Genomic DNA, 72,089 nt, shown 5'->3' on the forward strand with positions numbered 1-72,089 from the left:
TGGGCCAGAGAACTGGGCAACGTGGAAATTTCAAATGGAGCATTTGATGAAAGCTAAAGGACTCTGGGGCATGGTAATGGAGACTGACAACTTGGCAGAAGGAGCAAATGCACAGGTGAGAGCAGAATTCGAAAAACGGAAGGAAAAAGCGTTTTCTGTGTTAGTGCTAAATGTGAGTACGCCTCAGTTGTATCTGATAACAAGCTGTAAGACCCCTAAGGAAGCGTGGGACACGCTAAAAGGACATTTTGAGAGAGATACTCTTGCAAACAAGCTGTTTCTGAAGAAAAAATACTTCAGATGTGAAATGAAGGAAGGAAAAAGCATAACTGAACATTTGAAACGAATGAAAGAGTTAACTGACCAGCTAGGGGCAATAGGTGCAGTGATTGAAGAAGAAGACCAGATTGTTACACTGCTGGGTAGCTTGCCACCAAGCTATGCTACAATTGTCACTGCACTGGAAACTAAGTTGGACAGTTTAACGCTGCAGTTTGTTCAGCAAGCATTAATAAATGAAGAACAAAAACGAATGTCTGCTGATGGTAACTATAGCGGTGCTATGTCCAGTGGTGCTTTGTCCGGTGGCTCGTCAGCAATGTCAACACAAGTTCGCAATGATATGCAGGCTAACTCCAAGGCAGTGAGAACTGACAAACCTGGCTCGTGGAGATGTTACAAGTGTGGGAAAGAAGGACATATCAAGCGTGACTGTCCAAGTAAGAAAAAATACACTAAAACTCACAAAGCTAAAAGTGTAACATTTGATCATGATGAAGACTCGTCTGAAAGTGCCTTCATCGCCAGAGAGGCAAATCAGGATAAGTTAACACAAGTTGAGTGGTTGATCGACTCTGGAGCCTCAAAGCACATGACATGTCATGAAGAAATTCTCCAAGACTACCAGCAATTTGCAAAAACACAGTCTGTGAAACTTGGTGATGGCAGAGTGGTCGATGCTCTAGGATTTGGTAATGTTAAACTGAGAATGACATTAAAAATCAGTGATGTAAAAAATGTCACAATGTTTGATGTGCTGTATGTTCCCAAGTTATCAGGGAATCTCTTCTCAGTGGGAGCTGCTGTCAAAAAAGGAAATACGGTGAAGTTCAAGAAGTCTCGCTGTTACATCTGTGATAAAAATGGAAATCTCAGAGGAATGGGAACACAAAGATCTGATGGATTGTATCAGCTTGATGTCGAGGAAAGTTTGCCCGCCTGTCACAGTGCGTCAATAGCAACCAGCTTGTGGCATCAGCGACTGGGTCACACCACTAAGTTGAAGGAACTAAAAAAACTGGTGAATGGAGTGGACTTTCCTGAAGAGAAAGAAGTTTCTTTCTGTGAAGCATGTGTGGAAGGCAAGTTGTCTAGGAAGCCACATAAGCCAGTGGGAGAAATCCGTTCCAAACGTAAGCTACAGTTGGTTCATAGTGACGTCTGTGGTCCCATGCAGACTGAATCTATTGGTGGATCAAAGTACTTTGTGACTTTTATTGATGACTTTTCAAGGTGTTGCAAAGTATACTTCATGAAACAGAAAAGTGAAGTTCTTTCCAAATTCAAGGAATTTGAGAAAATATTATCCAACGAGTGCGGACAGAAAATAGCAAGACTAAGAACGGATAATGGTGGGGAATACACATCCAAAGAATTCCAAGAATACTTGAAGGCTCAAGGTATCCACCATGAGACAACTGTACCACACACACCTCAGCAGAATGGTGTTGCTGAAAGAAAAAACAGGACATTAATTGAAGCAGCGAGAACCATGCTCTCTCACGCTAAACTACCAAAGTCGTATTGGGCAGAGGCTGTAGCAACCGCAGCTTACATACAGAACAGACTCCCCACATCTGTTCTGAAACAAGTGACGCCCTACCAGAGATGGTGCGACAAACAGCCAAATGTGAGTCACATGAAAGTGTTTGGATGCGTAGCTTATGCACATGTCCCAGACACAGAAAGAAGAAAACTGGACAAGAAGGCTGTGAAGCTTCGTTTCGTGGGATATGCCAACAATGCCAAGGGCTATCGCTTGTACGACGAAGAAAAAAAGAGGATTCTTATTCGTCGGGATGTGGTCTTCAATGAGTCAGACTTTGACTTGAAACAAGAAGTGGACATTTCTTGTTCGGAGAACGAAGTTGTCATGAACACTGACGAGAGAACACCAATTGATGCTACTGTCGATGAAACTGCAAGAGAAGGTGTCAGAATCAGAAAACCACCTAAGAGATATGGTTATGATGAGTTTGCCGACCTAGTGACTGTTGATCATTATGCTAGTGTTTGTTGTGTTGCAGAACCAAGCACACTGAAAGAGGCAATGATGAGTCCTAATGCAAAGGAATGGCAGGATGCAGCTGATTTAGAATATGAATCACTGCTTGAAAATAAGACGTGGGATTTAATGGAATTACCAAAGGATCGGAAGGCCATAGGATCGAGATGGGTGTTTAAAGTTAAGCATCATAGTGACGGACAAGTGGAGAGATACAAGTGCAGACTTGTCGCTAAGGGTTACTCACAGAAGTATGGTGCAGACTACAATGAAACTTTTTCACCCGTTGTACGTTTTAGCTCAATTCGTACATTGCTGTCCTTCGCAGTCCAGAATAACATGCATGTGCATCAGATGGATGTGGTAACAGCATTTCTAAATGGACACCTGGATGAGGAGATATATATGGAGCAACCAGAGGGATACATCAGACCAGGGGAGGAAAATTTGGTGTGCAAGCTGAAGAAGTCAATATATGGACTGAAGCAGTCTCCTCGCTGCTGGAGCAAAACTTTCACAGAGTTCATGAAGAACATTGGCTTCAAACAGAGCACATCAGACCCATGTGTGTTTGTGAGATCTCGACAGGAGCTGGAGATATTAGCTGTGTATGTTGATGATCTAATTCTGATCACAGAGTCGATGGAAAGCATGGAAGAGCTGAAACTCGCTCTTAAGAAGCGCTACAAGATGAAGGACATGAGAGAACTGTCCTACATCTTGGGAATCTCAGTCATCCAAGACAAAGAAAAAAACAGTCTGTTCCTTCATCAGAAGCATTACATTGAAGCCATTCTTCAAAAGTATAGTATGCATGATGCAAATCCTGTTGCAACTCCAGCTGATGCAAATGTAAAGCTAAAAAAGGATGATGGTGTCAGCAAGCCTGTGAACCCAAGTACTTATCAGTCAATGGTAGGTAGCCTACTGTATGCTGCAATGGCCACACGACCTGACATAGCACAAGCTGTGAGCGTTGTGTCAAAGTTTAATGCCAATCCAAATGTTTCACACCTGACTGCAGTGAAGAGAATTCTACGGTACTTGAAGGGAACACTGAGTCTCGCTCTCAAGTATGAGCGGTCTGAATCTGGAACTTTGGTCGGTTTCTCAGATGCTGACTGGGCTGGAGACCAGGACGATCGTCGCTCTACAACTGGTAATGTGTTCTTACTGGGTGGAGGAGCTGTGAGTTGGCTCAGCAAGAAACAGTCAACTGTGGCTCTTTCAACAGCGGAGGCTGAGTATGTTGCACTTAGCCAAGCAGCTCAGGAATGTGTCTGGCTAAGACGACTTCTGAGTGATCTTGGAATGGATGCAACTCCTGTGGTGATCCTGGAGGACAACCAAGGAGCCATTGCAATCGCAAAGAATCCAGTTGATCATTCAAGAACCAAGCACATTGACATTCGCTACCATTACATTCGTGAATGTGTGCAGAATGGACAAATACAACTGAAATTTTGTCCCACAGATGACATGAAGGCAGATATCTTTACCAAGCCATTGGTGAGACAGAAGTTTGAGTATTTTAGGAGTGAGATTGGACTTTGTTTCATTTAACTTTGTTTAGTCTGATCTTAAATGGACTAGACTGTTAACTGTGTTACAGTGAGAGAAAAGAGAAAAAAAGGGACTACAAAACATATATTTTTTGTTTGTTTTGTTAATATCATTTACTAAGAAATGGCAGACCCATTGTTAAATTAAGTGGGAGTGTTGTAATATAGTAATTTACCAATAGGTGTCACTGTTGTACTTGCCATCCAGTGTGTCACTACAGTTCTGTTATTCTTCTTCGTTGTTTCTTCCTTCTCAGTTGGATATAATAAAAAGCCATGTGAAATTTCAATAGTTAATACTAATGAAAAACAAACCATGCAGAAGAACAGACACCAGTTCTCGCGCAAGTTTCACATCAAACGCCCGCGAGAATGCAATGAACGCTTAAAGCTTCACCAAACGCGAAGCCATTCAAGCCGATATGAAGCCGACTCTCATGCACTCGCTGGTGATAGTTGGTCGGTAGCGAAAAGATGAGTAAATTATGAGAACATTTCTGGGTGTACTGTATTTTCTTTAATAACATAATACAGAATAGAAAAAGACTCCTTAAGATTAGGCTAATCAGTGGAACGATAGAAAAAGAAGAGGAGGACCAAGAGGAGGAGGAAGCCATGCAAGAGAAACAAAAAAGGCTACTTTCTGTCAGGACTTTAGTATTTGAAATGAAAAGTTGATTTTAAAAAAATAATAAAGAATAAGAAGTGTAATATGTTGTAAATCTGTTTTGAAATAAGTTGTTTTTCAAATAAAGGTTTTCCAAGAGATGTCAGATTGTGTCTGTACATGTGTTTTTATTGTACTTACCCTGTAACTACATGGAACAAGAGGGTAATAAGCACCACTTTAATTTACAGCCCGCAATGTCATACTTACCCTGTAACTTCAAGAAACAAGAGGGTAAGAAGCACCACTTTAATTTACAGCCCTCAATGTCATACTTACCCTGTAACTATATGGAATACTTGCAGTCTAAATAATTTGCCTAAATAATTTGTTATTTTCCTGGTTATTACCCCTTTATTCCCAAAACTTTAAATATTATTCCCCTATACTTACACGTACGTACTTTATAGGTACACTGTAATTACCGAAAGTTACACTGTAATTTCGTTTTAATTACGCAGTATTTTCCTGGTTGTTACACCTTTATTCCCAAGACTTTACGTATTGTTCCCCTATAGCCTATACTTACACGTAAGTACTTTATAGGTACACTGTAATTACCGAAAGTTACACTGTACTTTCATTTTAATTACGCAGTACTTTCCGGGCTGTAATCTAAAGCGTTACCAAAAAATTAACTGAATTGTGAACTAATGTAGGGAATAGTGAATGAGGGTATAGGGTGTGATTTGGAACACAGCCTCTGAGAGTCGACTTTGAGCGCTGTTAACCCTCTGGAGTCTGAGGTGTTTTTGGGGCCCTTGAGATGTTTTGACATGACCTGACATTTGTGCTTATTTCAGCTACTTACAACATACTATTGGCCAACATGTAATTTTGTTGTATTCAGCACAAACTCTGCTACAATAATATGTGAGCAAAATGGATGTACATGTTTGCATTTTATAGAAAAAAAATATTATGCGTGGTTAGTATGTTTTGGGAAAAACATTGTCACTGCAATAAGGCCATTTAACACATACTGAATAGTTTTCCATAAGACTTTGGAATTACTATTCTTGTAGGCTAGAATTTTTTCTACAAAATGAGGTGAAAATCATTCTGACCACTCTTTCACAAACAACAATATAACGATTTTAATTTTGCATGTCAGTTTTTGTGTCAGCACTGCTGTATGCGTGGGCCATGAATATTAATGTGATTCACACCAGGGGTGTGACTAAAGACACTCCCCCCATGGCTAATGGACCATCAAGGTGCTGTGAGGCAGCCTGAACAAAGAATGATGACCTAAGAATGATTCACTGATGAATAAAAAGTTAAAAAGAACAGCATTTATTCAAAATAGAAATCTTTTCTAACAATGGAAAGACTTAAAGTTATTACTATCACTTACATCCTTTCCAAAAAAGAAAGAAAAAAAGACCAAACTTTTGTTTTTTTATAAAAAAATATTTTTATTCAAAGAATCCTGAAAAAACTATTACAGGTTATAAAAAATATATATTAAGCAGCACAACGGTTTCCAACACTGATTTAAAACTCATTGCCGTTTTCTGTGACACACCACAGAGCTCTGTTATAAGTTGCTCCATAAACTCTTTATGGGACAAGTTACCATGTAGCTCTTTGTGCACAATGAAAGAGTTGGTGGAAGCAATGTCCAAGAAGTGTAGAAAAATCTTACTGTACCACTTCATGGTTATGTGCTGTGTTGTGTAGTACTGTAACAGCTGATCAGACAGGTCAACACCCCCCATGAGTTTGTTGTATGCAGTCACAGGTGCAGGACATGGAAATGTCTTTGTCCTCCATGTATCTTGTGTTTTCACCCTCCTCTGCGCAGTGTCTCCTGTATAAGCAGAATGGATGGTTTTTGTCATTTCACACAAGAATAGGTAGGCTACTTTTATATTATGACGATGTAAACACAATTAGGCTACATTTCATCTGTAAAATATTACGTCTATGCACTTACTCAATATGATGTCTCGATCGCACTGAGAACTGAAGGTTCACATTCCTAAAAAACAACATCAAAATAAAACTTTTAGCATACATTATACAAAGTAAACTGCTGAGCAAGTAATGGTTATGGACAAACAATGTATAGTTGATGGGCCATAGAACGGAGAAATATCTATTTATGGGCCATAGACCGCGTCACCGCGAGTATCTGTTGATGGGTATCCGCACGCATTTAGTGACACACGCAATGAACGGATCGTTCGCGAACGACACACATCACTACATTTCAAACATTTACACCTGTATTCACAAACATCTGTGCATAAGGCAGTATTGAAGCGTGTCTTAGGCTAACCAAAATCGAGCATTTATATAAAAATATAATGTAGACAGTAGGCTATATCACATATTTTACCGGAGGCTGAAACATATTTGCACTAAATCACATTAGTAGATATTCGCAAACAAGCTACATTACGCATAAAGAAGTATTTTAGCATTATTTCAGTGTCATAAGCTAATCAAAACTGAGTGAAATATATATGAAGTATATAAATTTAGCACTGAAAGGTTGCCTACCAGTCTAGTTCACATTTTAACATGTTTCTGTCTATTTATAGATGCATATACATGTACGATATTAGGCTTAGTTCATGTTTTTACTCCAAACTCATTTCATAACATACATTTTAATCTGGCATGACCAGTTTACCAGTCACATTATAGTTAATTAGGATGTGTTTGAGAAACTGTACATGTCGCTGCTTTCTTACGGATTACTTAAACAGAGAATATTTGTTTTTTATATAATTTACATATTTTAAAAATAGAGACTCCAAGCGTTGTATAGACATGTGTTTTAAGTCTGTGTGACAAACATTTGCTGAGTTACAGGTCATTTTCTGTCGCGTTTCAGAATGAGTTTCACATTGAGAGAGACGGCAGAACGCGCATCATGTTTATTTTTCTTTATTTGGCGAAAAGCACAACAAGTTTTTATTATGAGTATGCACAAAAAATTTATGTACAACACAAGCAAATAAGATAAAAATTAATATTAGAATTTTGATTTTGTTTGCACTGATAAGGAAAAAAAACGAGCCTATCGCGCCGGCGGGACAGCCGACCTCAGGGGGTTAATTCACAGTATATTCCTGTAGGCTACTTTCTCAAAAACAACAAATATCATCCAGAATGCATTTTTTCTATGGTATATTGCTGTTTTAACCCTCTGGGGTCTAAGGTGTTTTTGGGGTCCTTGAGATGTTCTGACATGCCCTGACATTTTTGCTTTTTTCAGTTGCTTATAAACATATTAATGGCAAAGGTGTAAATTCACTCTATTTAGCACAAACAGGGCTACCATCATATGTGAGCACCATGCATGTACATGTTTGTATTTTTGAGAGAATAATGTTTATGCATGGTTATTGAAAAAACTAAGAACTAAAGTTTCTGAAATAAGGCCATAAAACACATTCTAAATATGTGTCAATAAGACTTTTGACTAATGGATGTCATCGCCTAGTGTTTTTTCTTCAAAATTATGTGAAAATCATCCTGCCTAATCATTCACAGAACACAATGCATTGATTTAAATTTTGCAAAACACTTTCTGTCTGGAAAGGCAATATTTCGGAGTGGGCGTCAACGATCATGCATATTTAGTGGTTCGCACCTGGAGACAATGGGGCCGCATACTTAATGAGCCATTCATTCAGGTGTGTCACAAGAAAGAATGCAAGAGCAACAGTTGGAAGCATCTCGTGTTTTTTTTATTTTTCCACAAATTGTGCTTGCAAATTGGCCTATAATATCAAAAGGAAAACATGTCTAGTAATTGTGCAGTTAATTCTCATACTGTATTTTAAGTTTTGGAATATTTATCCTCTCCCCAAATTTGTCACTAATAAAACACAATAAAAAAATATTTTAAAGAAAAGGCTTATATTTACCTTTTATTAGTTTGTTTACATCTACCTTGTATTTTTTTATTTATTAAAAAGGTTACAATTACAACAATTCAAGTGAAATCTTTCTTTGTAAAAACTAAAGTATACATTTTATCATACATATTTCAAAGTTAAGGATTCATTACTTGAATATAGCCTAAGCTACATTGGAATAAACACTATAACATATTATTTGATTATTTTTGACAAACATACTATATTTAACATATGAGCAAAAATTGGCAAACAAAAGCTTATTTGAGGTGGCAGATATTTTACAGTAAAAATGTATAATCTATCCAAAACTAATCAATGAAATGTTGTCTTTCATATGTCTGTAACATAGTAACTTTCGTTTTTATTATAAGAAATATAAATGTTAATTTGCAGTTTAATATGTTGCTTATACAAATACATTTTATTTCAACACATTTCACTCGATTTTTACTCAGTAGCCTATAGCAATACAGTTTGCTAAAAGCGAAACATTCACAGACAGAAACGATTCAAATTTAAACCGTCTTTTGCCAGTTGTGGTAAACAGGGCATCTCTGCCATTCATTCATTCATTCATGCACAGATACGCGCCACACTTGAGAATGAAAAAAAAACTTACTACGTTATTCCATAGCCTCGGATCTGTTGCTCCTCGTACTTCTGAGGTAAATTTTCCATTATAGTATTATTCCTCACAGCGCTGCGAGACTGTGTAAACAAGTACAATGATCTGATGTGTTTTCTCTAGCTGATGTGGGCGTTCACAGTTTGCAGGATTGCCTCAGACATTTGTGTTTGAATAGCGCGCGCTCTCCGTGGGCGGAGTCACATTACATCTGAATGAGCTCTAATTAGCTCGACTGGAATCGCTCTCTTTTAATGCAGATTTCACAAGCTGAGAATATTTGTTTTTTATATAAATTACTTCGTTTAAAAGAAGAGAATTCAAGCTTCATGCCTGTGTGTCTGTATGTCTGTTTGACTGAGTATTCGCTGAGTTACAGTTCATTTTCGGAAGCGTTTCAGAATGGACTACACGGACAGAGAGAAAGCAGAACTCACTTCGTGTTTATTTTTCTTTATTTGGCAAAAAGCACAACACTTTGTTTTTATTGTGAGTATACACAAAAATAATACACATTTAACAGGATCGATTGATGTATAACACAAGCATATTAGATAAAAAGTAATATTTTATTTGATTTATTTGTTTTCACTGATAAGGAAAAAAACGAGCCGCGCGATAGCCGACCTCAGGGGGTTAATGGAAAACAGCATGTTACTGTTAAAATTTGGCTGTATTTTTAGGTACATGTACTATATATTTACATTGACATGGGAACATATATATATATATATATATATATATATATATATATATATATATATATATATATATACATTGTGTAATATATGTATAATATATATATATACATTGTGTAATATATGTATAATATATTTTTACACACATATATATTTACAAAAAGATCTATATTTTGTGCAAATGTATTTTCACATACATGTACTATATGTTTACATTTATATTGAAACATGTTACATAAATACAAATCTGACATAAATATATTCTGAAAAATGTCCATGTGTGTACATATGTATATATATATATATATATATATATATATATATATATATATATACATTGTGTAATATATTATGTATTATATATGTACAGTATATATGTGTGTGTTTGTGTGTGTATATATATATATATATATATATATATATATATATATATATAGGTGTGTGTATGTGAATAAATAAAAGGATAAAAGGAATAGACTGAGAAATAAAAGAAAAGTCTTTATTTTTCATTCTTCATCCATAACTTTCTTTAATACAGCATCTCAAAACCATGTTGTCTAACTTATTTGGTCTTCAGCCATCCAAATTTAAACTGATCATTGATTAAAAATAAGGTACGGAAAAAGGAAATAAAACAAGAAATAAAGGGCCCAACAGTGTTATCCTGTTTAAGAATTAAGATGTTTTTTCGCTTCAGGCCTTAATTCACAAATTCTTGTGTTGATTGTTTTTTCATGAATCTGATACCCTGGTCCCTGAATGGTGGTTTACAACAGCATCTATGAAACAAAATCAATTAGACATTCACAAAAGACAGCAGAAATCATAATTGTCATAATATCTACATTAAATGTGACCTGATCCAGCAAAATGAGTCACAGTGACCCAAATTTCAAAATGAGATTTTGGTATTAATGGAAAGAGGAGACCATAAGCTTTCAAATGATATCCTAGTCAAAGTCATACCTTGAATGGTTGTAAAGATATATACATTTGAAATATGGTCGTCCGCTTTTAAAGTTTTTTGCCCGTTTTTTGTTGATATCTTTCAAAATCCATTGCATTTAAAGGGATGAACTATTTATTGTACAGCTTAATTTGACCAAAGACATTAATATATGCTATTATGCCATGCTGAAGCTCAAATTATATGTTCAGGAGTATCCTCAAAAATTTTCAAACTATAAGTTAGAGAATTCTTATGATGAGAAATCAGCTATTCAGAGGTCCTCTTTTGACCTCCTGAACATATTTACATATTTCGTTTGGTCCCCGGGGGCCACTCCCCCCCCGCGCTGGGCCCCCCCAAACCCAAAAAAATGCAGTTTTTCCTAAATAACTACCTGAACCGTGGCACCGAGGATGAAGAATTTTTTATGGTATGTTGGTCTACTAGACTTTTACGGAAAAATGTCGTTTGGTCCCCGGGGGCCACTTCCCCCCCACGCTGGGGCCCCCGTGAATTTTTCGTCAACGATACTAGGGACACCGAAACACCGGGGAACATGAAATTTGGTGGGCATGTAGCCCCACTAGACTTGTACGGAAAAATTTCGTTTGGTCCCCGAGGGCCACTCCCCCCCCGCGCTGGGCCCCCCCAAACCCAAAAAAATGCAGTTTTTCCTAAATAACTACCTGAACCGTGGCACCGAGGATGAAGAATTTTTTTATGGTATGTTGGTCTAGTAGACTTTTACGGAAAAATTTCGTTTGGTCCCCGAGGGCCACTTCCACCCCCGCGCTGTGGCCCCCGTGAATTTTTCGTCAACGATACTAGGGACACCGAAACACCGGGGAACATGAAATTTGGTGGGCATGTAGCCCCACTAGACTTGTACGGAAAAATTTCGTTTGGTCCCTGGGGGCCACTCCCCCCCCGCGCTGGGCCCCCCCAAACCCAAAAAATGCATTTTTTCCTAAATAACTACCTGAACCGTGGCACCGAGGATGAAGAATTTTTTATGGTATGTTGGTCTACTAGACTTTTACGGAAAAATTTGGTTTGGTCCCCGGGGGCCACTCCCCCCCCCCCCCCCCCCGCGCTGGGGCCCCTGTGAATTTTTCGTCAACGATACCAGGAACACCGAAACACCGGGGAACATGAAATTTGGTGGGCATGTAGCCCCACTAGACTTTTACGGAAAAATTTCGTTTGGTCCCCGGGGGCCACTCCCCCCCGCGCTGGGCCCCCCGTGAATTTTTCGTCAACGATACCAGGGACACCGAAACACCGGGGAACATGAAATTTGGTGGGCATGTAGCCCCACTAGACTTTTACGGAAAAATTTCGTTTGGTCCCCGGGGGCCACTCCCACCCCCCGCGCTGGGCCCCCCGTGAATTTTTCGTCAACGATACCAGGGACACCGAAACACCGGGGAACATGACATTTGGTGAGCATCCCAGATAGCATGTATAATCGGCCCGAGCTCGGCTGCCCCGCGGCGCCTGCGGCTCAGACTCGGCATCGGCGTGTGTTAACCGGGCCGACTGTGGCCCGCAGCTCGCTCTGGCACATGCATTTTTGTTACGGCTGTAAAGCACTGGGCCGATTCATGTTCACCGTAACTGGTCGGCTCTGCTGTATGATCTGGACCACTTCTGGAAATGACTCGGCTTAGGTTAAATCAAGGATGGTTTTAATTTAGCAATAATTAACATAAAAATATTTTAAAATTGACGTAAATTCCTGACTGTATCTTAGGATGTTATACTCGTCGAATGTCGTGACTTCCAAAACAAAATATCTGCGGTAAATAATAATAATAATAGTGTAATTTTGCACAGAGCATTCTTTAATATTTATAACCATAGCAAACATATTTAGTTGTCATGAAGATCATTCTTTACGTGTATTTTAAACATGATATCTATGGGATGGGTAGCCTATGCATAACGTCTTGTTAGCAACATGAGTCTAAAATTAATTTTACTGGCTATTTCAAATGTTTACCAGCAGTGACGGTTAAACTTTGGGCGCTCGGCTCAGATGCGTTTACCAGTATGAAGCCGATTTCAACAGTTGCTGCAGCGAGCGTCAGCACGCAAGACGTGTGCACAACTTTCGGTGAGATAAAACTCAACGCCTGACTTAAAATCACCCCCTTTCGATCCTGCGCCATTACGGTGAACTTGAGGTAAGTCTTGTGTTCAATTTCCTTAAAAAACATCAACATTTCAACAATAAATTCTTATTTGAGTAAAGTAACGTTAGTGCAAGTGGGGGTAATATGAAAGCTACTTTTATGGCGCGAACGAAGCTAACATTGACTAACTTAGCTGCGCTGTTTTTGCGCTAGCAGCTCATATTTTCGTTCTGCTAGCTTGGCAAAGAATTAGTCGCTAGGCTAGACACCGTTTTTATTGAATGCAATTTACGTGAAAAATATTTACGAGCACAGTCTGTGATCTGTGGAAGTGGAACAAATGTTAGCTGGCTTAAGGCCAATTCATACCGCACAGAGAAACGCCAACAAACACGTTTTGTCATAAAGTATGTGGACATTTTGATCCTGTAAGAAAATATTTATTTTAATATGTAAATAGAGGAATGATGTGTGACTTTGGACGAGAAGAAAGTCGTGTCTGAAAGCTGCAATCTTTTACTTGTATTGCTAAAATGAATGAATATCTCGTGTTTTTCCGTGGGTGCTTGAGTTTGTCGGTGTCGGTTGGGGCAGTGTGAACATGACACCTATTTTTTATAGACATTAAAGAATCCAGAGGAGAAGAAGAATTTGGTGAGTTAAATTATGCATTAATCAGATCATTCCTAAAAGTCAGTCCCCACTCTCACTCATGCTATATTCCTTAAATAACTAACGAGTTACATGTCTTTGTTTCTGACTGTTCTCCTTGGAATGGTCGGAGGCATGACTCTTAAAAACACTGTGGGGCAGGTCCTGAAAAGAGCAATGAACACTTCGATGGCGAGACTCATTAAAAGTGTGGTTCTGGGTGAGTGTCAGTGCTGGATAACTGCACTGTGGTGACATCCCAGGGCTCTACAGTTCGAAATATTTTTTTTTTTTTTTTTACTGGGTGTGACAGTGACAAAGTATTTAGGAGCACCAGTGCGACTGACCTGATCAGGGTTTTTGGGTGCACCCTCCATTGAAACTAGGGCTGTAACGATTCCTTGATTAAAGTCGAGTACTCGATTAAAAAAAAATCCTCAATTGCAATTTACCCGTGTTGAGTAACCTGCAAAATACTGGAAGTGGGGCATTCCACAGACGAGAATCCATGAACAACATTATTACACCATTTTCTAAGGATACGCGATCTATTTAAAACCATTTACAATCATAATATAGCATAATGCTATCATGAAATCACAAAGGCTGTGATTTAGTTAAGAATGCTCCGGCATCGCCTTATAATGGGTAGGTTAATTTGTCATTGATCAGAAGGTGCTCCTAAATTTTTGACTGTGCTCCTAAACTTTTTAAATTAAAAAGAAATGTAGGCTAAGTGTAGAGCTCTGCATCCAAATTAAGTTTTGGTAGTTGCTGAGTAACATCACGTGGTCATGCTGCCCTCTTCTATCTTGTGTTTTTCTCAGATGCAGTCCGCCGAAATACCCTGACCAAAGATTCTACAGAAGAGAAAACAGAGCTGCTCATCACCAGGTGTCTGTGGTTAGCCTCTGATAGGGATGGTGGCCGAAGCAAGAGGGCGAACAGGCAGACAACGTAGACAACTCAAAAACGCGGTGGGCCAGAATTAAATGTTTCAAAGTTAAAAATGTTGATATTGGCAAATGGTATTTGAACTCCTTGATTCTACATTAATGCTGTGATATTATTTCTATTCTATTAAAATCTGTTATTAATAAGTGTGTGTGCGTAGACAACTCAAACGCAGTGGGCCAGAATTAAATGTTTTAAAGTTAAAAATGTTGATATTGGAAAATGGTATTTGAACTCCTTGATTCTACATTAATGCTGTGATATTATTTCTATTCTATTCAAATCTGTTATTAAAAAGTTTGTGTGTTTATCCTATTTTTGTAGTGTGGTCCAATAAAAAATGCATTAAACATGAAACCTGTTTTCCTTGTGCTGTTTTACTTTGTTTATCTTGCATAAATAACGGCTGCTAAGCAATTTTAGTATTAACTTGACATGAATGGAAATCAATAAAGTTCCCAAATAAGGAACGGGATTGGAGGCGATCTTACGTCCTCTCACTCGGGGTTCCGCAATCGGGCCGCGTTAAAACCGAGCGCTCAGCCGAGTGTCTTTAGCCTTAATCGGGCCGCGTTAAAACCGAGCGCTCAGCCGAGTGTCTTTAGCCTTAATCGGGCCGCGTTAAAACCGAGCGCTCGCAGAGCAATCGGACCTAGATTCATGCCGAGGATCGGCCGATTGTTTTAGCCTTCATCGGGCCGCTTTCGGCCCGCGCATTTTTTGCTAGCTGGGATGTAGCCCCACTAGACTTTTACGGAAAAATTTCGTTTGGTCCCTGGGGGCCACTTGCCCCCCCCCGCGCTGGGGCCCCCGTGAATTTTTCGTCAACGATACCAGGGACACCGAAACACCGAGGAACATGAAATTTGGTGGGCATGTAGCCCCACTAGACTTTTACGGAAAAATTTCGTTTGGTCCCTGGGGGCCCCTCCCCCCCCGCGCTGGGCCCCCCCAAACCCAAAAAATGCAGTTTTTCCTAAATAACTACCTGAACCGTGGCACCGAGGATGAAGACATTTTGATGGTATGTTGCTCTTAAGGGCCCACATCAACCTAGCCCATAATCAGTCATTTGTGATTTGCGCCCCTCCCATAAAAAATTAAAATGCAATATTATTCTGCTTTAATCACCCCTATCTTCAGTTGAGATGTTCAGAACTGCACCATATTTCATGTGTATGATTAACTTAACATCCTCTGGGGGTATGCTAAGTTTCGTAGAATTTCATCCATGGGGGGGTATAAAATAAATTAATTTATGTGCACATTTAGTGACTGTACACTCATCGGCCTGTAGATGGTGCTGTTAAACGAAGGGTTGCTGGTTTAGGATGATACTGTCACACACACACATGCAGGAATACAAACAAACGCAAGCATGCACACACACTGACATCCACACGCACAAACACACACACAAACACACACGCGCACACACATGTACGCACGCATACATACACGCACAGACACACACACACACAGACACACACATACACAAATAAACACACATACACACACACAGACATGCACATAATACTACTTTTTTTAGGTATCAGCCATAAACCTGATTTTCCAATACCCAATGTGTTATGCTTGGGCAGTATACTAATGAGGTGGGTGGGACATGTTTCATGCCATGTTAGATCACATCCTGAGAGTCTACGATTTCAGAAAATGTAAATATGTGTACACTTTCTTCACCTAAATCAATAAAATCCCATTAATTATGACCGCCGCTAGCGTAGCTAGCGAAAGCGGTCATATAGGGATTGTCAAAGTTTTTTTTTTTTTTTTTCGTCATCTACTGAATTTTTTCGTCAACGATACCAGGGACACCGAAACACCGGGGAACATGAAATTTGGTGGGCATGTAGCCCCACTAGACTTTTACGGAAAAATTTCGTTTGGTCCCCGGGGGCCACTCCCCCCCCGCGCTGGGCCCCCCCAAACCCAAAAAATGCAGTTTTTCCTAAATAACTACCTGAACCGTGGCACCGAGGATGAAGAATTTTTTATGGTATGTTGGTCTAGTAGACTTTTACAGAAAAATTTGGTTTGGTCCCCGGGGGCCACTTCCCCCCCCGCGCTGGGGCCCCCGTGAATTTTTCGTCAACGATACCAGAGACACCGAAACACCGGGGAACATGAAATATGGTGGGCATGTAGTCCCACTAGACTTGTGCGGAAATATCGTTTGGTCCCCGGGGGCCACTCCCCCCCCGCGCTGTGCCCCCCCAAACCCCAAAAAATGCAGTTTTTCCTAAATAACTACCTGAACCGTGGCACCGAGGATGAAGAATTTTTTATGGTATGTTGGTCTACTAGACTTTTACGGAAAAATTTCGTTTGGTCCCCGAGGGCCACTTCCCCCCCCGCGCTGGGGCCCCCGTGAATTTTTCGTCAACGATACTAGGGACACCGAAACACCGGGGAACATGAAATTTGGTGGGCATGTAGCCCTACTAGACTTTTACGGAAAAATTTCGTTTGGTCCCCGGGGGCCCCTCCCCCCCCGCGCTGGGCCCCCACAAACCCAAAAAATGCAGTTTTTCCTAAATAACTACCTGAACCGTGGCACCGAGGATGAAGAAATTTTAATGGTATGTTGCACTTAAGGGCCCACATCAACCTAGCCCATAATCAGTCATTTGTGATTTGCGCCCCTCCCATAAAAAATTAAAATGCAATATTATTCTGCTTTAATCGCCCCTATCTTCAGTTGAGATGTTCAGAACTGCACCATATTTCATGTGTATGATTAACTTAACATCCTCTGGGGGTATGCTAAGTTTCGTAGAATTTCATCCATGGGGGGGGGGGGTGTAAAATAAATTAATTTATGTGCACATTTAGTGACTGTACACTCATCGGCCTGTAGATGGTGCTGTTAAGCGAAGGGTTGCTGGTTTAGGATGATACTGTCACACACACACATGCAGGAATACAAACAAATGCAAGCATGCACACACACTGACATCCACACGCACAATCACACACACAAACACACACACGCACACACATGTACGCACGCATACATACACGCACAGACACACACACACACAGACACACACATACACAAACACACACACATACACACACACACACACACACACAGACATGCACATAATACTACTTTTTTTAGGTATCAGCCATAAACCTGATTTTCCAATACCCAATGTGTTATGCTTGGGCAGTATACTAATGAGGTGGGTGGGACATGTTTCATGCCATGTTAGATCACATCCTGAGAGTCTACGATTTCAGAAAATATATAGTTTATATAGTTGAATCAGTTTTCTCTTCATGGTACAGACATAAATGTATTATGTGTACACTTTCTTCACCTAAATCCATAAAATCCCATTAATTATGACCGCCGCTAGCATAGCTAGCGAAAGCGGTCATATAGGGATTGTCAAAGTTTTTTTTTTTTTTTTTTCGTCATCTACTGAATTTTTTCGTCAACGATACCAGGGACACCGAAACACCGGGGAACATGAAATTTGGTGGGCATGTAGCCCCACTAGACTTTTACGGAAAAATTTCGTTTGGTCCCCGGGGGCCACTCCCCCCCCGCGCTGGGCCCCCCCAAACCCAAAAAATGCAGTTTTTCCTAAATAACTACCTGAACCGTGGCACCGAGGATGAAGCATTTTTTATGGTATGTTGGTCTACTAGACTTTTACAGAAAAATTTCGTTTGGTCCCCGGGGGCCACTTACCCCCCCCGCGCTGGGGCCCCCGTGAATTTTTCGTCAACGATACCAGGGACACCGAAACACCGGGGAACATGAAATTTGGTGGACATGTAGCCCCACTAGACTTTTACGGAAAAATTTCGTTTGGTCCCCGGGGGCCACTCCCCCCCCGCGCTGGGCCCCCCCAAACCCAAAAAATTCAGTTTTTCCTAAATAACTACCTGAACCGTGGCACCGAGGATGAAGCATTTTTTATGGTATGTTGGTCTACTAGACTTTTACGGAAAAATTTCGTTTGGTCCCCGGGGGCCACTTACCCCCCCTGCGCTGGGGCCCCCGTGAATTTTTCGTCAACGATACCAGGGACACCGAAACACCGGGGAACATGAAATTTGGTGGGCATGTAGCCCCACTAGACTTTTACGGAAAAATTTCGTTTGGTCCCCGGGGGCCACTCCCCCCCCGCGCTGGGCCCCCCCAAACCCCAAAAATGCAGTTTTTCCTAAATAACTACCTGAACTGTGGCACCGAGGATGAAGCATTTTTTATGGTATGTTGGTCTACTAGACTTTTACGGAAAAATTTCATTTGGTCCCCGGGGGCCACTTACCCCCCCGCGCTGGGGCCCCCGTTAATTTTTCGTCAACGATACCAGGGACACCGAAACACCGGGGAACATGAAATTTGGTGGGCATGTAGCCCCACTAGACTTTTACGGAAAAATTTCGTTTGGTCCCCAAGGGCCCCTCCCCCCCCGCGCTGGGCCCCCCCAAACCCTTTATGCAGTTTTTCCTAAATAACTACCTGAACCGTGGCACCGAGGATGAAGAATTTTTTATGGTATGTTGGTCTACTAGACTTTTACGGAAAAATTTCATTTGGTCCCCGGGGGCCACTTCCCCCCCCCGCGCTGGGGCCCCCGTGAATTTTTCGTCATCGATACCAGGGACACCGAAACACCGGGGAACATGAAATTTGGTGGGCATGTAGCCCCACTAGACTTTTACGGAAAAATTTCGTTTGGTCCCCGGGGGCCACTTACCCCCCCGCGCTGGGCCCCCCGCTAATTTTTCGTCAACGATACCAGGGACACCGAAACACCGGGGAACATGAAATTTGGTGGGCATGTAGCCCCACTAGACTTTTACGGAAAAATTTCGTTTGGTCCCCGGGGGCCACTCCCCCCCCGCGCTGGGCCCCCCCAAACCTAAAAAATGCAGTTTTTCCTAAATAACTACCTGAACCGTGGCACAGAGGATGAAGAATTTTTTATGGTATGTTGGTCTACTAGACTTTTACGGAAAAATTTAATTTGGTCCCCGGGGGCTACTTCCCCCCCCGCGCTGGGGCCCCCTTGAATTTTTCGTCAACGATACCAGGGACACCGAAACACCGGGGAACATTAAATTTGGTGGGCATGTAGCCCCACTAGACTTTTACGGAAAAATTTCGTTTGGTCCCCGGAGGCCACTCCCCCCCCGCGCGGACCCCCCGTGAATTTTTCGTCAACGATACCAGGGACACCGAAACACCGGGGAACATTAAATTTGGTGGGCATGTAGCCCCACTAGACTTTTACGGAAAAATTTCGTTTGGTCCCCGGGGGCCACTCCCCCCCCGCGCTGGGCCCCCCCAAACCCAAAAAATGCAGTTTTTCCTAAATAACTACCTGAACCGTGGCACCGAGGATGAAGAATTTTTTATGGTATGTAGGTCTACTAGACTTTTACGGAAAAATTTCGTTTGGTCCCCGGGGGCCACTTACCCCCCCGCGCTGGGGCCCCCGTTAATTTTTCGTCAACGATACCAGGGACACCGAAACACCGGGGAACATGAAATTTGGTGGGCATGTAGCCCCACTAGACTTTTACAGAAAAATTTCGTTTGGTCCCCGGGGGCCACTCCCCCCCCACACTGGGCCCCCCCAAACCCTTTATGCAGTTTTTCCTAAATAACTACCTGAACCGTGGCACCGAGGATGAAGCATTTTTTATGGTATGTTGGTCTACTAGACTTTTACGGAAAAATTTCGTTTGGTCCCCGGGGGCCACTCCCCCCCCCGCGCTGGGGCCCCAGTGAACTTTTCGTCAACGATACCAGGGACACCGAAATACCGGGGAACATGAAATTTGGTGGGCATGTAGCCCCACTAGACTTTTACGGAAAAATTTCGTTTGGTCCCCAGGGGCCACTCCACCCCCCCCCCGCGCGCTGGGCCCCCCCACAAACCCAAAAAATTCAGTTTTTCCTAAATAACTACCTGAACCGTGGCACCGAGGATGAAGACATTTTATGGTATGTTGGTCTTAAGGGCCCACATCAACCTAGCCCATAATCGATTGTCAATGTTTTTTTTTTGTTTTTTTTTCCTCATCTGAATTTTTTCGTCAACGATACCAGGGCCACCGAAACACCGGGGAACATGAAATTTGGTGGGCATGTAGCCCCACTAGACTTTTACGGAAAAATTTCGTTTGGTCCCCGGGGGCCCCCCCCCCCCGCGCTGGGCCCCCCCAAACCCAAAAAATGCAGTTTTTCCTAAATAACTACCTGAACCGTGGCACCGAGGATGAAGACATTTTTATGGTATGTTGGTCTTAAGGGCCCACATCAACCTAGCCCATAATCACTCATTTGTGATTTGTGCCCCTCCCATAAAAAATGAAAATGCAATATTATTCTGCTTTAATCGCTCCTATCTTCAGTTGAGATGTTCAGAACTGCACCATATTTCATGTGTATGATTAACTTGACATCCTCTGGGGGTATGCTAATTTTCGTAGAATTTCATCCATGGGGGGGTATAAAATAAATTCATTTATGTGCACATTTAGTGACTGTACACTCATCAGCCTGTAGATGGTGGTGTTGAGCGAAGGGTTGCTGGTTTAGGATGATACTGTCACTAAGGTTGCCAACTGTCCCGAAGTAGGCGGGACGTCCCGTATTTTGGGCCTAATTTATTTGTCCCGTGCGTGACCTCCCGTGTCCCGTTTTTTGACAAGCTGATAAACCACTGACTGATACAACAGCAACCGCAGCAGTGCTGACCACGACACTTGAGAATGATCACCGATACCTGTCATCATCCAATCACAGCTATTTTTAATCAATGTTTTGAGACAAATCATTGTTTGATTTGCGAACATCCTCTGCCGTCTGGTCACTTCCGCTTCAAGCCGGACTCGTCTCGCGCTAACGGTAATTTCCTTTCACTGTCCACGTTTTGATTTCGGCTAATCAATTTTGGCGAATGCAAACAACGTGATTATTGTTCATGAGTCTAACATCCAGCCACGCAAGAAAACATGTAATCTACCTGAGGGAATAATATGCTCAAAAAACATTTCTGATTATTATTAATGTTTTAAAGCTTTTAGAAAGTACATAGAAAGCTTTTGTAACATTATCTTAACTGTCACTTTTGATTAATGTAATGCATCCTTGCTGAATAAAAGTAGGCAATTACTTTATTTTTTCCCCCCCAAAAAAGTCTTACTAACCCCAAACTTTTGAACTGTAAGCCTAGTGTATAATGTTAAAAAAGCTTTCTATTTTAGATAAATGCTGTTATTTTGAACTATGGTTTGTTTGTAATGTGACTTTTTTCATGTATGACATTAAAATCATTTTTAGAATTAAATACATAAATAGGTTAAGCAATACAAATGTTTATTTCTGATAACCTTTTAAACACAAACTTAAAGGGTTACTTCAGGATTTAGCATTAAGCTTTGTATTAGTAGAAAACCTGTAGTATTTTCGAATTACCATGCTTTCCCCCCTCATATCCCCCTGAGAGGAGAGATTTATGTATTTTTTGTCTGGAAAAAATCCTCCGATGACGCAAAAATCGTCATTTCGCGTCATCGGAGGATTTTCTGTCCAGAGGCTAAAGACTACAGCCAGTAGAAGGCGTTGTTCCGCATGTTTTCAGCCCGCCCATAGAGGGTGGGATCTCACTCACAGAATGTACACAGTATCAGCCGTCTTTCTTTGGAAGCTAAGCTTGTAGGCTCTTGTTCTGTGGAGAAAGCTGAATAATAGGAGAAAGCTGAGTAAGTAGGGGTTACCATCTTCCTTTTCCCGGACTTGTCCGGCGGGCGAGACTGTTAAAAATGTCCGGGATTCGGCTTTTGCGTTCTGCGGTCGCCATTCATTGTTTACATGCACACCTCTCGTTTCAATCTAACTGAATTAATTCCGATCGGTGAATCTGACTGTAGTGTTTACATGAACGCTAAACAAGTGATCGGTTGATGTGCGCTTTACCCTTGCTAAGAAAATTTCCGCTCCTCCGTGAGAGATACGAGACCGGCGCGTCTCAGTAATGACGCCACCGGCCTCGCGCCGTTCTCCCGCGGCCGTCAGCCTCGTCCTGCTCGCCACAGTAAACATGATGAATGGCGACTGTAGAACGCAAAAGCCGAATCCCGGACATTTTGGGTCTCTAAATCCCTGGCAAACTCATCACTTACTTAGGCTAGCCTTGTTGTTTTCAACTGTGCTCTCTAACCGGTAGGCGTGGCCTCCTAAGGCAGCGAAGCAAGTGCATTCTGGGAGTTGTTGTCTTTCATCCACATAAGCCAAAAATACATTTTCTGGCTTTTCTCAGTCTAGAAAGCTCCAAATTCAAAAATTTCTCCACATTTCTTCTACTTAAATGACCTATTTTAAATGCACATTCATCTTCCCAGAGGTGAAGTATCCCTTTAACTGCAGACACTGAAATCACGTACACTGTGTGATACAGTACAAATATTTTGAGTGTCCCTCATTTTCCTATAAATAACCACGATTGTCCCGCATTTTCCTTTTCTGAAGTTGGCAACCCTAACTGTCACACACACACATGCAGGAATACAAACAAACGCAAGCATGCACACACACTGACATCCACACACATACAAATCCACATGCACAGACACACACTCACAAACACACACGCGCACACACGTACACACGCATACATACACGCACAGACACACACACACACAGACACACACACACACAAACACACACACATACACACACACACAGACAGACATGCACATACTACTACTTTTTTTAGGTATGTACATAAACACGCAATACAGCCAAATTGCTCCACGTCATTTATTTTTGTGGAAAGCCAGTGCAGGCCTGAGCGGCGGTCATATTTTGTACCGCCATGCGGTACATCTAGTTATATTATTAGGACAATGTAATAGTGACAAAATAATAACTTGATGTTTACATATTCCCAACGAACAAATAAAGCTTTGTAGGTCAATTAGTTGATTACGTGGTGAATGGATTTCTGAATTTATGAAATGCAAGTGCCAGCAGGAGACAGCAGTAAAGTGTGTGCTGGTTGACAAATAATAAAGGAGGGATAGATAACGGACCTGAAAAGATTAGTAGGCTATAGACATTTTTTTCTACACCCTGCACCCTCAAACTTCGATCGGAGCTGAAAGACCACATGTAGGCTACCGGTAAGTTGCCTATGACAAAACATGCACATGTATATTGTAAACCTACCATTACAATAAATAGCTGTGGCAACTGAGTCCCATGCCTTCTCCTTTTTTCGTGGATCTTTATAGCAAGGATCCTGTGGATCGTTCCATTGTTTCTCCACCTCTTCAATTAACCTGCCGTCGTCCATCGTTGCAAACTCGAAGTGTACTTGAAAGTGTCAAGTCACATGATTTGGATCACCCTTGTTCGACATATGGGGAGAGAGTTGTGGAAGGCCTATACTTCATGTTCAACATAAATATAAAGCCTACTGATAAAGACACCGTCTGCAGTATTGACGGCAAAATAGACTACAGAATATTTAGTTCTGTATTGACACGTGTGTAGTGATGATCCACTGGAGGCAATTTACAAAGAACCCAAGTGCAGTTTATTACTAATAAAACAAAACATGAAACAAAAACATGGCGTGGCATGAAAACAAAAACCAAGGCATGAGCAATGAACTTACAAAACAGCAGAACTTACGGGAAACAGTGGTTACAGCTAACAATACTTGACCAAGACACATGGCAAACAAGAGGGCTTAAATACACAGACTAATGACAAGACAAGGGTGTAGCGACTGGGCTATTTGAATCATTTGTTTGTTTGGCCTGAATTAACAAATTCAGACTCTGTGCTTTCTAAGCACATTTATTCTGAAACCCAAAGCCTTTTTACACTCTGAACTGAGATATGTAAATCAAGACTCTCGACAATCCAAATTACCATCATGGCTCCGACATGGCTGGGTTTAGAATGTTTACGACACTTAATAGCACCCTAGACACACTGCAGAACAACGTTCTGCATTCCAAACCCCCTTCCCCTCTCTGGACAGAGAGATAACGAAACTTTCTATGTGACATACACACACTCACTCTCACACGTACATACAACACACAAACGACCTTTGTATGTAATTCAGACTTGTATCTGACCTTCCGGTATGCATGCATGTTTGATTAGTTTTGTTTTGATCATAGTTATGATCTTCCAGTGTGTGGCTCTGAAATGGATTTTTGAAGAAAGTTTCTCCCATTGGAATCGAATCTTCAGGGCTAAGTCATAAAACTTTATGACTCCCAAGCTGCAGCTCATCCAGCTCCGCTGCAAGAGATAACGAGGAGCCAACATTCCAACGCACACACATACACAAACTTTGAACATTAAACTTAGAATATAAGCATGTCATATGTATTTCATATACTCCTGTGTTTCCCAGTTTATATTCACTCCGTTTATGACGTTTATTTAAATGAACAAACCTTAAATGTGTGTAATTATGCATATCTTATGTAACTTTATGTTTCTTCTACTTTTATATGTCATCCTTGGTATCTGTTCGACCGTCTTGCGGTGACTAAACCAACCGTACATAGGAGATTACAGTACAATGTATTGTTCTGTGTGTACAATCTTCCGAGGTAGAAATGACTGAATGTTATACCATCATAAGCTATGCAAATAAGTTCTTTTGACAAGACAAAGAATAACTTTTTCCCGCTCGAGATACTCTGAGATGATTGGTTCACGTACGTGGAGCAGGCGTGAGCCCATCCTCTCCATAAAAAACAGACACAGAACTTTCTCGGGAGCACTTTCACGAACCCTCTTCGTCAGCGAGAAGATCCATATGGCTCCCTTTTGGGAGCGTTCTCCGTTTTTCTTTTTCTTTACGTCTTTTCTTTATTTTCGTCTTCGGACTCAACGAAGCAAACGCAGCAGGCAACTTCAACTCAAAGAGAAAGACTCTTTTGAAAATCCTGCGACCGCGCTCACTGGAAGACACGAGAGCGCGAGCCCTGTTTTCTTAAGGAAACACACGCACGTTGCTCCTAACGTCGCACGCAACACTTTGCGTCTTCAGCAACAAAGAGAACCATCTTGCAAGATAAGTTTATTGAACTTTAATGTGATTTGATTCCTTGTTGTCTTTCAAAAGGTTACTGTCTGTGATTTAGTAACTGTGATCTTTCTGTGATCGCACATGTTAGTTTCACTTTCTCTCATCCCTCCCATTTTCCGGTCTCATTGTCCGATCTCTTTCATCCCCTCTCTCTTCTGTTATTCGTTTAGTCTTGTATTTTGTTTACGTGTCCTGTACATACATATTTACTCGTGTAAATTGTAGTATTTTGTATTCCTTAGTTCAATGTATTAGTCCAATTATTAAAATTCCATATATACTTGATTGATCCTGTCTATAATTCTCACATTACGAGTCCCTGAAATGTTTGATCTAGCTACAGGCTTTACAATTTGATTATGGTTTAGTAACCTAAATTTTATAAGGACAAAAAGAATGGTTTCATGGCCAGAAGCTATTCCTTTCTGAAATTATAAGAAGTGATAACTTTATTGAGAAGGTTAGTAAGTTAATCTTATGGACGTTTGCGGGACGGACAACTGTTCGATAATTACATTAATTTTCCATTAAGGGTTATCTCATAATCGATCTGAAATAGGATTTTTGATATATGAATGATGAATTATAATTCGTTGTGATTGATTATTCATATATACAAATCGATCTATTTTCAACCTCGAATAAATTAATGTAACTGTAAAATGCAAAATATTAATCATATTCATGATTAATTATTAAAATTCCCTATAGATCATTTAAGCTAATATTAATATTAATATTAATTAATATTAATGTACAACCCATTGTTCTTACAGTTTGGTTGGCATTTCAAACTTTGTTTATGAGCAATTCAGTTTCAATCTGTTTATATGAATATTAATAATTTTTGTGCACATATTTTATGAAATTATGAAATCGTGAGATAAGTCGCAAACGCGAACTCACTCCTAACTGTCCAAGGCAAAAAGACGAAGTCAGTTACGGCCTAACGTTACATTTTAACAAGTTGCTAAAATATGCCTAGACGATTTTAGCACTGTTAAATGCTACGTATACTGCAGTAGCCTATTTAATATTACAAATGTCCTGTTAAGAGATGAAGAAATATCTCTGCAGTTGATACATTGCTAATATTTGTTTTAAATCGCTGTGAACGAAGAATTCTCACGTGCGTACTACCGGTATTAATAAATATGTTTTTAAGCGAGATTCCTTTTAAACATATAGGCCCCTTGCATGCATGCTATCGTTACTGAATTCGTGGTTAGTCCAGTGATATTCAACAAAACGGTAAACTCCTGGTTAACATTGACCTAGCTAATCAATCGAAAACCTAAATACACAAATCATAAGTGCTATTTTGATAAGTGTGTAATATGGGAGTCTAGCAACAGACGGAAAATTCCTGTTGTCCACATTTGAGTATTTGCGGCGAAGAAACCCCGCCATAGTCTCCTGTGCAGTATTAATAGCACCAAAAGGTCCGCCGAGACCTCTGTCTAGTTTGTGATTTGTTGTAGAGAAGCGCGTGACGCGATCTGAACGCTCTTAGATTTAAAATCACAGTAAAGCGGTTGTAATTCCACTTACTAAACACCAGAGGGAGTCCTTTGTGTTTAGCAGTCTCCAATTACGGCTGAATTCATTTCCCGGTGAATTAATGTCTAAACTCTAAATAACTATTCGCATTTACAGCTTGGCTTGTGCAAATATTATTTCATGTTTGACAAATTTTCCTGCTTTTGACTGATACATTTACTCTGATTTTGGTTCAAACTAGGTTTGAATTAAAACTTAGATTAAATCCCAGCCATTCACGTAGAGGAAACAACGGCACCTAGTGGCCGCCTCCCGCTAGGTCGGTTCACTCAGCTCTCTTTTCTCTCTCTTCAAATCCTGTCGGGAATTGTTTATTTCCACTTTTCTCTTTTGATTATCTTTATAATTATTGATGAGACTTCACTGTTACCATTAATTATTATGGGATATTATTCTGAGTTCTCCTTTTACATTTTCTTTACATGCTCATTTAAATTTGATTTAAACCTTTGAATTTTAAATTTAAATTGAGTTGTCTATTCAGCCACTGATATCCACTTGGAGGAAACAGCACCATCGTGTGGCCTTGTGGATACTAAGTCGGCATCACTATTTTCCTCCTTTCACTCTTTTATATTGCCTTTCTCTCCTGATTATTTTTATAAATAGGACTGATACTTTAGTGTATCTGGATTATTATAGGATATCATTCCGATTTTTACATGTCCTTGCATGCTTATTTCAAATTTTAATTTAAACAAATTTTGAATTTTGAATTTGAATTAAGTTTTCGGTTTGCCAGGTTGAGCACAGAGAGGGAGCACGCCCCCTTGTGTTGAAAACCCACTACTGCGGCCTCCCTCTTCTCCTGGGTACCTCCTGTCATTTCATTTTGATTTTTATTTTCAATTTTTGTTTTAATTCTATTATTTTATTTCTACTTTTTTTTTCTATCTCTCTTTTGGGTTAGGTTATTTCGATAATTACCATAATTGTCATAATTTCCTTTTCATTTTATTATTATTTAGTAAACCCTTTGACTCTGATTGCTACACAAATAATTAATCCATTTGGTTTAAACAAACTAGCCTTAATTCACTTTAAGTTTCACCTGTTTATCCTTTGTGTATTTATAGGTGGCATTCACTAGAGCACTGTGGTGAGTTGCAGTCATCTCGGGTTGGTTTCCGCGAGCGAGGTCATCTGTCGACGCTACCTGGCACTGGCCGTGTGTCTTCCGAATCTCGTACCTCCGGTTGTGGCACGCCACCCCGACATCAGCAATTTGGCCCGCCAAAAGGTTAAGTCAACGTCAGTGACACACAAGGCAATTTTGAGACAATCACTCGAACTGGGGTCTGCTGAAAGGACCACTCCGAAAGGAGAGTTCCGAGGAAAACTCAATCTTTCCGTGCCGTCTGATGATTGACACCTTGGCATTGCCACTTTGTGTTTAAAGTCGCAAGTGGTTTGAGTGGGCACACCGTGGTACCGAGAGACGAGGTTGCCCGAGAGCACTGCGGTCAAGTGTTGGAGAACCGTCGGAGAGGTTGACCGAGCCACTGGTTTCCACCCGAGTGTCCTCAATTCACCGCAGATAAACTAAATTTAGTAAAACCCATTCCACTTACTATAAGCCACAGAACACTAGATATCTCCCGGATATTTTAAGTGTTTGGCCCATCTCTTCTCTAAGCCACACCATCTTCCTAGGTTTTCTACCCCGATAGCCCCACTCACCTGTTGGCCCTATCTTAAACCCTAGCAGCAGGCTTAGGCCTCCTTATTCTCCCTAGCACATACCGTGTTACTATTGTTTTATCTCATTTCAAGTGTTTTGTTTCACTTTGATCTTTTCTAGCCTTTGTTCTGTTGTGATTTGGTTCTTTCATTTCACCTAGAGACAGTAACCAGTGAGAGCCACCAAGGAAGCTAAATAATAGAGCGACAAACCAAGCAGCCGGTGTCATCACGTGACCCGCGAGGCTACTGCCTGTCAAATCTCTAGTTCGGGTCCTTCGTTGACCCAAGTTAATTGCCTCCGCGAACTGTTTAACGGTTTGCATCAGTTAGCCCCAAAATTCTCATAAACGGCATAGCCCGTATGAGTATAGCTCGTTATCCTTAGAATGAACTTGCATTGGTCTCTTTGTGTGTGTGCTGTGCTTCTCTCACCTACAGTGAGCCAGGATGTCCCGTTCATCCAGTCCAGCAGTCCACGGGGGCCACCTCTCGACATGGTTGAGAGCAATGACGACCCCCTTCCTGCCCAAGGACGCCAGTGACCTGCAGCATCTGAGCCAAACGCAACTGGACACCGAGCTAGACGAGCTGATAACACACGATCCTACCCAAAGCTACAACTACAAAGACTGGGCCAGGATCGTCAGCAGCGTCACCCACAACGTCGTCGCCCAGGCGAGGCTCAGCGAACGGCGCAACATCGACCTGGAGCAGCAAGCAGCAGCGCTACAGCTTCAAGTGGAGGAGGCCCGGAAGGACCAGGCCCGAACCCAAAGTCGCCTTGATCAGCTCCTCCTCGAAACCCAGTACCAGCGCGAGAAAGAGGACGCCACAGATCCAGAGCTACAGAAAGAAGTAGAAAGACTTCGAAATGCCCTGCAAGATCTGCGCCTCGACACAGACCAAAGAGAACAGTTGGAGAGAGAAGCCCGAAAAGAACTCGACGAAAAACTCCAACAAAGTGACGCTCTCCTAGAGAGAGCAAAGACTGAACTAAAAGAAACAAAGACTAAAGCCAGGGCCTGCGAAAAACACTTGCAATCGGCCCAAGCTAAAATCGGCAAACTTACTCTGCAGAGAGACGAGCTCCAAGATGAACTTGACACTGTTCATGCAGAACTGAGACATTCTTACAGACTGCAGAGTGGCTGGAATGGAGAAACACACATCACAGAGTTTCTCCCGGCCAGCCACCCCAACCCTTTCAGCCAAGAAACCAGAGCTGAAAAGGGAGATGTAAGCCCACGGCTCAAGACATCACCAGCCAGCTTTCAAGAACACCTGTCAGCAGCGAAGGGGGGAGGACCCTTCAAGAAAACCCATGCCACTTACCCCGGCACGGTCCCCCGAGAACTTGACAAGCTAGCTCGAAACATTCCTATGTTCGATCCAGATTCTGCAGGAGGTTGTGACGTTCATGCTTATTTAAGAGACATTGACTTTCACGTGCAAACTGTCGCCAACGTGACAGCTTGGGTCAATTTGTATCTGTTAAGAATAACGGCTAGCAGTGATGTTTGTAGCTTCCTAGACCGCCAACCTCAGACCGTCAAAACGGACTTCCAACAATTACGGCAAGCTTTGATCCGTGAATTCTCTGATCCAGACTCCGATCAAGGCTTCATCGCTGCTGTAGACCTCAAGCAAGGTCGGCGTGAACACCCCCAGATCTACTACAACCGACTCCGACAAGCCTTCTTCGGAGCACGGAATGAGCCCGGGATGGAACAGGACATCAACTTTAAAACTCTGTTCCTCAGAAACCTACATCCTACTTTAAGTTACCATTTGGGCGTGGCCGCGTGCCCACGTAGCATGTCTACACAACAGCTGCGAGAACTAGCCCATAAAGCTTACACCAAGCAAAAGACTATTTCTGAAAAGACTGTGAAAAACCCCACAATCTATTCTGTCTCTGAACACTGTTCAGAGCTGACTTTAGAGGGCGCACAACAACCCCTCAGTCACAGACTTTACCACAGAGAATCAAAACCGTTCCAGGCCAGCAGATGGCAGCACAACTGTGACTGTGCTCATCCAAAGCATCGGAGCGAGCGCTCTGAAAGTTTCTGGGACCAGCATCACCCGCCGTCCAGAACTCCAAGCCCAGACAACCGGCAGTGGAACCACTCTTGACACGACACTGGTAAGCTCAAGCCTGAGCTCACATCAGATAACCACAGTGCAGCCACATCTGAGACAGCAGAGATCCTAAGGGCGCTGAAAGAGCTTCTTCACCAGAAACGTTGCAAGAAAGACAAGAAGGACGAGCCAGACATCTTATGTCTAAGCATAAGAACTGAAACCAAACCGTCTGACCGCCATCTGACTGAGCCAAGCACCCCGAACACTGCTCGTCATCCACAGACCACAGAGCTAACTGTCACATCACAAGGTGACAGCATCACCCAAGCTTTACAGCTGACAGCTGCACACCCTGAACTAAACAGCACACTTCCTCAAACCAGGTACCACAATCCCAAGGTACCAGGAAATGCTGTTTTGGCTAACTGCCTCCGCAGCAAGCTACACGAGACCAGTCCTAACCACCCACCGACCGTTACACCTGCCCCGATGCCAATGTTCCTGGGCAACCTCATTGAAAAGGGCACAGGACGAAAACTCTACCTGATCATCACGTTGGAAAAGGAAGTGAGCATGGAAGCCTTGATCGACACAGGATCAGACATTACGATAATTTCAGTCCAACTGTTCCAAAGACTCCAATTTGAAGCTAAGAGACAAGACCGAACTCTTACACCTCAAACTTTTGAACTGAACGTACAGTCATACTGTCAACATGACATCCGGCTCGAACAGGTAGCTCACATTCACCTGACAATTGGTCCTTTAAGTCTAGTCCATCCAGTGTTCATCTCAAAAATGGACACTTTTCCGTTCCTCATCGGCAGAGACCTTCTAGATCTCTTTGAACCGTTACTGGACTTGAAACAGCTCAAGATCTGGGCTCAAGTACGAGAACTTCACTCCCTCCAGTCACAGCCAGACAGTCAGGTCACAAAGGTCACGGGAACTTCCGCAGAGCCAGACTTTCAGGTCACAGAGTTCACGGGAACTCCCACAGCCAGCCATGAAGACACAGACTCAGCACCAAGTCAAGGTTCAACTGTGCTACCCTGCACCTTACAGCCCACCAAAGACTTTGACACCTGCTGCCTCAAGGTCATGACTGACCTGCAGCGACATGACCTTACTCAACCCATCGCCAAGCCTGGCGCACTAAACAACAAGCTGTGGTCACTTTCAACCCACCCACCCACCCTAAAGAAAGTGAAGATTACACACAGCATAAGACCTTTACGAGCTCAACTGCCTACCTCAAAGCCGCTTACGCTGGCTCCGCTGTCTGCAAAGACAACCATAACGGACATGCGCGCTTCTGACATCTACATAAAGACTTTAAATGCCCACCTCTCAAACCCCTCCAACCACCCTTGCATTCCATCTGACCTCACTGACAACCAGTGCCTCAGACCACTGCATGACACCACGCACATGCTGCGTGCTCAGAACAACATTCGGAGTTGTGCACCGACTGACATCACAATGCCAAGGCATGTAATGCCACGGCGCACAAAGTGGGATATACTGCCAATGTATTTCCATGACGCATCATGTGCTGCTCACCGCAGCACCAGAGCCACTGACGAGACACTGAAGCAAGCGACAAGCCGACAGCAAGATGTGGCAAAACATGGGCCAAGGCGAACTAAACCTAGTCGCCGCCCACGAAGTAAAAAGACTGCCCTGTCCAATCAAAGACAACCCTTGCGGGCTTCTTCCTCCCCTTTCTCTCTCTCTCTCTCTCTCCCTGTTGTCTGTACCAGGTTGCTGCTGTGGTTCGCCATGCTGTACTGTCAGCCAACAAGAGGACAGCTGCCACCGAGAGAACAACCGAGACTCCAGATCACCGACGGCAGGACCTACACCCAGCAAGTGCATGTTCGACTCATCCAGCCCTGCCCGGGCTACAGAGCACACTACCCCAGCTCTGCAGCCCAATACATCTGGGCAAGTGCCCAATGGACAGAGGACACCCTCTCTCATGCCGAGGCCAAGGTCGAACACGTGCTCAACCAACTGAAGAAAGTGACTGTCACACAATCGGGACTTCTAAGCACCAACCACCACTCCAGACGGCTCCTGGGAGTGTTGCTCCGAGTCGTAGCTGCCGCCAGAACTCTGTTTAACATTGGTATGTCCAGTGTAAATGCAGCGAACCAGACCGCAAACTCCATGAAGCCACTGCTTACTGTCTTACAGAGTGACTTTGTCCAGACTCAGCTGGTTACAGCGCTAACGACAGACATGCTGTGCAGGGCTTGACATTAACACCCGCCAACCCGCCAAATGCGGGTGGATTTTGCTCGTGGCGGGTAACACAGTCACTCCAACTAGCCACTTTGGCGGGTTGAATAATTGTAGTCTTTTCAAAAGGCATCTGAAATAAGTGTGACACTACGACACTACAACTCCCATAGGGCTGTCAACGAATATTCTAAATTCGAATATATATTCGAATAGTTTTAAAAAACAGAATTTCGAAGGTGAAAATTAATATTCGAATGTGGAAAAACGCCCGCGGTAGCAGAGGCGCGGCTGTCTGCTTTGCGAGTGGGTGCGCTGCCTGAGGGGTCAGGGACAAGTCATTTTATTAAACGTTAAACAGAAACATTACTAAAGTGTAGGCTACTGTACTGACTGAATAGATAGGCTATTGCATGAATAAGGTAGGTTTGATACAGCAGTTTCATGCACTGCAGGCTTCCACTGGTTTGATTATTTACCGTTTCATGTCAAGGAAAAGTTCCATGTTTACCACTGCACAGCACGCTCGGAGCATTCAATGTCGATTATATATACTGTAAAACTTCAATTAATGTTAATAATATTTGTTTCAATCAGTGAATGAAGCCTGCTATATAAGAGTCGCGACCTTAAATGGCTTGCATAAAACTCTTGATCAGCACTCAACATTCGCTTATTGTTGTTGTTCATTTTTAAACTGTTATGCACAGAGCGCGTGACGCCTCATTCGCGCCGCAAGACCTCCAGACGCGCGTAAACGCGTCTTTACACTCGCGCCAGATGCTCTATTCGCGTTTGGTGTTGAGGGTGAGGGCTAGAGAGAGAAAAAGTGCCTGCGAGTGAGCGAGCGAGAGTGAGTGAGGTCTGCGGTCTTGGCCATTAGGGTGCTTTCACATCTGTAGATCGGTTCATTTGGTCCGGACCAAGGGAGAAAAATTATACTTTGTAGCATTTTTCAGGCGTTTTGGTTTCTTTTCACACCACACTTATCGCTCTAGTCCGGATCAGTTTATGAAACGAACCAAAATGCAGTCATGTGACAACATCCACATCACTCGTTGGCAAGATGGGTCTTGAACATATTTTCATAACTGCACTTCGATTGTCAGAATTAACGTGCGGGAAAATTCCAACAGAACTCCCAGGAATTAAACAAAGAGGAGGAAAATCCGGCAGACAACACGCCACTTTTTACTATGGAGAGACGACTGCATGGTCTGATTGTATCCCTAGTCATAGTTTATTATACAGTTTGTCCAAAGCGAGGATGCGGCTTAAAAAAAATGTTTTATTCAATGCACGCGGCGAGTCATTTAAGGAGGAGGCGACGCGTGCATAACACGCCACTGTTTACTATGGAGAGACGACTGCGTGGGCTGATTGTATCCTTGGTCATATGTTATTATAGTTTACACCACTTTAGACAAACAATAATATTTGAGAATGAAGCGAGGATGCGGCTGTTAATAATTTCTATAAGGCTCTGTCTGCACCTCCTCACAAATCCAATTTTATCCGCGAGTGCAAACTGTCAACAAACATTTCTCCTCATCCCATAATCACAGCGCAGCTGACTACGGCAACTGGTTTAGTCCAAAAATGCGCATTTCTTTGGCAGTTGGTTCTGTTCGAGGTCGGATCACGTTCTCACCACAAACGAACCGCTCCAGAGTTCGTTTCGAAGCGTACCGAGACCACCTCTTCGAGCAGGTCTCGGTACGCTTGTTTGGTCCGCTTTTGGTGCGCACCCGAGTGCGATTGCCGCATTCACACCTGCCCAAACGAACCGCACCAATGGGGAAAACGAACTCTAGTGCGATTCAACCGAACTAAATGAGGCAGGTGTGAAAGCACCCTTAGTTGATTTCCTTGTTTTCGTGTAGGTAATACGTTGTCAAATATGTTTAAACTTAAATAAACTACCTATACAAGTAGTTATGTCTCTTTGTATTAATTTGTCCTGTTATTGACGTAATGCGCGTCATTGACAAAATGCGCAACCAGATGTTCGAATAGTTCGAATATAAGCTATGTGGTTTTTTTTAGAGGGAATATTCGAAGGTAATTTTTGAGCAATTTTTACAGCCCTAATGAGTATTGTCGCTAGTGACAGACAACAAAGAACCTGCTGGAGTTATGTCGTATGCCGGTGGAGCAATGTGGCGACATAATACATAATACATGGTTTTATTTTAAAAAAGGAGCTTTACACACAACCTTATCAGAGCTAATGATAATGACCTGTATTGTTATATATTTATGTAGTCTTGATTTGGGTGTATACAGTGGTTTTACATTTAAAAGGGTTGTAAATCTAGTTCAAGTACATTTTAGCACGCCATAGTCAACTTTTATCAGGTAATTTCACAACAACAAAAATGTGGCTAGTAAAAATGCTGTGTGGCTAGTAACTTTGGAAAACCACTAGCCACATTGGCTAGTGAGCAAAAAAGTTAATGTCAAGCCCTGATGCTGTGGGAGGTTAGCTCCTCAAATGACAGCCTAGCCACAGGTGTTATTCCACCGTACCTGATATTAAGCCTGATGCTAACTGTGCTGGCTTCCGCCGTCAACATGCCAGCTGACCCTCTACAAATACACCTGGCCTACTCTCTGGGTAGCGCCATCTCACTCTGCGTCGATCCCGAGCAGAGAGAAGTGGGTTTTCTCCTAAATCTGCCTATCATCGAGTCAAGCCAAGTCCACAGAATTACAGACATTGTCAAGGTCAGGTTTTGGAAAAACAACACCCACATCAAGATAAGCCCTCCAGACGTGGTGGCCTACCACGACAGCGACACACAACTTTACTCAGCTCCAAACCTGCACCTGTGTACTATGACCAAAGACATTCATTATCTCTGCCTTAGCAAACCCTTACTCAGAGACAACGCTGAAGAAATCTACGGGTTGCACCCCCTGGTCAGCAAAGTCACCAACACACAAGCGGAGATTGCAGGTGAAAGGTGGCTCGCTAACACACCTATGCGCACAGCCACTGTCACTCACGACCAGCATGACACAACCAGCCGTGTCAACATGCTCAACCAGAATACGGGACTTCAAGTACCGAAAGGTGTCATCCTACACCTTGATGGCCTGACATGGTACCAGCTTCCCAGCAAAGAGTACCAGACAGCACTGAAACTCCCATCCTCCAAGAACTTCAACTTCACCTTGAATTCAGGACTGGAACTCTGGATTGAGAAAAGGGGGTCCCAACTCACTGACCCTGCTCCTGTCAACACAGCCCTCCGAGCACTGTCTCGACGACCTGTTCTGAACACTTCATCTGCGGTCCAAGCCGGGACCGCCGCCTACATTGGGCTGTGCACCTCTGCAGTTAATCAGCCACACCCTAACACTAGGTTGGCCTCCATCCTGTCCAGAAGACTCAACGAGATGCGATACAGCCAAGCTCACGAAAGCTGTGTCCAAAGGTTTCAGACGGAATCCCCGGAAAGGGGGTGCCAAGTCAGAGACCACACCGAACCTCATCGAGCTGAATCCTCATCATGATCCACCTGCTACACGACCATCATGATTCACCTGTCATCTGCCCATCGTGATGATTGCCGTCCGATGATGTCCACGCAGGGACTTCATCCTATGAAAAGGGGGACCGTAGCGACTGGGCTATTTGAATCATTCATTTGTCATTCATTCATTCATTTATATATATATATTTATTTATAAAAAACACTTTTCAAAACACATTTAATGGTAAATGGTCAATTCGCATACATGAGCAGTAACTGCACTACATGTACATATTCAAAGGAAAGATTTAATTTTGATTTATTTATATGAAATACATTTGTCCTACATTAATTTCATTATCATATACACATAACTAAATATCAAGATCACTGTCCTCACTATCAGATTCACATGAAACACTATCCTCAGTTAATCTCACATTGTCACAATGAACACATTTACATAGGTCAGTGCAGGCCAGGTCAGCCTTGCGGCATGAGCACCTTCCACCTGTACAAGTACCAGTCTTACACCCACAGTGGAGTGACCCCAAAATCTGTTGAGGGGCTGGATCTTTAGTCATCCATGATATGATGAGATCACCATCCTTGACAATCCATCCAAAGCCGTCTGGACTGGGAGCATTTATAAAAGGATCCAATGCTCTCCTGTGGATTGCAGCTTGGTAGTTAGCACGCTTGAAGTGCTCTGTAAGGGCATCTTTTGTTGGAGGTAATGCCTGTTCGAAAGAGGCCTGGACACAGAACCTATTGTATCTGGCCAAATTAACATCTGATACCTTTTCTCCATACAGCTCACACACAAAACGTTCTATGGTCACAAATGTGGTGCTGTATATTTCAAATTGCCTCCCAAGAGCAACAAATGCACTGATGTACTCTGCATTTCCAGACATTATATTTAGTGGTTTCTCTTTTCCTTTCCCATAAAAGGAACTAGTTGAGTCACAGCCAGTGAATGTGTGTAGTCCTATCAGTGCCTCTGTTACTGAAGGACCCAAAGCAGAACCAATAGCCTGGAGATCTAACATCCTTTGCCTGTCTTTTGTTCCTGTCAGAAAGTACATCTTCGCTGAGGGAAGCTTAGCCATTAATGAAAGTGAAATAATAGCAACATCAGTGTCAGGACTCTGGATGATTATCTTATTATAAAGTTCACTCCAGGCATGTTTTGCATGAAGTAGGAGCCTCGTGTCAGCTTCTTCATGGTCACAAGTCAAAGATTCTACCTCTTTGACAGACATAATGCCATCTTTAAGAGTGAGTTGATGACATACATTTCTGTGTGCCACAAAGATAGCTATGTCTTTTCCAGCTGCTTGTAAAGGCACAGTTCTCCATGTCTCAAAGAGAAAGTCAGTCAAGGCTTCTTTATTTTCACCACTGGCTAGAAACTTGGTCCACTGACTTGGAGTCTTCTGCTTGATGCTGTATATTTGCAGTAATTGTTGTCCAGCAACAGCACGTCTTGATCGTTCAGCATTTTTAATGCTCACTGCCGGGTAGCGATCAATGACAAAATCGACCCTTGGACACCTGAACTTTCTACCCATCGTAATGATAATTTGAAGAAGATCATCAGCAAGCTCACCGAATGTGTCTGGTATATTCTTTAGACTTCTGATCAATGCCATGCCATCTATCAGTAGGGCACCATTATCACCAACAGTCTTGTTCACATGACAGTCCTTGTTCTTTGATTCTAAACAAGCTAGAAGAGCAGCCTTATTTGTTTTGGCTAATGAACCATCAGTGCTTGCTAGCGGGGATGAGATATTGCCAAGTGAATATGTCAGAATTTCTTTCAAGTTTACAGACCGGGACTGACTTATCACTAACAGTCGTGCAAAGAGTCTCCTATCATTTTTTAGAATGACTTGATTTCCATCTTTTGTCTTGGATGATTTCTTCATTTGATCCCCAAACGTAGTGAGCTTCAAGGACTTTATTGGAGAGAAGAAGTCTGTTTTTGATGACTGGACTCGATCTTGGATGAAGATTTTCAGCGCTGCTTCGCCTTTATCACAAGCACTTTGTATGTCATTTCTGACAGACTTTGTAGCAACAACACCAGAGCTAATACATACAAGATCTTCACGAGGCAGAAAGGGATTGATCATAGACTCAACCTCTGAAACCAAAGATAAAACAGCAGCATTGTCTTTTGCAATTCTTGTTGCATCCAACTCTTTATGACCCCTCTCTTCATGTTGCATTCCAGTCATCATTTCACACTGCCTTGTGATTGCAGAACGTTCAGGATGAGACAGTATCCATCGCTGGACGGCACCTCTGTTCAATGTTATCCCAGTTATGCCGCCTTTGGTCTTTGAATCACTGTTGCAGGTTTGTTCTATTGCTTGGTCACAAGCTATGAATGAGAACCTAATAGCATCCTTACGCTGTACTGTCCAGTTTCCTTTTGCAGTAACTTCTTCATAGCAGTGTGGATGAGTTTTTGGAAGATTGATCATCTCGACCCAATATGCTGATAGGTACCTTGCATAATTTTGGCGGTCATATGCAAAATACCATGGCAGCATACGTCTCACTGTTGCTAAGTGAAGGCTCCAGTCAGAGTCTCTGGTTGCTCTAATGAAACTCAGTAACAGTTGAACCATTTCAATGTATGAGCTCCAAAGTCCAAAGGTGGGATTAACAGAGTTCATCTCATGTACATATCTATCATAGCAGGACAGCATATCTGATAACATGTCAGACACTGAGTTAGATGAAAATCCTGCCTCAGACTTGTACTCTCGTACTAGATCTTCCATGGCTGATATGTAACGAGCGTGCTGTTGCTCAGGAAGGGACTGAAGAAATGACCTCAACCGCAAGATATGCATTGCCTCAAATAGGAGTTTGTGTGCACGAATGCTACGGTTATAGTGATGTCCACTAATGACTCCATTTATTGAACCAACAGCTACCACATTTGATTCAATCAGCACATCCTGTAGTCCTGCTTCTTTGAAACGTTTGCCTATCACTGCCATAAATACCATGGCTGTGTGGAACTCACCTAGTCTTGGAATGATACGCTGCATCAGATTTTGGTCTTTCCACCTTATTTGCTGCGCTTTAGCGTATATAGCCTGGTCATAGTGACACTACTCTCCAACTCTAGTCGATCAGCAATTTCCACACTTCTAGTGAGTATGGTGTTTACAGTGGTCATTTCTGTAGGGGAAGCCTCTATAACTGGTAGATAGTAGAGAGCAGATTTTGGCAGTGAGCTAGTCTGAGTAGAACAATTAAAGCCAGTCCATCCTGGAAGAGAAGTGTCTGATACTGCATGACAGCTATATTTTAGCAGCACATAGATTGTATCAGTTTTTTGTGCCAGCTCCATAGATGGGACAGTATCATACTCCAGCAGAGGAACATTTAGCTCTTGAGGGCCCTGTCTCTTGGTATGAATGTATAGGTCCAGAACACTCTTTTGTGGTTGCAGTGTCCTTACACCTTTTCTGATGGACACAGTCATCCTATGGTCTTCGCTTTTCATTTTACTCTGAACCATTATACCATTGGTATGGTGGGTAGTACCTCGTCCAGACAGGGTCTCCTCCCCAAAGTCAATGTTATCCCACACCAAAACGGTTGGATGCTGCTTTGACATACACTTTGGTATATCTGTTTCAGTAGCCAGCTGATATTCGGCTAAGGCTGTCTCAAAACCAATGGTACTTGAAGTTGATATGCAGTGTCCAAGTCTGCTCAGAATATCTAACAACTGGGAAGAGCCGGTTAAGTGCCTAACTGTCAGTCCTAATGCAAGGGATTTAGGTGTAGGCTTTTTACCACTTGATGCCAGGTATACTATGTCTTGGCAGATGGACAGTAATCTCCTGTTGGTATCCTCAGGCAACTGTACTTTCTTATCAAACACAGGTTCATCTGATGCTCCAGTACACCAGGCAATCAGATTGTACAGCTCCATAGGTACCATGGTATCAGCTGCATCAAAATTCAGATCTGTTGACAGTGGTGGCCATGGCATTGTCATACCCGAAATATCTTGCATAACTTGTTGCACTATGATGCCAGCAGAGAACAAAGTACACTTTCTGTCTAGACTGTAGACCTCATGTGTTGTGTAAGGTGCAGTGTCATGAGAGAGTTCACCGATATCTTCTGCACTGTCACCATCTCTTTCAGTCTCAGTACTTGAGGTCGACATTGGCTCCATAAAGTCTGTAGCTGACAGTCCTTCACAAAACACCATCTCGCTGAGATTCCGTCGCACAGGTTTATGGAAGACTAGTTGTGGATAATCTCGCTGTAGGAAACGCTTCAGCAGATCAGACCTGTAAAACAGAGATACCTTTTTAGTGACTTAATTGTGGGTGAATAAAATATTTTTCAATTTCACATTTAATCAGGAGCACGAGATATGAGGTATAAGAGATATGTGTCATAGAAGAAAACAATACAACAATTCATAATTTAACAGAAAACAAATCACTGTTCTAACTTGTTTTTTTATAGCCAACATTTATGTGGGAACACAAACTTCACAATTGTATAATTATTACCTGTATGATCTAACGTCATATCCTTCTTCTTCTTTTATAGCCTTACAAAACAACTGCACAAGCCTCGTCATCCGGAGAATTTCTTGCTTCTCGATTAGGCGATCCTCAATCACTGTTTTGCAGAATGCTTTGTAGCCTCTCTGATACTGCATGACAACATGTACAATATGTCAGGATGAATGAGTTTGTGTGTTTTAGAGTGTGAGTGCGGGTAAACAGATGCAAATTAGTCCATGAACACAATCCGTGTGGCATGTTTACATGCATGAGTCTGATGTATGTTAACCTCTTAACCCCCACCTGAACCAGGCACATTTTCTCCAGTTTGGCAACCCAAAACCTAAAAGCTTAAAAAAAGCATCAAAATAATGACGAAAAACAGGATGAAAACGCAGCAAAAAAGTGACAAAAACAAGGCGAAAACATGACAAAAAAGCAATGAAAATAAGCAATGAAAAAGCAACAAAAAAAACAAAAAGCCACAAAAAAGTGACACAAAAAAGTGACAATACTGCAACAAAAATGTGACAAAAATGCAGCAACAATGTGACAACAGTTACAATCACTTTAGTAGGTCTTAGCTTTCATATGAGGCATTACGCTGATAGTGCCTTGGTTTCTCTGTTTTTTGAGGCATTACACTGTTACTCTCCAGTTGAGAAGATTTTATGTTTAGGTAAAGCCAAAATGGAAAAAATGCATTCGGTTCAGGCGGGGGTAAGAGGTTAATTAACATGCATTGTCTCAACCAAATAAACAAGTAATTAATTAACCCTTTCACACGCAAGTTTAAAATATTCTGGCTAACCCCCCAGCGTGAGTTTTTCACGATATTCACAATATTAATTACTTGTTTATTAGGTTGTGACAATGCATATTACATTTACATATTGCGTGTGAATGCAATGTAATTACATACAAAAGGACCATGACTATTTCAAATTAAATTTTAGTGACATCTGATATTAATATGTGATTGTACGCTCCAGGGACCAGCCTAGAGTGATCACACCGGTGTGATCGTATGTGCGAAAGGGTTAAATCTAAATATCAGATGTCACTCAAATTTAATTTGAAATAGTCTTGGTCCTTTTGTATGTATAGAAAAATGTTAAGGGCACCAAAAGCATTAGATAGGACAAGTATATTTAAAGCCCTACCTTCTATAGAGAAATAATTTAATTATGGAATTACATTGCATTCACATGCAATATGTAAATGTAATTGCCGTGACCCCACAGATTTGTGTACAAACATTTTTTTGTACCTACCCATCTCTTTGAGTTTTGCTGAGAAATCTTGTGTAATCTCGATAGCAGGATTTGTGGTATTGGACCTCGATTGCAATGCAGTCTTTACCACAAATGTGTGTCAGAATGCTCTCATCTGATTTCATTTGAGCTGCCTCACGAAGAAGTCCTATATTAAAGATATGAAGAATAAATTATAAACCCAGTTGACAATATATTAGCGTGCATAACAATCAATTAAAGTGAGTAAACATACCTGCATTTTTTGTCTCAGACTGCACCAACTTGTCAAGCTGGTGCTTTCTGTTGATTGTAATAAACCGATCAAACATTTTGCAAATTATGCACAATTTAGGCAGAACGTGCTGGCTTGTTGATGGCTTTGAAGAAGTGGTTGTCATCAAGCTGTCCTTGCAACGCAGCCTCTTTGGCGAAATTGTTTCAGAGGCTTCAAACGGGGTTACACGTCTTTTCAACTGTTCAGTCTTATCTTGACGCTTTAGTGCACAATTCAAGCGTTTTTTATCTATAAAACGCCGATAACAGGCCGGGTGAAACCTGTAGTTTGTTGGGATATCAGAGACCGGTTTGTCCAGGAGGGCAACATGTGTATTCGCAATAGCTACCTCCGTAGTGTCCGACGTTTTGAGCCATTCCTTCGCACATTTCTTGATTTTTTCCCATCGGACTTCAGTTAAGGGCTGCGAACCTTTCCCACCATCTTTTCCAACATGAAGAATACACTTCACGGGGGGTTAGTCGAGCTTGATCGCCGCTATCGGATGAAGATGCGCTGGCGCTGCTTACGTCCTCCTCCATGTTTTGTTTACATGTGCGTAGTAATACTGGCTTGATTTTGCCGCAGACCTACTTACATTTTCGACGCTGATTGGTTGAGAATCTAGCTCAACCGTTTTATATGTCTCAATACGCAGTCAAAATAGTGCGCCAATAAATACACTTTTCTCATTAACTGCAGGATAATGCATGGAGAACTTTTTGCTTGGATACCTTTTATTAACGTTGAACATATTAAGCAAAAGAAAAAGTAGTGCTCCGTTTGACGGAACGAAACTAAACGATACAGCTCACGTACAGCGGCCTAACTCCGTTTATGACGTTTATTTGAATGAACAAACCTTAAATGTGTGTAATTATGCATATCTTATGTAACTTTATGTTTCTTCTACTTTTATATGTCATCCTTGGTATCTGTTCGACCGTCTTGCGGTGACTAAACCAACCGTACATAGGAGATTACAGTACAATGTATTGTTCTGTGTGTACAATCTTCCGAGGTAGAAATGACTGAATGTTATACCATCATAAACTATGCAAATAAGTTCTTTTGACAAGACAAAGAAGAACTTTTTCCCGCTCGAGATACCCTGAGATGATTGGTTCACGTACGTGGAGCAGGCGTGAGCCCATCCTCTCCATAAGAGACATACACAGAACTTTCTCGGGAGCACTTTCACGAACCCTCTTCGTCAGCGAGAAGATCCATATGGCTCCCTTTTGGGAGCGTTCTCCGTTTTTCTTTTTCTTTACGTCTTTATTTTCGTCTTCGGACTCAACGAAGCAAACGCAGCAGGCAACTTCAACTCAAAGAGAAAGACTCTTTTGAAAATCCCACGACCGCGCTCACCGGAAGACACGAGAGCGCAAGCCCTGTTTTCTTAAGGAAACACACCCACGTTGCTCCTAACGACGCACGCACGACTTTGCGTCTTCAGCAACAAAGATAACCATCTTGCAAGATAAGTTTATTGAACTTTAATGTGATTTGATTCCTTGTTGTCTTTCAAAAGGTTACTGTCTGTGATTTAGTAACTGTGATCTTTCTGTGATCGCACATGTTAGTTTTACTTTCTCTCATCTCTCCCATTTTCCGGTCTCATTGTCCGATCTCTTTCATCCCCTCTCTCATCTGTTATTCGTTTAGTCTTGTATTTTGTTTACGTGTCCTGTACATACATATTTACTCGTGTAAATTGTAGTATTTTGTATTCCTTAGTTCAATGTATTAGTCCAATTATTAAAATTCCATATATACTTGATTGATCCTGTCTATAATTCTCACATTACGAGTCCCTGAAATGTTTGATCTAGCTACAGGCTTTACAATTTGATTATGGTTTAGTAACCTAAATTTATTGAGGACAAAAAGAATGGTTTCATGGCCAGAAGCTATTCCTTTCTGAAATTATAAGAAGTGATAACTTTATTGAGAAGGTTAGTAAGTTAATCTTATGGTCGTTTGCGGGACAGACAACTGTTTGATAATTACATTAATTTTCCATTAATGGTTATCTCATAATCGATCTGAAATAGGATTTTTTATATATGAATGATGAATTATAATTCGTTGTGATTGATTATTCATATATACAAATCGATCTATTTTCAACTTCGAATAAATTAATGTAACTGTAAAATGCAAAATATTAATCATATTCATGATTAATTATTAAAATTCCCTATAGATCATTTGAGCTAATATTAATATTAATGTACAACCCATTGTTCTTACAAGGGACACCTGTGAACAATGATCACACAATTAACCAATGACAAGACACATGGCAGGATCACATGACAAACAGGGAATCATATGACAGACATGGAAACAAGACATGAAAAAACTCAAAACCGTGACAACGTGCAATATTTGAAAATCGATTATTATTTATTCTTATTTTTTTCAATTGCATTTATATCTGAATTTATGTCAAAACCTAGAGAAAATAATGAAATCTAGAATATAATGAAATGTAAATAAAAAGAGATGACTTTCTACATTACATCCCTTTATTTCTCAGATATTTTCCTTAGGTAACAAGGTTGCTGCATATATACCCACACATATACTATTACAGTCACATCCAATTCAAAATACAGTACACTTTACTGTTTATTACTTACTCCTTTCATTGTAATTTTACTGATAAATGATCATATAATATCGACATCTCATTTTCTGCTATTGATTCAACGTTTGCTTTTTAAAATAGCATGATACCAGTTTTTTAATACAGAAATTTCCAATTTATACATACAAACACAAACACTTTAAAACAGAATAATTCATTATCACATCTTTACAATTGTCATTGTAGACAGCATTTTAAACATCCTTCAGCAAACAAACCATAATGTATTCTTAAATTAATAAATCAATCCAAACAATAGTTTTAGTAGGTTTTATAGTAATTAAAATGTATTAAGGATTTCATTTAATATTTGCTGTTACCTCTGACCCAACTTAAAAATAATTTTGTAATGATATCTTTAGCTAGACAAAATAATAATAATTAAAAAAAATCATAATCTTAATCAGCATGCACATTAATAAAGGTACATAAATCAATTTACAAACTGAAGTGAAGTTCACAGAATAGTTAGAATTAAATAAAGTTGTATTCTGGTTATCTTTATATCTGGTTAACATTATAATAGACTGGATGGAAATTTAGTCATATACAAAAATTGTATTTTGTATTATATTGCCTATATTAACCTTTTTTAAACTGGATAAACATGAGTTAATTGTATTGGTTAATAAAAGTACTACAGTGCTAACTGTACCCCTGTTTCACATCAAAATAATTAAGTCCTTGTTTTGAGACTACAACAAGACTACAAATCATAAGTATGTGGAATTGCTCTAATCTTCACTCTGATATCCGTCTACACAGTTCTCCTCCAGGATTTTAGTGAGAGTTGCCAGTGTGCTATTTGGATCCAGCAGAGTCACTAGAGGGACATTCACACCTCTATCACTGAAAATACGATTCTGCAGAGTCATGGCTAACATTGAGTCAATGCCTAAATCAAAAAGATGAACATCATCATTCAGCTCATCCATCTCAACACCATTCGTTTCGCTAATCATGAACCTCAGATAATCACGTGGTGAGGATGATGTCATGGGTTGTTCAGGTCTAGAAATGTTCACTCCAGTCTTAATCGTGGCTTCCTCTCCTATTTTGTAAAGCCTCAACTTTAGTGGAATGTTCTGACTGAAAGTGTTAATCCATTTGTTTTTCAAATCGAATTTGCATACAACCTGTTGAGGTTTGTTGATCAAGAGGCACTGCTCAAGACTTTCATGGATTTCTGGAATCTCCAAAAGCAGGATTCCCTTTGCCTCCAGAAATCTATGGATATGGACTTTGTTCAACAAAAGACCAAGATTCAAAGCCCCCCAATTAATGGACTGTCCAGAAAGCCCAATGTTTCTGCGGTACTGACAGAAAGTGTCCATGAATGTATTAGCCGCAGCATAATTAGATTGTGAGGCATTCCCAATGAAGGCGGAGACGGAGGAATAGCACACAAAGTAATCCAGATCGCACTGTATGGTAGCACGGTGAAGGTTAATCACTCCGTTTACTTTTGGCCTCATGACTTTCTCATAAAGAGATTTGTCAAGACGTTCAATCAGCCCATCATGCAGGACAACTGCACTGTGAAACACCCCTTTGATGGGACTGGATGGAAATAGTTTTCCAATGTTAACAATTGTCTGGTCCACTTTCTCAGATACAGAAACATCACATGGCAGAGACTTAATGACAGAGCCCCAATCGCTACTGACCTGACTTATCTCTTGTTGCATCTGAGGGTTTGGATTACTCCTAGACAGAATGACAATGTTCCCTCCTCCTTTCTGAGCAATGAACTTTACTGTCTCAAAGCCCAACCCTGTTAGACCACCTGTGACAATATAGACAGCATTGTTCTTGAATAGACTCTGTTTGGCCATTACTGGAATGTCAGACAGCTGGTGCTTGTCTTCACTGTTCAGGATGATAATGGGTAGGATCTGGCATCTGAAGTATGATTTAGATTCTTTAACAGACAGAAGATCAGTGTCTTGAGATTTCACTTTTTGAACAACTGTTGCGTCCAAATATAAGGACTTTCTGTCCAAGTGCATGGAGTTCAGCCAACGGTAGATTTGTGGCATTTGCATTTGCAGAGACCCTTTTTGCATTATCTGGGACATGAGGAGGGCATGAAAGCGGACTTCCTCATTTGTACCTCGGAATGTTGTAGTATTGAATGGAAATTCTGTCTGGTTGTCATAGACAAGAACAATGTCTTTGATGCCTCTAACACTGCTAGCTATTTCAGCGATTTCTACATTAAAAGGAGGCAAAAGAATAGCTCCCACAACCTCACTAAAATCACAAGACAGCTGATCAGCCTGTGTGCTCACTCTGACATTCCAACCGGATCTGTTTGCAATAGTAATTAACACATTCATCAAAGCTGAGTCAGGAACTGTGGAGAAAATTCCCAGTTTCCATTTCTGTTTAGCTTTGGGTAAAGACTCATGCAGGATCTCCCAAGCCAGTACCATATAAGAGACACAAGGCACATCTTTCAGGAATGAAAGCTTTTTTGCTTTGCAGCAAACAGCTGCTGGGAGAACTACTTTAGTGGTTGCAGCCACAGGGTAACAAGACACAACGTGATCACCAACTTTAAATTTTCTGACATCTTTACCCACAGCTGTGACAGTGCCACTGAAGTCAAGGGCCAAGAGCTTAAGGTTTTCAGTTGTGTGCTTGTTCCAGTACAATGTCTTACCATGATTCAGGTCAGAAATGCTGACTGGAAAGTAATCTGATGAATGAACACAGATTTTACTGAGATGAAGCTCAATATTTTTTCCTTGAATCGGTTCAATGGAATTATCCATTTGAGTTGCAGAGACATTTTTCATTATATATGGGTCAGATGTTTGCAAGATGAAGACTTCTTCATCCAACATGTCGATGTTTCTTGAAGAAATTGCCATTGTTGGCAAAGGTGTGTGAGTGATTTCAGGTTTGAAAATTTTGCCCTCCTTCACTACTATCTCTGGATATTTGTTACAGGGGTATGATCTGAGGACCTGAACCAGAGCTTTGATGTCTTCAAAAGTATCAGAGCTCATGTCAATCAGCTGGAAGGAATGTTCTGGCAGCTCAGCTACACATGCTCTTGTCATGCCTGACAGAACAAACCCAGGGTTTATGTGCTCCACTAAGCTCTCAGAGCACCTACAGGTTATTACTCTGATATCGCCTGGGAAATGAAGTGTCCTGAGATATGTGACAAGCTTTCGGAAAATCTCACAACACCCTGCCATACTGTCCAAGACCTTCTCTGATTCGAGAGAGGTTAGGTCTGCATCACCCCACATGAACACAATTTCCTGGAAGTTTTTATTTACATCTGAAATTTTCAGTTTTGACAAAAGAAGTTCAACTCCATCTTCTAACAGTATGTTACTGTTTGATGAAGACACATATCTAGATGTTGGGTCCAAGTACTCTTGCAAAGCTTTACCAATTCCTTCCTGGTCAGAAAAGACCAGTGCCTTAATTGGTGTATCAAATGTGGCATCTTCAGAGAGGACGCTGAAATTGTTGTGAAAGAAGTACTCCTCCACTACTTGAGAACGACTTCCAAACATTCTGATCTTCACATGCCTCAGTTCAACTAACACCCTACCCTGTTTATTGGCTAAGCAGCCACAAATATAAAACTCATCTTCTCCCATATGTACTGCTCTCAGATATACAACCATCTCCTCTTGCAATGGTTCAAATATAGCCAGGCTTCCTATTTGCACAGGATATCCAGGTCTTGCTGATAAACCCAATACAGCTGGAGGAATAAGTTGCATGATGTAATCTAAGACCACAGGGTGAAGGTGATAGTCATGTAATTGAGGCAGTAATTCTTTTGGGACACTCACAATAGATATAGCCTCTCTAAATTCTTCCCCAAAATAAACATCTGCATGATTTCTGAAGACAGATTCATACTCAAATCCTGCTTGACTTAGATGATTGTAGAGTTCTTCAGTCATCATGTGGGATGTGCATCTTTTGAAAATACAGTCTAATGAAATGAACTGTTCTTCAGGACTTCTACCTGGTTTTGCTTCTACTGTGCCAAACGCATAGACTGCAAAAGTAGACTGTATTTTGAAGTTGCATGTGTTATCAGCCTGGTCAGATGGATCCAGCTGAACTTTTAAATCTGGGGCATTCTGGGTGAAAACTAATGGACTCTGGAATGTTATGCTGAGCTGCAGAGAACTAAGTGGGACTTTAGGCTTTGCATATGCCATGTAAGTTGCTAAACCCAACTCTGCAAAAAATGCTCCGGGAATGATGGCAACTCCTTTGTGCTTGTGGTGCTGCAGGAAGGCCACTGATTCAGAGGTTAAATCACAGCTAAACACTGAACTGTCTGTACCCATTTGTGTAACTACTGGATGGTTGCCAGTGGGACTGATCAACTGCGAGTTAGAAGTGAAGACATTACTCTTCACATCATCAAACTGGTATCGTGGGTAGGGAATTGGTTCAGTCTCAAAACCTTTGTAGAACGCTTCCCAGTCCACTTTGACCCCAAGCTCAAACAGTTTGGAAACAACAGTAAGCATTGTCTCATGATCTTTATCAGGCTGCACTGAGGGAATCACAGTGAAGTCATTTCCCAGAGTCTCAGTGATGTACCTCTGCAAAGATCTTCTTGGACCAATTTCAACAAATATCACACTCCTTTTGTTTTTAGCTGCAGACTTTACAGCTTGTTCAAATTCAACTGGCTCTCTGATATTCTTTGCCCAATATTCACCAGTGATAAAATCTGAGGAACACAAACTAACACCTGTCACTGTTGAAAACAATTCTGTCTCCAAATTATGTGCCTGCAATGAGCCTATACTCTGTTCCACTTTGGATAAAATGGGATCCATCTTGTGACTGTGGAATGCTGCAGGGACATCTAAAATGCGAAGGAACAAGTCTTTTCCACTGGCTGAGTTGCTCAAATTCTGTTGCAGCCTGTCAATGTCATCTGCATCTCCTGAGAGGGTGCAAGACTGAGGGCTGTTATAAGCAGCCAGACAAACCTTTCCTGAATAAGATGGAAGAATATTCAAGACTTCAGAAACAGCCATATTACTGACTACCAGCATCTTCCCTCCCGTCACAGTGCTTTGTAGAGAACTGCGATAGTGGATGACTTTCACTGCATCTTCAAGTGACAGCAAACCAGAACAATGAGCTGCAGCAACTTCTCCAATAGAGTGCCCCAAAACAGCATCAGGACTGATGCCCCAGTGTTTCAGAAGTTTGACAACAGCAACCTGAATAGCGAACAGAAGAGGCTGGACAATCTTTGGATCAGACGGCTCTGTACTTTTCTCAGATTCATTTTCTAGCATCTCTATCAGATTCAATCTTCTATGGCTTTGCAACAAAGTTTCAATCTTAACGATTTCCTCTCTGAAAACTGGCTCTTGTTTTAGGAGCTGCTTGCACATACCCTGATATGTAACACCATTGCCACAAAACACAAAAACTAGCTTGGAGTCTGTCTTTGACAGTGCAATCTTTTTCTCCACAGCAGCAGTAAGTTTCTCTTTCAGGTCTGCCAATGATGATGTTTGAAATACTTTCCTGTATTTGTGTTTGACATGGCTTCTTCTGCATGCAGATGTGTACAGTAAAGACTGTAGATCTGATGTTTTCCCTTTGCTGATCTGTTCTGCCGTATCTTTAATTATATTTTTCATGGATTTTTCTGATGCTGCAGAGACTACAAAATACTGATGGGATTTGCTTCTCAGCTGAGCTCTTGGCTTTTCTGACTGCACATATTGTCTGACAATTGCATGTGCATTTGTTCCACCAAACCCAAAGTTATTGATTCCTGCACACCTCCCTGATCTGTAGTCACTGATCCATTTTTCTGCTATGGTTGGGATTTTGATATTGAGAGATTCAGTGTCTATGCTGGAGTTTTCCACTGAGTAGAACAATGATGGCACTATGGTTTCATGCTGCATCATCAAAACAACCTTTATGAGCCCTGCAACACCTGCGGCAGATTCTGTGTGTCCAATATTGCCTTTAACAGAACCAATGATGAGTGGCCCTGACTTTTGAGGTCTTGCTTTGGCAATGACTTTTGAGATGCTACCTGCCTCTATTGGATCTCCTACTGGAGTCCCAGTCCCATGAGCCTCAATGTACTGGACACTGGTCTGATCAGTCTCTGTTGAGTAGATTCTTCTGAGCAGCTCCTCCTGCTGTACCATGGATGGTTTAGTGATTGGACTAACGGTGTGGCCATCTTGATTTACTGCAGTTTTGCTGATGATACCCCAAATATGATCATGGTCTTCAAAAGCCTGTCAAAATACAGACAACATTATGGGTGTTTCTTGCAGTAGTTTATCATTAGGTACATTGCTGTCATTGTGTTGTGTTTATATGAGACAATCTTTTTATTTACTTTTTTCAGAGGCTTTAATAAAACAACACCGCATCCTTCGCCTCTGCCATATCCGTCTGCTTTGCTGCTGAAAGGTTTACTCGTTCCATCAGAAGACATTAATTTTCCCTTGGAGAGAGTCACAAAAATGGTCGGCTCCAGTAGAAAGGTTGCACCACCACACAAGGCCATATCACAATCTCCTGTTGAATACAGATAATCACACAACTTAGGGGGATAGGGGGAGCCTAATGGCTAATCATTTGTTTGATTAATTCAAAGGCAAAACATACTTAAATCATGAAGCATCTAATGTCATTTACGCAGTACTGTATATTCGTACACATACAATATACAGTATATGGATTCTTAAAATGTGCAAATCAATTGATCCACATGGTTAACATACATATGAAGAGCTCTTTTTCAAAACGCGATAAACGGCATTTAAAAAAAAATGAGTTTGTCATGTCATTTTGCTGTGTACTGAACCTATTCACTGCTCCATCAATGTTTCATGCCAAATCGCTATATTTCCTTGTTTAAAATGTTCTGCAAGATGCAGTTTCTTTCCAAACCGCAATAAGCGCCGAACCCATTTTTAGCCTAAACGCAATATATCCTCTGGACTAATCAGAATTCTCTCTCTCTCTCACCCTCAAATCACTCGCGCGTATCACGCCAGACGCTCAATTCGCCTCATTCGCGTGTCCGCACCGCGCTTAACGCCTCATTCGCGCCGCAGGACCTCCAGATGCGCGTAAACGCGTCTTTACATTGACTTAACATGAAAATTACTTGTGCCAGACACTCTATTCGCCTTTGGTGTGAACGCCACTCACTCACATACACAAGGTCATGTCGTGATTTGTTCTATGCAAAGTGGACTATGGTTCGACTTTTTATGGGTTCGACACTTTACTGAATGCCAATGTATTTATTATGCCTTCTTTTTTTAAAAACAAACCATCATTTTTTGGAAAAAGTTGATGGATTTATAGCGTTTTGAAAAAAAAAAATGGATGGATTTATAGCGTTTTGAAAAAAAACAAAAAAACTTTGAATTCATCATCAACAATTTTGTTGTTTGATTTAATAATCATTGTTCAACATGATCAGACTGAGCCAAAAAAAATTTTTAAAAGGATAAATTGAATATTCACAAAATGTGTGGGTCTAGGTAAAAAATGTTATTTTCCTGAAAACTATTTAAATGGATTTATAGCGTTTTGGAAAAGAGCTCCTCATATATTTTTGAAGGCTACCTTGTTTTATGGCTTGACAAGCTAAGTGGAGGGCGACGAGGGATGAGGAACAGGCACAGTCAATGGTCAGTGAGGGTCCAGTGAAGTTGAAGATGTATGAGATGCGGTTGGCAGCTATGCTCATTGCAGAGCCAGTGCCTGAGGTGTGGTCTATGTATTTCGGATTATTCCTCACATTTGCCAGCTCAAAGTCTCTGTTCATGAGTCCTGAAAAACAAGCAAACAAAAAACATGTTAGACATGTTAGCTGGCGATATGCTTTTGTCCATAGTCACTTACTGTATTCCTATTACAACCTAAGGTTAGTGCATATACTTTTTTCACTGGGATTAAAGACGCCAAAAGTATTTTTTTAATGTATCTTATATTAGCTCATATATTACCCAAAAATACTCCTGTGCGTGTTCCACTGGCCTTTTCCATTGGTATCCCAGCATCTTCTAGGGCCCTGTAGGTGCACTGCAACAGAAGTTTGTGCTGAGGGTCCATGCTGATTGTTTCAGCATTACTGATGCCGAAGAACTTGTAGTCAAACTCATTCAAGCTACAGAGAATAAAAGGTAAATGATGATGGGGTTATTGCTTTTGGAGTTCAGGGGGTGGGGGTGGAAAATGTTCTTTCGTTGCTATGGCCGGGTATCACTGTCAGTCGTCTCAGTTTCGTGAATGATTCACAAAACTGTAATTTAGCAGATTAAAGAGGAGCTTCATCATATTCATTTTCTGGTGCGATAGTCTGATAATCTCCTTCAACAGCACCTTCGGGTTTTGTCGTCTGTGCAGCGCAACAGCGGCTCTACTGGAATAGCACATTTATGCTGTAATGTGCCACTGATAATTAAACAAAATGCTTGACCTATTAAGCATCAAGAACGCTAAAACGTAAACGCGGCCAACATTGGTTAACTGCATGTAGGCGTCAATGTTATTGTCTAAACGCCAATTAATAAAAACGTCAGACAATGAATAACAAAGCTCTGAAAAGTGTTTCGAATCAATAAATGCACATTTCAAAAGTTATTTTCGACAACTAGAGACAAAATCATGGAAACTCATAGAGCTGCGTTTCGAACTCGGACCACTTGAAGTGCGGCGAGACACATGTTGTTGCGTTGACCACAGAATATCGTCTGAAAGCTTAACATCTTACACTCATGCAAAGCCTTTTTGATGTAAAATTTTTCTATTACAATGTTTTATGTTGAAATGTTTTCATTATTTATTAAAAAATAAAATAAAATAAAAACTTATGTTAACCATAACAACCAACTGTAAGCCTATTTAATTCTTAATATAATAAAAAATGCTAAAACATAATTTATTTCACTGTTGTTTCAGTTAATACATATACTAACAAATTAGAATAACACAAAGTATAATGCCTAATATATGCATAACCTGAGATGCAGAGCCTTTATAGAAAAACTGGGCACACAATGTTAACGTTTAGCCTACTTTACTTAAATTTGATGCAATAATAGAAGCCTATATTTGTTTCAGTTCTAAATTTGCACTGTAATTTCAGTATTGTCGTTTAAATAAAATGTTTCACTTGAATTTATCTGCTACCAGATTACGTAATAGAGAGAATAAACTGACACTTTTCAAAGTCTGTGATTGTAGCGCCTCTTAGAGATAAAAGACAGCAAATGCACGTCCCCGGCGGTAAAAGTATTATTCTGGTTGAGTACCAACTCTAGTAATATATATATATAGAGAGAGAGAGAGAGACCCAGCAAACACATTTAAGTTGTGGCAACGTCGCAACATTGAAACAACGTAGAATTGTAAGACGCGACAGGGCTGTAGCAACGTTGTAGCGCGACATTCAGCAACTGAGAGACGACGTTCTGTTTTTTTTTATGCTAGATATAGATATCCCCCATTTAGCATGTTATGTTTTGTGGTTAATTTTTAATTTAGATAATTATATACTTTTTAAAATATTGTTTATCCTTATTATTATTTATGGGCCTAACAGCAAATTATATTAATTATAATCAACACCTGCAATTGTACACTTTGAAGAGTTAAAATGACATAGAAGGTTAGTTAAATCAACTTTATTAAAACTGCATATGGTAATAAAAATGCACTTCCAAAAGTCATACATTTGTGAGAAAAAAAAAACATATTAAATACATGGGAGTGGACTAATGTTAACTAGCATGAGCAGACATGAGAAGATCTAGCAAAGAAATGAATGCGATGACAAATCAAAGTAAAAATAAATAGGTGTGCGCGCGGTTACAAAAACTGTTTTTTTTTCTGTGTGCACTTCAAAAAAAGCAAAAAACATTAACGTGCAACAAGTACGCACTTCAGTCGCCCTCTGTTCAAGGAGCAGCCTGGTCTGCCTGTTCAGTTTCAGTAGATCTGCAAATGTTGAATTTTCTGTCGAATTTGAACCACTTAATTTGTGGAAATAAAATGGACCGAAAATTGCCTGTCAAATATTATAGGTTGTATTTTTAAACATAATGCATATTTTGGAAGTGAAATCTGAAAGGTGAATATGGATTATTGATTTTTTAATAATGAAAACGTGTGTGAAATGTTTTGAATTGAAATATGCACAGCTTAAATATACAACCATGTTGAATTTCAGCCCATTAAATTGCAAGCCCTGAAAATATAATGCATTAAAATGCAAGCAGGGTTAATGCAATGCATTTTTTTCAAGTAGTGCAATTCAACAGGCTTTTTTGTTTCAAAAACATTCGGCATTATTTTACTTCCAAACAAATCATCCAAGCACCTCATTCCGAACTATTTTTAAGATATGTTTGAATAATATTATTAAAGATTATTTAATTGTAAAGAAATGATAGATCTGTCTTTGATTTTCGCAAAAATTCCAGAAGTTGAAAGTCTATTCTGATTGGTTGATAACTTTTGACAATGTTTAATCCAGAAGCGAAGATAATGAATGTCTAGTGAAAGAACATGGGAAGATTCGTGAGTGCACAGGACACAGTTTGACCATCTGAGCCAGAGGAGAGGCGGTTCGTAAGAGAGCACTGTGTATTGGAGAGTGCATGTCCAGTTTTGAGCGGGAGCAATCCGCGTGCGAGGGGATGGATTCGTGCTCACACATTACATGGAAGTGCTGTTGCGTTAATAATGGCATTAAAATAGCGCCATATGGTAAGTCCCTCAAAACTGTGTGAAAATTAAAAAAAAAAAATCGCACATTCCATCCAACATGGTTGACTTTCTGTTGGGTGGAGTCAGATAAAACCAAGTGAACTTGACCACACTGAGTGTGCATATCGCAGAAACTCCATCCCGACCACAGCCTGCATTTGGTGACGCTGTAGAGCCCCTCAGTTACACCCAAGCCCAAGCACTACATACAATATGTGTTACACAGGTCTGATGTCCCTGCAAACTTTCTTAGGTTTTTCAGGCATGGCTTAAGAAATGGGTGAATTCTCTAAAAAATATTTCTCTCTCTCTCTCTCTCTCTCTCTCTCTCTCTCTCTCTCTCTCTATATATATATATATATATATATATATATATATATATATATTGCTGGGAGGCAAAATGAACACAACAATGAAAGGGTTAAACTGTTAATCATCATGGGTGTAACACACACAGACTCACACACAGAGGTGGGCATAAATACATGGAAATGTATTTAAAATAAAAACACAAAATACTTTACAGATAAACTTATGCAAAATAGCAGCCATTTATTTATTTTTGACCAGGTTACAATGTAGTAAAAAATTAATACTGTATGTAAAACTGTTGGATCCTTTTCTGCTATCTAGCAAAGAATATGGAGAGGCGATATGACCAAAATCTCAGTAACAATATACATCATGGTTTCACAATTCTCAATATCAGTTTTGATTCCACAGCAAAAACCCAATTTCAAACTCTTTTTTTTTTTTTTTTTTTTTTTTGCAGGTAGTCCAGTGCTTTTTAAGTAATTTTATGTTTATTTTATGTAAAGTTTATTTGTTTCTATACATTTATTAAAAATAGAAAGTGTATCTAAAATTTATTATAATTAATTTAGATTCATTTGACACTATTAAATTAATAGTGTCCTACCCCTAAACTATCCCTTTATTTTTTATGAACAATAAAACTAAAAGCTGAAGATGTTTGTGGTGTATCATTCATCAGTGCTTCGTTTTCCACTCCAACGTTCCAGTAATCCCTGCCCACTAAAAGCTGCACGGATAACTTTGCTTTTCCCACAAACAGGCCCATCTATGTAAATGATTTAAACCACACTGGGGGCAGAGGCGTGTCTGAACTAGTTAATGCATGAGATCAGAACCCTGATAAACAGGTCGACTGGCAGAAAGTATTGTATGTATTTTGAAAATACAAAAATACTCATCTTAAATGTATTTAAATACAAATTACATTTGAGAGAGAGAGAGATCAAATGCTCAGAGTGTTTACCAGTAAATTGAGTCGGAAGATTCAACATTTCAATAAATTAATAAATAAAATTCTACACTGTGACATATTTTAGAATTTGATAAAGTCAAAATAAATGTAATGATGCCTGAAATATGTTCTTAGCAAATGCTGTTATAATATGTATGAAATGTTTTTTGTTTTTTTTATTCAACCAGATAGCACTAATCTGCCATTTTTTTTTTACTTACAACAGTGTTATTTTTTTTTTACAGACGAAAACGAGACGATAACTAAATAAAAAACAGTTTTAAATGACTAAAACTATGACGAAAATATTTTGACATTTTCATCAACAAATAAAAACTAGATGAAAATGTTTGGTAGGGACGATTTGGGAGGAGATCCCGTCAAAATGAAGTCCTGCGTTTGAGGAAGATGCACATGTTTAAACTGTAACGTGCTGATCTACCCGGCGGGACACGAGTTGGCATGCGCTACACGTCAAAATTAACAATTACAATTTAACTAAACTTTTATTGTAAAAGATTTTAGTCAAAAGAATTGTAGTCGATTTATATCTACTGTAGATCATTAAAATCATGTATTGTATTTCGTCAACTAAATTTAAATTCAGATGACTTAAATATGTCAAAAGACTAAGACTAAAACTAAATCAGAATTTAAAATTAACACTGACTTCCACATACTTTAATTGAAAAAAAAGTTTTTATTTCTAATATTTGTATTGTTTTATATCATAATAAAAGATGTATAATTGTTGAGAAGATATGAGACTCTTCCTGTTACCATGGCAACACCGGTTGAGATATTCTACATCCAACATATTCACTGTCTTGGCATCATGTTGAAAACGTTTGGTGTGAATCATATAAACTTGCTATGAGGATACTAGTACTGATTAAAAAATATATATTTACATTCAAACCAAAATAGCCGACTACCTGTTGGTTGGAGCGAATGACTGTAAATTAGAAAGTTATAAGTTCACATGAACTGAAGACGTACCCATCGATGAGTGCTGCTTTTGCCGTGTGCGTCTTCCCGGCCTTACTCTCGTCTGGGTCGTACCATTGAGAGAGCTTAAACCTGTCGTCCGGGATCTGAACTGTACAGTTCTCTCCATGAAGGAGGACTCGCCAGAAGCTCTCAAGCCCCTCGCCTAAAATACAGGAGAACATACAATGTCAATACTATTAAGGCCAAAATCATAGCATGAACAAATAATGAATAATAATGTTAGCCTACCTCCAGGAAAATGGCATCCAATGCCAACAACGGCAATTTCTACATCATCCTCCATCATGTTTTATGTGCTGTGTGTTACAATCTATAGACAGCAAAAATAAACAGTGAGGCAGTTAACTTAATATTCATTCATCACAATTAATATTTAGCTTTCTTCTTCATGCATTCTTTCAGCAGGAAAAAAATATATATATTTACTTATTACTACTAGTCAACCAGAAAAAAAAAGTCCTGTATAATGTAGAGACAGTCTGAACATCGGATAATTTTAAATATAGCTAATAAATAAATAAAGGTTAAAAAAAACTATATACAAGTTTTTTCTACAAGTAGATATATATTCCACTGTATATTAAATAATTATTTTTTAACTTCTTACATTTATTGTTTTATGAAAATGTAGCTGTCCATACTTTTATTTTGTTAAATAGTTTCTCTTTATTATTATTATTATTATTTTCGGAGAACAAGAAAAAATAAAGCAAATGAAATGAGAAATATGGACTTACCTGGTTACTCATGTTGAATCTTGTCTTGTTGAAAATGCTCACATGATGCGCAGTCTACCCGATATTTATTGAGCTTAAGGAGAAGTAAATTCAGGATTTTTCACGTGACTTCTTATTAGCTCATGGAACAATTTCTTATAAATGTTCCTTTAAATAGATTGAGTTGACTCAACTCTTTATCACATGTTTGATATTTAGATATAACCCATTTCCCCCAAACCTCTAAATTAGCAGAATATGAATATCATCATGAATGATACAGTATTTTCCTTCTCAGCTCTGACTAAACAGAGATATTAGCTGTTGCTTTAGACAAGTGAATATCATTTTGATTTAATGGATTTACTGATTGTCATTTTCTTGGCCACTACCTCAGACCCCTGAGGGTTAAGAACCGGGATTTTATGTTTGATAGCAACCTATAATTTGACAATCATATTTCCAATGTTTTCAAAACATACTTTTTCTACCTTAGAAATGTTACCCAAGACATATTTTAGGCCAGTGGAGAGCTGAGCTGACTGGGCCTGTCCATTATACCTGATGGAGTTTCTCCTTTAACTTGAACAGTGTACAGTGTCACGATACCCCGTGTTTTAGCCTGGTCGTTCACACCTCAGGGTTGGAAAAAGGGGAATGGGCGTGTTAAGCTGTGGAAGAATGGGAAGAGGGGAGACAACAACCAATCAAACGCAGACCTGCAACACAACCGTGGGAAATATACAAATTAAAAACATGTCCAAGTGGGCAAAATATAAAAAAAAAAAAACATACCGAAAGGAGTGGGAAAGTGATTTGGACTTAAAGCCATGGATAACGCAGTCTAAACCCGAGGACCAGATGTTTGAAAGAAGACCCGGAGACAGGATTATAATAAATTGAAGAAAAGTTTTACCAGTGGTGGCTGGAGAGAAATATCTTGGGTGGGGCTGTGTCATATTCAGTCAGTGTCAATAGTCCGGTAACCGTGGGAGTGTTTAGCGTAGTGGCTCCGAGGTTGTGGAATGCTCTTCCTCAAGGCATCCGTCAAACATCCACCCTTCTCTCCTTCAAAAACACATTTTTATCTGTATATTACTCTTCAGCTCACAGTCTGTAAATTCTACATTGTTATTGATATGCTATTTGTTTGAATCCCTCTTTGTTTGTGTCTTTAACCTGACTTTGTAAGTGACCTCTGAATATTAGGCCAATGGTGTGTGTATTGTGCTTTGATGTTGACGTTTATTTTGTTCTATTCCTAAACCCAGTCCCAGCGGTTCTCAAACTCTTTAGAGTTGTACCTAGGGCGACCACCCGTCCCGCTTTGCGTTGCACCACACGGCATTTTCACCCCTTGTCCCACACGTCGCATATTGAGCAAATGTCCCGCATTTTCATCAGTCTGCTGGTTTTTAATACTCATATTAAGGAAACGTGCATGCGTTCTTTTGCCTTTTTAAGAAAGCATTTTATTTATTCGTTTTGAGGCGTAGTTTAACAGTGCTTCATCAGAAGTACAAACACAACAGCCGTTTTTTAAATCCTATCCAATGGTTGAAAAGAAAGGAGTAAACATGGTCACTATAGTTTGTGACGGCTGTCAATCAAAATGTGGAGCGGTGATTCGTTCCATGTGTTCCCGGTCAGTAAACAAATGGAGGAGCGGTGATTCGTTCCATGTGTTCCCGGTCAGTAAACAAATGGATAATTCGGTCAATTAAAATTAAAATTGAACAGAATTTATCAACTTCTTGTCTTCTGAGGTTTTTTTAATTAACATCCTTTCTAAAAAATATGAAAGTTTTTTGTTTAATATATTCTTAATATATAAGACTGTCAATGATCTAATTTTATGTTGTTTTGTATTTTATTTGTTCATTATTAATTTTGTTGTATTTTAGTTGGACTTGGTCAGAACTGTTTCAGAAATAGTTATCTTCATGATGCCTTTGGGCTCAGTGATGTTGAATTTAAATGACATGTAAAATAAAGATGTGTTATGTTACATTGTGATGTAATGGTGTTTTCTGGAAGGGACTAAAGAACAAAGAACTCTTATCAGCTGAAAGGCAGAATACAAATGTTTTAAGTTGGATAAACATTAGGCTATAGAACAGTTTCAGGTTATGTTTAGTGTTGGTACCATGTCCACACAAACTTATAATCGTCCCACATTTGGTTTGTTTGATGGTGGTCACCCTAGTTGTACCCCATGAGGCTTTTACACCCTTCTGCGCACACACACTCTTCAGTCACACCTTTCTCAGTAAGGGATGATATTTGCCCCCTTAACCCTTAAAGAGTTTCTGTATCTTGGGGGATACAGTCATTTAACAGGCTGTGGGGGGAAGGGCCATGGGGGGAGGGGCATTATGTGGTTGCAGTTGATGAGAAACACTGATGGGGTGATGGGTCATGTAATCAGGTCATGTGACTTTATGCCAACATTCCAAACATTTGTATCAAAATCCAAAATGGCAGCATACATGGACAAAGACACTGGCCATGAGGGAAGTGTTTTTATATTTTTCACGATTATAATATTTTAGAGTGATTTTGTTTTAGAAAATATTTTTTTAAGGATAGTTTTACATGTTCTTGTGGATATTTTTAAAATAATCTTCTCACAACTTTTATTATCAGGCATTGAATGTCTGTATCCTGGGGGATACATTGCCCATATAAGGGTATTTAACAGGGCTGATCACTCAGAGATATTCTTATGTTTTGAGGCCTGTTCTCTACAGATATTGAATAGGATAAAGGTTTTTCTTTAACTTGTAGTGTAGTGTAGTGTAGTGTAATGTAGTGTAGTGTAGTGTAGTGTAATGTAATGTAGTGTAGTGTAGTGTAATGTAGTGTAATGTAGTGTAGTGTAGTGTAGTGTAGTGTAGTGTAGTGTAATGTAGTGTAGTGTAGTGTAATGTAGTGTAGTGTAATGTGGTGTAGTGTAGTGTAGTGTAATGTAGTATAGTGTAGTGTAATGTAGTGTAGTGTAGTGTAATGTAGTGTAATGTAGTGTAGTGTAGTGTAGTGTAGTGTAATGTAGTGTAGTGTAGTGTAATGTAGTGTAGTGTAATGTAGTGTTATGTAATGTGGTGTAGTGTTGTGTAATGTGGTGTAGTGTAATGTAGTGTAGTGTAGTGTAGTGTAATGTAGTGTTGTGTAATGTGGTGTAGTGTAATGTAGTGTAGTGTTGTGTAATGTGGTGTGGTGTAATGTGGTGTGGTGTAGTGTAATGTAGTGCAGTGTAATGTAGTGTAGTGTAATGTAGTGCAGTGTAATGTAGTGTAGTGTAGTGTAGTGTAATGTAGTGTAGTGTAGTGTAATGTAGTGTTGTGTAATGTGGTGTAGTGTAATGTAGTGTAGTGTAGTGTTGTGTAATGTAATGTAGTGTAGTGTAGTGTAATGTAGTGTAATGTAGTGTAGTGTAGTGTAGTGTAGTGTAGTGTAGTGTAATGTAGTGTAGTGTAGTGTAGTGTAATGTAGTGTAATGTAGTGTTGTGTAATGTGGTGTAGTGTAATGTAGTGTAGTGTTGTGTAATGTGGTGTGGTGTAATGTGGTGTGGTGTAGTGTAATGTAGTGCAGTGTAATGTAGTGTAGTGTAATGTAGTGCAGTGTAATGTAGTGTAGTGTAGTGTAGTGTAATGTAGTGTAGTGTAGTGTAATGTAGTGTTGTGTAATGTGGTGTAGTGTAATGTAGTGTAGTGTAGTGTTGTGTAATGTAATGTAGTGTAGTGTAGTGTAATGTAGTGTAATGTAGTGTAGTGTAGTGTAGTGTAGTGTAATGTAGGGTAATATAGTGTAGTGTAGTGTAGTGTAATGTAGTGTAGTGTAATGTAGTGTAGTGTAATGTAGTGTAATGTGGTGTAGTGTATTGTAGTGTAATGTGGTGTAGTGTAGTGTAGTGTAGTGTGGTGTAGTGTAGTGTAGTGTGGTGTGGTGTAATGTGGTGTAGTGTGGTGTAATGTAGTGTAGTGTAATGTGGTGTAGTGTAGTGTAGTGTAGTGTAGTGTGGTGTAGTATAGTGTAGTGTAGTGTGGTGTGGTGTAATGTGGTGTAGTGTGGTGTAATGTAGTGTAGTGTAGTGTGGTGTGGTGTAGTGTAGTGTAGTGTAATGTGGTGTAGTGTAGTGTAGTGTAGTGTGGTGTGGTGTAGTGTAGTGTAGTGTGGTGTGGTGTAATGTGGTGTAGTGTGGTGTAATGTAGTGTAGTGTAATGTGGTGTAGTGTAATGTAGTGTAGTGTAGTGTAATGTAGTGTAGTGTAGTGTAGTGTAGTGTAATGTAGGGTAATATAGTGTAGTGTAGTGTAGTGTAATGTAGTGTAGTGTAATGTAGTGTAGTGTAATGTAGTGTAATGTGGTGTAGTGTATTGTAGTGTAATGTGGTGTAGTGTAGTGTAGTGTAGTGTGGTGTAGTGTAGTGTAGTGTGGTGTGGTGTAATGTGGTGTAGTGTGGTGTAATGTAGTGTAGTGTAATGTGGTGTAGTGTAGTGTAGTGTAGTGTAGTGTAGTGTGGTGTAGTATAGTGTAGTGTAGTGTGGTGTGGTGTAATGTGGTGTAGTGTGGTGTAATGTAGTGTAGTGTAGTGTGGTGTGGTGTAGTGTAGTGTAGTGTAATGTGGTGTAGTGTAGTGTAGTGTAGTGTGGTGTGGTGTAGTGTAGTGTAGTGTAGTGTGGTGTGGTGTAATGTGGTGTAGTGTGGTGTAATGTAGTGTAGTGTAATGTGGTGTAGTGTAATGTAGTGTAGTGTTGTGTAATGTGGTGTAGTGTAATGTGGTGTGGTGTAGTGTAATGTAGTGTAATGTAGTGTAGTGTAATGTAGTGTAGTGTAGTGTAGTGTAGTGTAATGTAGTGTAGTGTGGTGTAATGTAGTGTAATGTAGTGTAGTGTAGTGTAATGTAGTGTAGTGTAGTGTAGTGTAGTGTAATGTAGTGTAGTGTGGTGTAATGTAATGTAGTGTAGTGTAGTGTAGTGTGGTGTGGTGTAATGTGGTGTAGTGTGGTGTAATGTAGTGTAATGTAGTGTAGTGTAATGTAGTGTAGTGTAATGTAGTGTAGTGTAGTGTGGTGTGGTGTGGTGTAATGTTGTGTAGTGTGGTGTAGTGTGGTGTAATGTGGTGTAGTGTAGTGTAATGTAGTGTAGTGTAGTGTAGTGTAGTGTAATGTAGTGTGGTGTGGTGTGTGGTGTAGTGTAATGTAGTGTAGTGTAGTGTGGTGTGGTGTAATGTTGTGTAGTGTGGTGTAATGTGGTGTAGTGTAGTGTGGTGTAATGTGGTGTGGTGTAGTGTAGTGTAGTGTAGTGTAAAAGTAGTCATATGAACTATAATAAAAAAGAATACATTGCAAAATGTTACCCTAAATGGGCAATGTATCTTGGGAGATACAGAGTGTAACTTCAGAGTGTAAGGTCATATTTTGGAAAAAATGCATGAACTGTGTCATTTTAGTCTAGATACATACAAAAATAGCAATGAATAATTTTTCCATCAAATTAATTTATGCTTGCCCCTTTAAGGGTTAAATCGATTTTCACACACACACACACACACACACACACACACACACACACACACACACACACACACACACACACACACACACACAGCAGTTATACCCTACACACACACACACACACACACACACACACACACACACTCCAGATCTGATGAAGGACCTGCGCCTGGACACACTCACTCACTCACACACACACACACACACACACACTCCAGATTTGATGAATGACCTGTGCCTGGATTCACACACACACACCACACACACACACACACACACACACACACACACACACACACACTCCAGATCTGATGAAGGACCTGCGCCTGGACGCGTCGAGAGCGCAGGAGTGTCCACTAGTCTCTCTCCCTGTGAAGGCCTCCTCCCTCTCTTTCCCTCTCTACAGATAAAGCATTGTCAGGATAATTCTGTTTTGCGTGGCAACGCCGAAGCGATACAAATTCTATATTATAAATGTTAAAGGAGAACTCTGGTCAATTTTAACATTGGGCTCATCTTTTTGTAAATTTGGAGTGCTGTCAATACAGAGAACTGTATATATAAAAGAATTTCCCCGATGTATATATAAATAAAAGAAAACATGCCACATGCTGGTTATCGGCTTGTTAAGGGGAGTTTACAAGCCAGAGGACATCGGGTTCAGTGGGAGAGGGTTAAGGCCTCAGAGCATTGTGTCGACACCATGGGGATCCTCTCCCGTTTGAACATGCTAGGGTGTGTTGTGCAGCGTAATACTCAGTTCCTGGACCGACAGCTCTAGCCTACTCTACTGGAAGAGAAGTCTCACAGGAAAGAACGGGGTTTTAGGAAGTTGCTTGTGGTTGGCATCTGCACTGATAGGAAGTTGGTCTTTTGGTCCACACGGTCTTCAACATGTTCTCTTGATAAAAAAAAAAAAATGATGTGGCAAAAACTTTGAATAATCATTTTGTTGGACAGCCAAAATCGTTTTTGACGTGTTTTTTTTTTTTTTTTTTTTTTACCCTAAAAAGGAGAATAAGAAAGCTAACTAGAAAAAAAAGTTTGTTGAGACAAACTTTAAGTTGGCTTGAGAAAGCCGGACCAGAGAGTTTGAAGAAGTTTAAAGTAGTTAGAAGTTTAAAGTAGTTAGAAATTTGAAGTAGTTAGAAATTTAAAGTAGTTTAAATTTTGATTGATAAATTAGTTAGAAAGAAAGAATAGTTAGAAAGAAAGAAAGAAAGAAAGAAAGATTAGGTAGAAAGATTAGGTAGAAAGAAAGAATGAAAGAAAAATAAAGAAAGATTAGGTAGAAAGAAAGAAAGAAAGAAAGAAAAAATAAAGAAAGATTAGGTAGAAAGAAAGAAAGAAAGAAAGAAAGAAAGAAAGAAAGATTAGGTAGAAAGAACAAGAAAGAAAGAAAGAAAGAAAGAAAGAAAGAAAGAAAGAAAGAAAGAAAGAAAGAAAGAAAAAGATTAGGTAGAAAGAAAGAAAGAAAGAAAGAAAAAGATTAGATAGAAAGAAAGAAAGAAAGAAAGAAAGAAAGAAAGAAAGAAAGAAAGAAAGAAAGAATAGGTAGAAAGAAAGAAAGATTAGGTAGAAAGAAAGAAAGAAAGAAAGAAAGAAAGAAAGAAAGAAAGAAAGAAAGAAAGAAAGAAAGAAAAAAAAAGATTAGGTAGAAAGAAAGAATGAAAGAAAGAAAAAAGAAAGAAAGAAAGAAAGATTAGGTAGAAAGAAAGAAAGATAAGTTAGAAAGAAAGGAAGAAAAGTAAGCAAGAAAGAAAAGAAAGATTAGTTAGAAAGAAAAAGAAAAAATAAATATTAGCTAGAAAGAAAGAAGAAAGATTGGCTAGAAAGAAAGAAAAAAGAAAGAAAGATTAGTTAGAAAGAAAGAAAAAAAAGATTTGTTAGAAAGGAAAGAAAAATTAGTTAGAAAGATTAGATAGAAAGATAAGTTAGAAAGAAAGATTAGTTAGAAAAAGAAAGAAAGAAAGAAAGAAAGAAAGATTAGTTAGAAAGAAAGATAGATTGATTGATTGATTGATTAGTTAGAAAGAAAGAAGAAATATTAGTTAAAAAGAAAGAATGAATGAATGGTGGATTAGTTAGAAAGAAAGAAAGAAAGAAAGAAAGAAAGAAAGAAAGAAAGAAAGAAAGAAAGAAAGACTAATTAGTTAGAAAGAAAGATAGATAAGTGAGAGAGAAAGAAAAAAGATTGATTAGTTAAGAAAGAAAGAAAGAAAGAAAGATGGATTAGTTAGAAAGAAAGATAGAAAGATAGATTAGTTAGAAAGAAAGATAGATAGATTAGTTAGAAAGAAAGAAAGATAGATTGGTTAGAATGAAAGAAAGAAAAATATATTAGTTAGAAAGAAAGATGGATTAGTTCGTTAAAAAGAAAGAAAGATGGATTATTTAGTTAAAAAGAAAGATAGATTAGTTAGTTAAAAAGATCACAGTATGGTTCAAGTATGATTTACTGATTCTAGCATGATTTATCATAGTTTACCATGATTTTACCATAGTTTACCATGATTTACCACGTTTTACCATAGTTTACCATGATTTACTATAGTATACCACGATTTACCATGTTCAAGTATGATTTACTGATTCTAGCATGATTTAGCATAGTTTACCATGATTTACCATGATTTACCATAGTTTACCATGATTTACTATAGTATACCACAATTTACCATGTTCAAGTATAATTTACTGATTCTAGCATGATTTAGCATAGTTTACCATGATTTACCACGATTTATCATAGTTTACCATGATTTACTATAGTATACTAGGATTTACCATGTTCAAGTATGATTTACTGATTCTAGCATGATTTATCATAGTTTACCATGATTTACCATAGTTTACCATGATTTACCACGATTTACCATAGTTTACCATTATTTAATATAGTATACCATGATTTACCATGTTCAAGTATGATTTACTGATTCTAGCATGATTTATCATAGTTTACCATAGTTTACCATGATTTACCATGATTTACCATAGTTTACCATGATTTACTATAGTATACCATGATTTGCCATGTTCAAGTATGATTTATTATGATTCTAGCATGATTTACCATAGTTTACCACGATTTACCATAGTTTACCATGATTTACCATAGTTTACCATGCTAGCATGATTATGTTGCTAGCATGATTATCATGTTTCTAGCATGATGCTAGAATTTTTTTACCATGTTGCTAGCATGGTTTACCATGATTTACCATAGTTTACCATGATTTACCACGATTTACCATAGTTTACCATGATTTACTATAGTATACCATGATTTACCACGATTTACCATAGTTTACCATGATTTACTATAGTATACCATGATTTACCATGTTCAAGTATGATTTACTGATTCTAGCATGATTTAGCATAGTTTACCATGATTTACCACGATTTACCATAGTTTACCATGATTTACTATAGTATACCACAATTTACCATGTTCAAGTATAATTTACTGATTCTAGCATGATTTACCATAGTTTACCATGATTTACTACGATATACCATAGTTTACCATGATTTACTATAGTATACCATGATTTACCATGTTCAAGTATGATTTACTGATTCTAGCATGATTTACCATAGTTTACCATGATTTACCATAGTTTACCATTATTTACCACGATTTACCATAGTTTACCATGATTTACTATAGTATACCATGATTTACCATGTTCAAGTATGATTTACTGATTCTAGCATGATTTATCATAGATTACCATGATTTACCATAGTTTACCATGATTTACCACGATTTACCACGATTTACCATAGTTTACCATGATTTACTATAGTATACCACGATTTACCATGTTCAAGTATGATTTACTGATTCTAGCATGATTTAGCATAGTTTACCATGATTTACCATGATTTACCATAGTTTACCATGATTTACTATAGTATACCACAATTTACCATGTTCAAGTATAATTTACTGATTCTAGCATGATTTACCATAGTTTACCATGATTTACCACGATTTACCAAAGTTTACCATGATTTACTATAGTATACCATGATTTACCATGTTCAAGTATGATTTACTGATTCTAGCATGATTTATCATAGTTTACCATGATTTACCATAGTTTACCATGATTTACCATGATTTACCATAGTTTACCATGATTTACTATAGTATACCATGATTTACCATGTTCAAGTATGATTTACTGATTCTAGCATGATTTACCATAGTTTACCATGATTTACCATAGTTTACCATTATTTACCACGATTTACCATAGTTTACCATGATTTACTATAGTATACCATGATTTACCATGTTCAAGTATGATTTACTGATTCTAGCATGATTTACCATAGTTTACCATTATTTACCACGATTTAGCATAGTTTACCATGATTTACTATAGTATACCATGATTTACAATGTTCAAGTATGATTTACTGATTCTAGCATGATTTATCATAGTTTACCATGATTTACCATAGTTTACCATGATTTACCACGATTTAATATAGTTTACTATGATTTACTATAGTATACCATGATTTACCATGTTCAAGTATGATTTACTGATTGTAGCATAGATAGATAAGGTTTGAAGATAGATAGATAGATAGATAGATAGATAGATAGATAGATAGATAGATAGATAAGGTTTGAAGATAGATAGATAGATAGATAGATAGATAGATAGATAGATAGATAGATAGATAGATAGATAGATAGATAGATAGATAGATAGATAGATAGATAGATAGAAAAGGTTTGAAGATAGATAGATAGATAGATAGATAGATAGATAGATAGATAGATAGATAGATAGATAGATAGATAGATAGATAGATAAGGTTTGAAGATTTGAAGATAGATAGATAGATAGATAGATAGATAGATAGATAGATAGATAGATAGATAGATAGATAGATAGATAGATAGATAGATAGATAGATAGATAGATAGAGTTTGAAGATAGATAGATAGATAGATAGAGTTTGAAGATAGATAGATAGATAGATAGATAGATAGATAGATAGATAGATAGATAGATAGATAGATAGATAGATAGATAGATAGATAGATAGATAGATTTAGAATGGTAGTTTAATTGAGTCTAGGGCTTCAGGGAGTTTAGATTTGAGTTTTTGGCTTGTACACTAATGGGCCACCGTAGTCTTGGCTCAATTTGAAAAGTCTGCAATGAAAGTCTATGGGATTTTTATGGTTTTTAATATTAATTTTTAAGAAAACTGAAAGTCAAATCAGTCTGAAAAGATATAGCACACCAAGTCAGAACAGTATGAAGGTCTGACCCGAGTTTGTAGTATGTAGCTTGAACGGTCTAGGAGGAGTTAGTGTCCCAAAATTTGCGGTCAGAAAAAGAAGAAGAAGAAGAAGAACTAGAAAAAAAAGTTTGTTGGACAAACTTTAAGTTGGCTTGAGAAAGCCGGACCAGAGAGTTTGAAGAAGTTAAAAGTAGTTAGAAGTTTAAAGTAGTTAGAAGTTTGAAGTAGTTTGAAGTTTAAAGTAGTTTAAATTTTGATCGATAAATCAGTTAGAAAGAAAGAATAGTTAGAAAGAAAGAAAAGTTAGAAAGAAAGAAAGAAAGAAAGAAAGAAAGAAAGAAAGAAAGAAAGAAAGAAAGAAAGAAAAAAGAAAGAAAGATTAGTAAGAAAGAAAGAAAGAAAGAAAGAAAGAAAGAAAGATTAGGTATAAAGAAAGAAAGAAAGAAAGAAAGAAAGAAAGAAAGAAAGAAAGAAAGAAAGAAAAAGAAAGAATGGTGGATTAGTTAGAAAGAAAGAAAGAAAGAAAGAAAGAAAGAAAGAAAGAAAGAAAGAAAGAAAGAAAGAAAAAAAAGAAAAGAAAGAAAGAAAGAAAAAGATTAGGTAGAAAGAAAGAAAGAAAGAAAGAAAGAAAGAAAGAAAGAAAGAAAGAAAGAAAGAAAGAAAGAAAAAAGAAAGAAAGATTAGTTAGAAAGAAAGAAAGAAAGAAAGAAAGAAAGATTAGTTAGAAAGAAAGAAAAAAGCAAGATTAGTAAGAAAGAAATTAAAGTAAGAAAGAAAAAAGAGAAAGATTAGTTAGAACGAAAGAAGAAAGAAAAAAAATAAAGATTAGTTAGAAAGAAAGAAAAGTAAGAAAGGAAGAAAAAAGAAAGATTAGTTAGAAAGAAAGAAAGAAAAGTAAGCAGGAAAGAAAAGAAAGATTAGCTAGAAAGAAAGAAAAAGAAAAAAGAAAGATTAGCTAGAAAGAAAGAAAGATTAGCTAGAAAGAAAGAAAGTAAGATTAGGTAGAAAGAAAGAAAGAAAGAAAGAAAGAAAGATTAGTTAGAAAGAAAGAAAAGATTAGTTAGAAAGAAAGAAGAAAGATAAAAAAGATTAGTTAGAAAGAAAGAAAGAAAAAAAAGAAAGAAAGAAAGAAAGAAAGAAATAAAAAAGAAAGATTGGTTAAAAAAAAAGAAAGAAAGAAAGAAAGATTAGTTAGAAAGAAATAAAAAAGAAAAATTAGTACAAAGACAGAAAGAAAAAAGAAAGATTAGTTAGAAAGAAAAAGAAAGAAAGAAAGAAAATTAGTAAGAAAGAAAGATTAGCTAGAAAGAAAGAAAGTAAGATTAGGTAGAAAGAAAGAAAGAAAGATTAGTTAGAAAGAAAAAGAAAGAAAGAAAATTAGTAAGAAAGAAAGATTAGTTAGAAAGAAAGAAAGATTAGTTAGAAAGAAAGAAGAAAGATAAAAAAGATTAGTTAGAAAGAAAGAAAGAAAAAAAGAAAGAAAGAAAGAAAGAAAGAAAGAAAGAAAGAAAGAAAGAAAGAAAGAAAGAAAGAAAAAAGAAAGATTGGTTAGAAAAAAAGAAAGAAAGAAAGAAAGATTAGTTAGAAAGAAATAAAAAAGAAAAATTAGTACAAAGACAGAAAGAAAAAAGAAAGATTAGTTAGAAAGAAAAAGAAAGAAAGAAAGAAAATTAGTAAGAAGGAAAGATTAGTTAGAAAGAAAGAAAGATTAGTTAGAAAGAAAGAAAGAAAGAAAGAAAGAAAGAAAGAAAGAAAGAAAGAAAGACAGAAAGAAAGATGGATTAGTTAAAAAGAAAGATAGATTAGTTAGAAAGAAAGATAGATTAGTTAGAAAGAAAGAAAGAAAGATGGATTAGTTAGAAAGAAAGAAAGATGGATTAGTTAGAAAGAAAGAAAGAAAGAAAGATGGATTAGTTAGAAAGAAAGAAAGATGGATTGGATAATTAGAAAGAAAGATAGATGGATTAGTTAAAAAGAAAGACTGATTAGTTAGAATGAAAGAAAGACTAGTTAGAGAGAAAGAAAAAAGAAAGGTTAGAAAGAAAGACAGATTAGTTAGAATGAAATAAAGATAGATTAGATAGAAAGAAAGATGTATTAGTTAGAAAGAAAGAAAGAAAGAAAGAAAGAAAGAAAGAAAGAAAGAAAAATGGATTAGTTAAAAAGAAAGATAGATTGGTTAGAAAGAAAGAAAGAAAGAAAGAAAGAAAGATGGATTGGTTAGTT

General features: G+C 39.3%; 1 protein-coding gene across 1 annotated transcript; it reads right to left on the reverse strand.

Moving 5' to 3' along the window:
• Positions 1–46,044: 46,044 nt before the first annotated feature.
• LOC308687274 (mycocerosic acid synthase-like polyketide synthase) lies at positions 46,045–58,641 on the reverse strand (the record flags this gene model as incomplete). The annotated part of the gene is made up of 6 exons (XM_081359667.1): positions 46,045–51,582; positions 51,687–51,868; positions 52,931–53,137; positions 53,314–53,474; positions 58,344–58,497; positions 58,584–58,641. 6 exons carry the CDS (start codon positions 58,639–58,641, stop codon positions 46,045–46,047), a joined length of 6,300 nt encoding a protein of 2,099 aa, XP_081215793.1.
• Between the last annotated feature and the right edge of the window lie 13,448 nt (positions 58,642–72,089).

This window comes from Scardinius erythrophthalmus (genome assembly GCF_964197995.2).
Source record: "Scardinius erythrophthalmus genome assembly, chromosome: 1".
NCBI classification, from domain to species: Eukaryota; Metazoa; Chordata; class Actinopteri; order Cypriniformes; family Leuciscidae; genus Scardinius; species Scardinius erythrophthalmus.